Source organism: Taudactylus pleione, unplaced genomic scaffold (genome assembly GCF_031769625.1).
Source record: "Taudactylus pleione unplaced genomic scaffold, aTauple2 ptg000208l, whole genome shotgun sequence".
Taxonomy (NCBI): Eukaryota; Metazoa; Chordata; class Amphibia; order Anura; family Myobatrachidae; genus Taudactylus; species Taudactylus pleione.
The window spans coordinates 477,140-549,228 of NW_028284610.1; the positions used below are offsets into that span (position 1 = coordinate 477,140).

General features: G+C 43.8%; 1 protein-coding gene across 1 annotated transcript; it reads left to right on the plus strand.

Moving 5' to 3' along the window:
• The first annotated feature begins 10,129 nt into the window (after positions 1–10,129).
• Positions 10,130–58,912, plus strand: EPDR1 (ependymin related 1). The gene is made up of 3 exons (XM_088478146.1): positions 10,130–10,466; positions 47,740–47,948; positions 58,374–58,912. Exons 1-3 carry the CDS (start codon positions 10,198–10,200, stop codon positions 58,562–58,564), a joined length of 669 nt encoding a protein of 222 aa, XP_088334272.1. The 5' UTR covers positions 10,130–10,197; the 3' UTR covers positions 58,565–58,912.
• Positions 58,913–72,089: the final 13,177 nt, after the last annotated feature.

Genomic DNA, 72,089 nt, shown 5'->3' on the forward strand with positions numbered 1-72,089 from the left:
CCATGAGAGCGCAGGAAATCCTCTATAGATGGGGCTTTCTGGTAAAGCTTTTTATCCAAAGGAATGGTTAGGTAGTCATTTTACCTGATGATGCAGTCAGCAGGCTAACAGAAGAGTGGCAGACTCCAACTCAATCCACCTCCTCCAAGACAAAACTATGCAGGTCAGATACCACTGACACTGTAGGTGGGTGGACTGATGAAGAAGTGGCAGCAGCCTCCCTTCCCAGCCCAGCACACGCTGCTGAGAGCTCACCTAGGGAGGGTTAGAGGAGGCTGCTGCTGAGCGGCATCGGTCTCTGCTCTCTCCCTGTCTGATGTGCCACTGCGCTGCTATATAGTGGTCAGGAAAGAAGAATTACTGAGGGGAGAGGGGGGAGACCATTGCCCTGATTGCCCCCTTTCCTGGAACCACTACTGCTAAAAAGTGCTAATCCTTGCAGAAACTGGATGAGCTGTTGATTTTTTTCCTGCTTTTTTACAAGGGAGAAAAAGTGTTGGAGAAGATCCTAGACCTAACGCAATGGGCGGGATGTACTAACCTTGTATGTACATCACACCAGTCACTACAAAATGACTAGTCGAATATGTACTAACATATGCGATTAGTATTGCAAAGGACAGCTCTTGCGATAAGTGCTGCCCTTTGCAAAGCAGCTGACGCTGGATGAGGGGGTCTCCGCCCCCCAGAGCTGCTGGTGACCTGTGCAGGAAGTCCTGGGCTCTTCCTCCTCATCCCTGCACCTGGAAGATTAGAAGGAGAAGGAGGCGGAAGATCCAGGAGGAACACGGGTTGGCAACCAGTAGACTGAGGTGAGTGGGGGCCAGTGCTTGGTGACTGCAGGGTGGTGAGGTGGCTGCGAAGCGTCAGGAGCATGATGTGGTAAGAAGCCCATATGGTTATATGGGGTAATGCCAGGGTTTTCTGGCGTTATTCTCGGCACTGAAAATAGGGCGGCAAGTGCTTAGTACATATGAAAATGCGGTAAAAACCTAGAAAATTGGGTTTTTACTGCATTTTTCTTTTAGTACATCCCACCGAATGAGTTTCCAGCTCAATCAATTTATTTCTGACAAGCGTATACTGGGCCTAATTCAGACCCGGTCGTCCTGACAGAGCGATCACTCTGAATTAGGGCCGGGCTTTTTTTTTTTGGAGCGGCCTCTTGGCCGATCGCATAGTTGTGGGTGACCACCCACAGCTATAGCGAGCGGCCATGATGATGGTCGCGATGGTCAAGACCATCGCGATCATCGGGCTTGCGACGAGACCCTTGTGGTAGGGTCCCATTCATCGCAAGCCCCAGAGAGCTTTCAGTTCTAACAGAGTCGGAAGCTCTCCACTGACATCACTCGTGATTTCAGTGGGGCCGCCCCCAAACGGCAAGCGTTCCCTCGGGAACGCCTCCGTTTGGGCAGCCACCCCCCCGGCCTGCCCACCAAAGTGGGCGAGCTGTCACTCAACATCGACAACTCAGCCCCTTTGGTGCGAGACCCGGAGCGACGGATTGCCCATCGCTAGCCGGGTCTCGCGCATGCGCACGACGGAGCCGGCTCCGTCGTGCGTATGCACTGTGGGCCACCATCAACCCGGTTGCGAGCGCTCAGCACTTGAGACCGGGTCTGAATCAGGCCCACTGTCATGAGACAGTGATAAGGTTGGAGTCTAATAGATTTCCCCGGTCTTCACAAGGAATTGCTGTAAGGCTGTATGGCAGGGGTATTCAACAAGTGGCCATCCAGCTGATTTGAAACTACACATGAAAGCATGCACTGCCAGTTTTCCCATTGGGGCATGCTAAAACTGTGGCAGGGCATGCTGCGATGTATAGTTCCACAGCAGCTTAAGAGCCGGATGTTGAATACCCCTACTGCATTGGTTTCCCATCCGGGAGCCCACAGGTTGCCGATGTCTAACTATTACCTACTCCATATGGAGTGATGCAGAATCAGAAACCGTGGAGAATGGTCCGACAAAGAGGAGGGCAGGGTAACAAGATCAAACAGGTTTATTTTATATTGACAGGTGTAAATGCAACTCACAAGGTGTCTGAAAATAAATAAAAAAGCATCAAACAACAGAAGAGGGCTCAGGAATTTTGAAATGTTGCTCAGAATCTTTCACAAACTCAATGATGTGGCACATTTCTACTTGATTGATAATAATAATAATAATAATAATAATAATAAACATAGAGCCACAGCAGCTGAGACCCTGTCCCGGAACAGGTACCGGTGGGAACTTGTTCTCGGCAGGGTCATATTTAGTGGCAAGTGCATCATGACATGATTATTTCAGTATGCTCCTACCACTTATAGGGGAATTCAATATAGAGCGATAAGTCAGTTTTTTGCGTTAATATCGCACCTATGATGTCATTATAGCAGGTTTTAGTTTTACACTGTATTCAATATCAAAGACTTTTCGCAGGTTCGAAAAGTCTTAGAAAAAAAACGGGGATGACTTTTCACCACTGAATAGGTGGCGAAAAAAAGTGCAGAATTGGGGTTTAGGGGAGCAGGCTTAAAAAAAAATAGCCTGCACCCCTGGGAATGACATTTTAAAAAGAACTGTGTCAAAAAAAATAAAAAATAAAAATAGGGACACCCCAAAAAATTAATTTAAAAATTGGGGTGAAAAAAAAAAATGGGAAAAAAGTGTTTAAAAATAGGGAAATACCCCTCTTAGAGGGGTATTCAATATGAAATGTAAACTTCGCTATCGAAGTTTACGTTTCATATCGGAGCTTTTACCTAGGATAAAGTATCGGGCGCATGCCCGCTTATCCCGATATTCAATATGAAACCTACGAAAACGGGAGCCTGCGAAGTGGGATTTGCGCTAAATTACGATATTTTCCTTAAAAAAATTGTAGGACCATCCTAAAGCTGTAAAAACATTGGGGATCACTATGGGTACCCCCATTTTAGCCTGCAAATGAAAGTCGGGGATTTAAATAGCCGCAGCACGTGTTTTTTTCCCGACATTGAAGAAGTGTTGCAGAAGAGCACTTAGGTTATTTTTTTTGTTTTTTAAGTGGTCCCATCAAATTTGGGGTACATGAAAATGGATACTAGCATATTTTTATGTCCCTAAAGTAAGTTTTTAAAAATTCTGCATCTATGCACCTGCCGCTAATAGCCTATTCTAGAATACACCTGCCGCATACTTGCAGAATAGCCCTGAACCTATTTCCCTATTTTTAAACACTTTTTTTTTAAAAAACATTTTCACCCCAATTTTGAAATTAATTTGTTGGGGTGTCCCTATTTTTTTTTTAATTCTTTTTGACACAGTTCTTTTTAAAATGTCATTCCCAGAGGTGCAGGCTATTTTTTTTTAAGCCTGCACCCGTAAACCCCAATTCTGCACTTTTTTTCGCCACCTATTCAGTGGTGAAAAGTTATTCCTGTTTTTTTTCAAAGACTTTTCGAACCTTCGAAAAGTCTTTGAAATTGAATACAGTGAAAAACTAAAACCTGCGATAATGACTTCATAGGTGCGATATTAACACAAAAAACGGACTTATCGCTCCATATTGAATTCCCCTATTAGAGTGTACTGAGGTCGACGGCACTTTACAGTACTAACATAGAGCCAGTTGGCCTATGTTTTGCTACTGCACATGTGTGAAAAGTCCAGCAAGTCCCATGGTGCGCACGCGCAAACCCTAGTGTCTGATGGTGTTTGCAATTACAAATGGCATTGCTAATACTTGAGAAGGGGTTTGCGATCCGTGGGCGTTTCAGGGTGAAGACTGGGAGGTGATCTAAAGTAATCGCAAAAAGGGGCCATTTCATAGGAATGTTATGGGAGTGTCTGGGAATGCTGCTGCAGTCCCAATCACAAATCCAATGCTTCAGAGGCCATGCTTAGTTGGATTCAGGGAGAGTATTTAGCGTGGACTCTGCTACCACAAATGTCGATGTTGCGTTGACGTTGAAGGGTTTATAATCTCCATCGCAAATGCACAGACCACACAGCCTGTAAGTGGGCGTCTTTCTGCTCATACACTCCATCGCACTGTGGAGCACAAAAGAAAGGCTGAGATCAGCAATTACATATTCTTGCAACCGCTATTGCGAGGTCGGCTGCTAGTGCGGCTGTATTAGCAACCAACTCTGAATCAGAACCATACTACAATTTAAAAACCCAGTCGTAGGCAAAAAGGCTACAACCAGTGAACTGTTGCTTGCGGCTGACATTGTTGCCATACAGTAGCATGTCACAGATTATCAGGGTAGAAAGAAAGAAATTCACACATACAGACATACATACATTATGAAACACGCATAAAAACTCAATGCATACAGTATTGTTGATTAATCAATTACAAATATCACCTAATATCAAGTGTTATTATGTAATACCCAAATACTTGCTCTTTATAGTACAATACAATGATAAAAAAACCTATTATGTCAAACGGTGAAAATACTATCTTAAAAGCTTTTCTAGAATTTCAGACAATATATATATATATATTTACATGTTAATAACATGTGAGTGTGCTATTGAAATGTATCACTTGTGTATTACAAGTATCAGTGAGAGACATTTTTTTTTTTTAAATAACATGCTCCCATTTTTTAGATGCATATAACTTTGTTTATAATAAGTGTGCCCTGTTATATTTATTTTTTGTTTTACTGACATGTTCTTAATGACCTGAACATATGGCTTATTTATGTTAGCTCTGGAAAATACTACAGATTACATTACCATGCTAGAAATTACAGTGAAATGGGATATATATATATATATATATATATATATATGTATATATATTATCCGTTTTTAGGTCTACAGTAAAAAGGTCAACAGGGTCTGGAGGTCGACACACTAAAGGTCGATTAGTAAGAAGGTCGACAGGGACAGAAGGTCGATAGGGTCAGTAGGTTGACACAGAAATGGTTGACCTAATGACCTTCTGTCCCTGTCGACCATCTTACTAGTCGACCTTTAGCGTGTCGACCTCCAGACCTGTCAAGCTATGCCTGTCTAAAGCCACGTATCCACTTGCCGATTAAAATGAGTGATTGAACGATAACACTATCGTTCAATCGCTCATTAATCGTGCATGAATAGGCCATGAATATGTCAAAGACGACCAGCGATGCGCACTCCCACTGCTCGTTTTCGACATCAATCATCGCCTGAACATGCTGGTCAATCTGCCTTTAACGACAAGTTCAGGGATGAGGGAGTTGACCATGTTCAGGGATATCGTTCAGTGTAGGCACTACAGGGGAAGAGGAACCACTGTACGATTACAATGTTGTAGTCATACTGTTGTTCCATTATCTGCTAGTGGATACGCACTTTTACTTGTATTGTCTACCTAAACATTGTCTACCTTTTTATTGCAGCCCTAATGATCCATACCTATACATAAATATATATATATATATATATATATATATAATATCCAACGACCGCACTCACATCATCAGCATTAATACTGTCCTTTGGTGTCACCCATGACGTCCATATGAGGAGTCCAAAAATATACAAAAAATAAGGGGCGCTCACCAGATTTTCAGCACATAAGAAATATCAAAATTTTTTATTCTCACATAATCCATGATAATAGATAAAACCAGTCTCGAAGTTTCGGTCCTATAAGGACCATCCTCAGGAGGTACAGCAATACACCATGTGCAACAATAATTAACCAGTCCTTAGGGATCCTATACTGGTTGAACTGGTTGATTATTGTTGCACACGGTGTATTGCTGTACCCCCTGAGGATAGTCCTTATGTGCTGAAAATCGGGTGAGCGCCCCTCATTATATATATATATATATATATATATATATATGGGAATAGTAGTTCTTGGATCGCGCACAGTGTATTAGCCTGATTGTGACATTAAAGTGCAGGTGTCATACATATGAATAGTTAATCGACCACTTGAATCCTTCAAATAAGAGGAGGCAGCAGTCCCTTCCGTAGGTCTGTATGGCAGTCAGACGAAATAGTGATCTGGAAAATGGGGTGGAAAGGACAAGCGCCAAATAGTGTGATAAATTAAAAAATAATTGTGCCCGTGCTCAAATAATAATGTGCATACCAAAAGATAATTCTTTAAGGCTTATCTGTAAATCTTGTCGGTCGATGGAATAAACAAAGCTGGACCCGGGTTACTGGTGCCAAATAGGACCTTGATAAGAAGAGGCTCTTGGCAGAGCCAGGTGAAGAAGAAAAATAATATAGTGTAGTATTTTCAGAATAGTGAGTCTCATAATAAATGGTAATGCGTACTCGATAAATTCTTGTGTAGATGCATATAGTGTTAACCTTGGTAACTTTATCCAGGTTTCTTCCTTATTTTTCAGCCCCAAAAGTACCCACATAAAGTGGTGATGGTCTTCAAATGAGATAAATAACCATCATCAGCACTGGTGTACTTAAACAGGGGGACTTTATTACATAAATAGGGTAATAGACAAAGTATAGGACAAGTTAACACAAAATTGAAAAAGGAAATAGCTTATCTGTGAGGTGGTGTCAAGTCTGTCTGAGAGAGGCTGGCAGTTCCCAACGCGTTTCGTCCTTTGGACTTCCTCAGGGGACTTCCTCATAATTTCCACTCATTTCCAGTCTATTCTGAACACCTCATACCTCACAATATTGTTTTTAGGCCAAAAGGTTGCACCAAGGTAGCTGGATGACTATGCTAAGCTACACAAGTGGGCGACACAAACACGTGGCCCATCTAGGAGTGACACTGCAGTGGCAGACAGGATGGCAGTTTGAAAAACTAGGCTCCAAATAGTACATAATGCAAAGAAAAAAAAGAGGTGCAAGATGGAATTGTCCTTGGGCCCTCCCACCCACCCTTATGTTGTATAAACAGGACATGCACACTTTAATAAACCAATCATTTCAGCACCAGGGTCTGCCATACGACTGTGGCTGAAATGATTGGTTCATTTGGGCCCCCACAAATCAAGCTGGCAATTAATCTGTCCCTGCACAAACTGGCTCTATGGAGACAAGATGTCGTCCTTATCCTCCTCATCCACCGATTCCTCACCCTCTTCAGTGTTGTGTACATCCTCATCCTCACAAAGTATTAATTAGTCCCAGCTGGAATCCACCACCACAGGTCCCTCTGTACTTTCTGGAGGCTGGTCTTCCTGGAAGAATTGATAATTCATTTTGATGAACATCATCTTCTCCACATTTTGTGAAAGCAACCTCCTACGCCTTTCACTGGCAAGGTTCCCGGCTGCACTAAAAACTCTTTCGGAGTACACACTGGAGGGGGGGCAACTTAGATAAAATAGAGCCAGTTTGTACAGGGGCCTCCAAATTTCCTCTTTTTCCTACCAGTACAGGACAGTACAGTCTGACATGCTAACTTGGATGCTGTCACCAATGTAATCCTCCAAAATTCTGTCAATGGTGACAGTATCATATGCAGTGACAGTAGACATGTCAGAAATTGTTGGCAGGTCCTTCAGTCCGGACCAGATGTCCAAACCGGCCCTTGACTTATGACACAGGTGCACGCTTGGTGCTGCTACTTTGTTGATGCACGTGCGGCTGAGGTGTACACAAATAGAAAAATATTTATTTTTTATTTTTTTGTACACTTTGGGGTTTGCACCACCCTTCAACAGACCAGCCGGCCCTTGACTTATGACACAGGTGCACGCTTTGCGCTTCTACTTTGTTGATGCACGTGCTGCTAAGGCGCACACAAGTCACAAAGACAGAAAAATAAATTGTTTTTATTTTTTGTGTACTTTGGTGTTACTCCACCCTTTAACAGACGAGCCAGCGGGCCCTTTACTTATGACACAGGCGCACGATTGGCGCTGCTCCTTTGTTGATGGACGTGCGGCTACAGCAAACACAATTCACAAACATAGAAAAGAAGAATTTTTTTTTTGTTGGAGTGCACTTTGGGGGTTACACCACCCTTTAAGAGATGAGCCAGCAGGCCCTTTATGTATGACACAGGCGCACGCTTGGCGCTGCTCCTTTGTTGATGCACATGCAGCTATCGTGCACACAATACACACAGAAATAAATGTGTTTTTTTTGCACTTGGGGGGAGCACCCCTGATGGACAAATCACCCCCTGGATAACACTACAGCACCCCTTTAGGACTACAGCCTTCATGGGACACTGCACAACACAGCCCAGCCAGCCCCTATAGACATTGGAGTGGACACAACCCCTATGGACAACTGACTGCACAACACAGCCTAGCCGGCCCCTATGGACAACAGCAGGACAACACAGTCCAGACAGCCCCTATGGACAACAGCAGCACAACATAGCCCAGCCAGCCCCTATGGACTTTGGAGGAGTGGACACAGCCCCTATGGACAACAGCAGCACAGACCAGCCCAGCCAGCCCCTATGACAGCAGCACAGGACAGCCCAGCCAGCCCTAGCTCCCACCCTCCCTCTTCACTGTCCACAGCCGGAGTGAGAAATGGCGCCGACGGGGGACCTTTTATAGAATTCAAAACCCGCGAGATCCGGACGGTGGGATGATGACATTTTGCTCGATTTCAGTTCTGAGTCAGGCGGGAGAACCCGAGCCGCAGGGGCGTATCTTCCTATTGGCAAGGATGGCACTTGCCAGGGGCGCAGTCCGGTGGGGGGCGCCGGTGGGGGCCCCCCACCGGCCGATGCCCCTGGCAAATGCCATTCGCAGCTAAAACTTCCCCCTGATGAGTCCAATTCTTTTTTTTTTTAGATGGAGACAGCTGTGTCTCCATCTCAATACAAGCGGCAAACGCTGCCGCAATCACAGCTACGGAGAGCTCAGAATATCAGAGGGAGCTGGGGAGCTGCTGCGCATGCTCAGCCACAGCTGCTCCCTCTCCCTCCTCACAGTATGTAGTGCTGCTGCTGCCGATTTCCTCCTCTCAGCCCAAGGTACGTGATTGTGTGTGTGTGTGTGGTGTGCCATGTACTTTAAGTGTGCTATGTACATGTAGGTGCAGTGCTAGGTATGTGTCTACAATGTGTGTGTGTGTGCTATGTACATGTAGGTGCAGTGCTAGGTATGTGTGTACAATGTGTGTGTGTGTGTGCTATGTATATGTAGGTGCAGTGCTAGGTATGTGTGTACAATGTGTGTGTGTGTGCTATGTATATGTAGGTGCAGTGCTAGGTATGTGTGTACAATGTGTGTGTGTGCTATGTATATGTAGGTGCAGTGCTAGGTATGTGTGTACAATGTGTGTGTGTGTGTGTGTGTGCTATGTATATGTAGGTGCAGTGCTAGGTATGTGTGTACAATGTGTGTGTGCTATGTACATGTAGGTGCAGTGCTAGGTATGTGTGTACAATGTGTGTGTGTGCTATGTATATGTAGGTGCAGTGCTAGGTATGTGTGTACAATGTGTGTGTGTGCTATGTATATGTATGCGCAGTGCTAGGTATGTGTGTACAATGTGTGTGTGTGCTATGTATATGTAAGCGCATTGCTAGGTATGTGTGTACACTATATGTGTGTAGTGTGCCATGTATAGTATGTGTGCTATGTATGTGCAGTGTCAGGTATGTGTGTACAATGTGTGTGTGTGCTATGTATATGTATGTGCAGTGCCAGGTATGTGTGTACACTATATGTGTGTGGTGTGCTATGTACAGTATGTGTGCTATGTATGTGCAGTGCAAGGTACAGTATATCTATATCTGTTTACTAACTGACAAGGGGGGGGACCAGTCCCTTACTTGCCAGGGGCGCTCGGACCCCTAGAGTCACCCCTGCCGAGCCGGACTCGGTTCCCGACTCGGATCGGGGGGCTCGGGGGGGTTCGGATTTCAGAAATCCGAACCCACTCATCCTTAATATATATATATATATATAATTTATATTTCCTGTTCTATGTTTCTAAGATATATGTATATATATAATTTATATTTCCTGTATTTTATAAATGATGATTGAATGCTTTTTATCTAGGCAAAACAATTTGCTTCATAAACTGTGCCCTATAATTTATGTAAATGAAATATTTTTATTTGCTATCACTTGTAGTAATTGTATGCAATTCATGCTCTGAATGTTACAATTCGTGCTCTGTTCTGTTCTCTGCTAAGCTCTAATCAGGGGGTATTACATCACTGCTCTCACTGTGTGCTCCTCCTCCTGCAGATAGCACACTAAGCACAGAGCAGAGAGGAAAAGGGAGGGGGCAGGGTACAGGCTGCTGGGAGAGGTGATGATGATGGAGACAGGACAAGTGCAAGCTTTCTGCAGAGTCATATTCCTGGGTCTTTTTCTGCACATTGTCACAAGTCATGCAAATTCTAGAGGTATTATCACATCAGTCCCCGTGACCCCATGCCATGCACCTCTGCAGTGGGAGGGCAGGACAGTAGTGTACGATCATAACACTGGTAAAAACACCAGGGCCAATGTCACTTATGATGCCAAACTACAGCGAATACGGATTTTGGAGGACAGAAAGAGCCTGGTGCCTTGTAAGAGGTAGGTTGTATCAGACATGCATCATCTCCCAGCAGGGGGAGTCCTACCGTAGTCACTAGTCAGTGTAGCTAATGGTGTGACTGTCTGTTATATCCTCACACGGTCTCTCACATGACATTTATGTTAATTGCACAGCTAGTAATCATGTTTTCCAGGACCGTTATTTAACTATTCTGAATCAGAGTCTGGTATTTACATATGTTACTTATTTCGTATATCATGTGTTGTATGTGTCTCACATTTGGAATCACATAAAAAGTAGCTGATCTATGTGGCTAACATGATAGGCCTCATCTTTTGTAATAATGCTTTAGTGATGGTAGTTTGAAACTAGGAGGAGGGTAAACTAGCATAACAACAGGCTACATATTGCAGCTCTTTAATGTACACTAGTATGTATGTACTTCTGAGGATTGAAGTCTTTATTTTTTGCAATAATAGTCTTATGATGCTGATGGAAGGTAGGAATATTATAATGGACATAATCTTCTGTCATTTGACAAATGCAGTAAAATGGTGATTGGACGTCACTATATCTAAATTCCTATTAAACCATACTAAAGACAGGAAGACTGACTGGCACGTGACTGCGCACAGTTTACTGATGTGCTGCTAATCAGATCACTTTATCTCTGAAGAGATGGATGCTCAGAGCATGAGTTGTAAAACTACAAAAATAAATTGCCCCAATCCATATTAGCAAAAGTTATAATTTGCAACTAAACATATAGTGAAGATATATACACAGTATAAAATAATAATGTAATATAGATGCATAATAAGGTATAAAGAAGTGTTCTTCAGTGGGTATATCAGGATTTTTGCATTTTGATGGGACAGGGCACCTCTACTAAGCGATAAATAAGAACGAAGTGTCTATAGAATTTGAGGACATTATGAGCCGTATTCAATTTGAGCGGACCCGCAATATACTTTTCCACCTCCCTGACTTTTCGCCTACATTGCCTGTTTTGTATGCGGAAAAGTATCGCGCGTGTGCCCGATTTACCACGTATCACGTATTCAATTTGAAAGTACGCGAAAATGGGACCCGGCGAATCTTAAACAAGCGGAAAGTACTGTCAGATTTAGGGAAATCAGCCTGAGACCCCCCAAAAGATGCTCTGACATGGGGGTTAGCTATGGTACCCCCCGATTTGGCTTGCTGAAGGTATTTGGTGTTTTTAAATAGGCTCAATAGCTGCTAAATAGCATTTTTGAATAAGTGGTGCAGAATAGTATTTAGGAGGTTTTTTTGCAGAAAATAACTTATCCCAGCAAATTTGGGGTACATGAAAATGGGGGCCAGCGTATTTAAAAGTTGCTAAAGTAAAGTTGAAAAAAGCGTGAAAAATCCACCTGCCGCAAGTATCTGCAATCAAAAAACACTTGGGGCATACTTGGGGACCCCCCAAGAGTGAAGTTCGCTAGTTTTTAACTTTGTCTCCCACATTTTTTTTTACGCCCCCAAATTCAAAGTAATTTTTTGGGGTGTTCTTAAGTGTTATTTTTATACAGTTTACCTTTGGGGGACTGTCTGAAGGCTGCACGGGGGTTCCCACAATGTTGCACCTCAAAACCCCAATTCTGCACTTTTTTCCGCCTGCTATTCATAGGCGAAACTTTTCCGCCTATTACATTACATTGAGGCGGAAAGCCTTCCAAATTGAATACGGAGGAAAGTCAAAACAGGCGAAAATGACGTCATCGGCGAAAAAGTTTCGCGGATACGGTCTTTTCGCCTCAAATTGAATACGGGCCTATGTATGAAATGCTTCTTAAACCTCTACTTATTTATCCCAATAGGCTGTGTTATATGGTTTTCCAGGTTATTTCAACTGATTTGACTTTTATCATTGCACATATTGTCATCCAGGCAAATGCTTAAAATAAGAGACAACTGTGATGTGTGTATTTAATAACGATAGATTGTCCGAATTGTCATTAACACGTTTAAAGGGGTGCATTTTTTTCTAACCTTCATTTTTCAAAAGTGTGACAAACAAAATGTCTGATTCATTGAGCCATACGCCTTAATGATGGATACTGTGAAAAAAAAAAAATTGTCTCAGGGCCTGATTCAGCTTGGACCGCAGTTGCTAATATGCACGCAATCGGCCGATTGTTGCGTACTGCACATGTGTATGCATCGCAGTGCACGTGCGCAAACCAGCCACTGCGATTGGGACTGCGCAGACCCATCGCAGAGTGATTGACAGGAAGCGCCTTTTGTGGGTGATGATGGGGGGTGGTCTGCGAAACCCAGGCGTACAAGTGCGTTTCAACGCCGTTGCAGGGACATGCATAAATTATCCACTGCGATGCCTTATGCAGCCTGAGGCCTCATAGTATGCAAGTGTGCGTGAGGCTGCAATGGTACTCCATTGTACCGATGGTTTCACAGTCTTGCTAATGTATGTGTGTAAAGTAAAGTGGGCGACTTATGTAGTGGTGCGACGGCATAGCAATCGCAATGGATTAGCATACTATCGCAGTTTAACTGCGTGCGTAATAGCAGCTATGATCGCAATAGCGATCCATAGTGAATCAGGCCCTCAATTTCTTGCCTGTACATGTTTAGTTCTGCACTTTTTTCAATCAGTTGTGCACTGATAAGGGTTGTACAGATGTGTCCACATACATCTAGCCTACTTGCACGTTAAACAGCCCTTCTAGTCGTGCCATGCTGTGGTGTGACTCTGTAGCGCCAAACATCTTTTGGTGCAACTTTTTCGCTTCAAATGCATCTTATTAGCGATGATAATAGGATGCACAGGCCACTACCACTTAACGTAGTCTTTTGCATGCAGATACACCTGCAGATGTACACAGAATATAGGTATGCCACATATAATTTTAATCAGCAGAAGCTACTTGTGCATCCTGTTCCCATTGCTGTGTGAAAAAGACGCATTTGAAGGTAAAAGTCACACGAAAAGACGCTCTGCGCTACAGAGTCGCACTTCGCTCACTCATGATTAACGCTACTTGGAATGCACGGAGGTAAGATGTATGTGGGCACATTTGTATTTGTAAATCACTATATTGCGAAATATGAATATATTTTTTTTCACCAAACAGTGACGCATTTTGTTTCCAGCAGTGGTAGTGCTACAGTTGTTCCAGGAAAGGGAAAATACTCCTTTACATTTTCAACAAGCAATTTTTGGTGTAACATTTTTGAAAATTCCACTTAATGGTTACATTCTCATATAGGGGTCTATTTACTAAGCAGTGTTATGAGACAGAGTGAAAAGTGATAAGTCTGTGATAAGGTGCCAGCCAATCAGCTCCCAACTGGTATTTTTCAAACACAGCCTGTGAGATGGCTTACCATTTATGTAGGGCAGTGGTTCTCAATTTTGGTCCTCATGGAACCCTAACAGTGCATATTTTTAAGGTATTCACAATAATTAATACCACCTGCAGATTTATTGTGTGAAAGCTCCTATAAATCTGCCAGCCGTTTCCCTGATTCCCTGATCGGACCGGAACGGCCGTACTGACCGGCAACCATCGATGAATGCTGATCCGTTGGGGAAACGGTGCCATTTTTCCTGATAAAAAGCTCTGATTTGCTGATCTTGATCACATTTTGTTCGGGATTGGCAAATAAGGGAAATCCAAAATGTTGCAGATGTATGGGGGCCTCTGCTCAATTAACACACCTGTGCTCCAGCTAGATGATGAGGAAAACTTGCACAGTTAGTGAAGGACCAGGTTTGAGAAAATCTGATGTAGAGGACCATATTTCTAACTTATTACAATGCTCCTCTGCTTAAATAATGAGTTGTGAATATCATACAGCATAGCTCCCAACAGGACCAGAATGGCCTTCTGGCATTTCTGGCAACCTGCTGTAATTCCTATCTCCATCTCTGGATGACCCCATTGGGGGAGAGCAAAGCGGCAAAGTGTAGCATCTTCCTGCTTCCTCCACATCGCTAAAACTATGAAACTTTGGGCGGGATGTACTAACCGTGCAGTGTACATCCCACCAGACACCGCACCGACACTAATCGCATATGTACTAACATATGCGATTAGTATCACAGAGGACAGCTCTTGTGATAAGAACTGCCCTTTGTGAAGCTGCTGCCGCTGGGTGAGGGGTTCTCCGCGGGTCTCCTCCCCCTCCTAGCCACGGGAGCTTCCTGCTGGTGACCTTTGCAGGAAGTCCCGGGTTCCTCCTCCCTCTCCCTGCACCCAGAAGAAGCAGAAGAGAAGGAGGCGGGGGACCCATGAGCAGCACAAAGGAGACTGAGGTGAGGGGGGCTGGCAGTGAGAGGTGGTGGGCGACGGCGGAGGGGGCGGGGACCGGGATGCAGTAAGAAGCCCATAGGCTCCTATTCGGTAACTCCAGAAAAACCTGGTATTATCCTCCGCATGAAAAATCGGGCGGCCGGGGCTTAGTACATATGAAAATGCGGTAAAAACCCAGAAAACAGGGTTTTTACCGCATTTTTCCTTTAGTACGTCACGGCTATTCTCATATACACTGAGTGATGCCCTATACCTGCTGGGCTGCCTCCAGCTTCCTTCATGGTTCAGACAGTGTAGGTAGGGGATGGGTCTTTGCTCTGATTGGCTGAGTGACCATTGGTTGAGTTATTCAGCCAATCAGAGCACAGCAGAAGCTGCTGGAGTAGTCCGCTTCTGTTCAGGTAACTTCACAGTATTACAGACGGTAGGGATGGCCAATTGGTAGTCCTGTATCAATATTCTGGATCTATACAGATTCGCAATATTTGAAGTGATACATAATAATATCCCCAAAACACTCGGTAAGTCTAAATATCAATATTAGATTCTGTGCATACGCAACTGCTGTCTACAGCATGTCAGCGGCACAGGGCTGCTTCTTATCAATTGCGGAGATCACCAATATTAAGTGTCCCCAAATGTATCTATGGGAGACTGCCTGCAAAATCCCCCATTTTCGAACACAAAATTATTCCTCATAAAAACCTATGGGGGCTGGTTTCTTGTAGAATTTACCGGTAGCTAACACCATCTGAAGTTGGCATTAGCCAATGTAGTCTATTGGCTACACTTCTCAAAAAGTATCTCACCACTTCCACATGCGTGGTCAGCAGACTGCTCATGTGCACTAGCACCAATGTGATCACTTTACTTCTACACATCGCAAGGACAGACCCCTATCTTAGCCCCTGTCCCTGGGTGTTGTTAATCATATATCCGGGCCGTATCTCATTTCTTTTTGCCGCGAATATCGGCAATAAGAAATTATAATTATCGAGTCATAAACTCAATAATTAATAAATGGGCTCTTAATAAAAATTCTTAGTGTCGTCTACTCTCTCAGATAATCACAAGACAGCCTAAAACAAATGCAGGAGACATTTGGGATGGGAAAGATATATCATAGCATGGGCTGGAATACTGATAATTTTGACATATAACGGATTTTGAGGCCCATCCCTAACAGGCCACTCCTGCTCTAAGATATGTCTGACACAGTGTAGGAAGGGAATCGGTATGATTTACCGCCGGATGCAAGTCCGGCGGTTGGAATCCCGACAGCGGCTGCCCGACATGGGTGAAAATCCCGATCGTCCCTAAGGTAAGTATTGACTAACCTAATTCCCTCCCCTAACCCTAACACTCCCTTAGGGGTGCCTAACCCTAACCTTCCCCCCAGTGCCTAACCCTAATCCCCCCCTCTAAGTGCTTAAACCTAACCCCCCTTCCCCTAGCCTAAACCTAACCTCCCGGGGGGGTGCCTAACACTAAGTCCCACCGGGAACTCTAAAGCTAACCCTCCCCCCCCACGGCTATCCACGCTCGGCGCCCGGCATCCCTTCAATCGGGATGCCAGGCGCCGGTCTCCCGGCTTCGGTAAAATGACAGGCGTCAAGATTTTAGATGCCTGTCATTTAACCCTCGCCGGGATTAAGCAGTCGGGAAGCCGGCTGTTGGGATTAGGTCCGCCGGCTTCCCGACTACATACCGTAGGGAGAGCAGTGGCATGGGGTGCTTCTGTGGTGCCTCTCAAATCCCACCAAAACACTAGGCAGCTGGCTAATGGCTGTTTATATCTAATTGCCCCTTATGTTCTTCAAATAGTAATGGGACTGACTAATAAGATTTTTGCACCAACATGAACAGTGACCCTATCATCTTATTGTGTGAGGACAAACACAAGGGATGACTCTCGGTGCCTTACTACTAAATTTTAATCACAGTTTTACATTTACACTTGTCACCTATAGTATCCCTCAGTATGTTTAAACTTCTATGTTGGTAGTTTTTATAAATATAAGTCAATAAAGACTTTTTTTTTATGAGGCTATGTGAAGTCTTTTCATACTTACATATTTATCCAGGGCATGCAATATTGAGCACATTAGATCCATGTAGGGCAAATGAAGCTGAGAAATAAGCTCATTCTGATTAACTACATTGGAAAAGAGGTCTGCACATAATGATCTAGGACAGAGGGCCTGATTCAGACCCGCTCATGAGCGCATAGCGCTCGCAAGTGGGTCGATGGTCGGGTACTGCGCACGCACACGCATGTGCAAGCCCCAGAGCGAGAGAGAAATTCTCTCGCTCCGGGACTCACTACAAAAGTGGCGGCTGTTAATGTTCATCGACAGCTCTCCCCGTTTTGTAGGCGGGAAGGGGGGGTGGCTACACAAACGGAGGCGTTCCCGAAGGAATGTCTGCCGTTTGTGGGAGGCATCACTGACATCACCATCTCTGGGGCTTGCGACGGACGAGACCCTACCACAAGTGTCTCGTCGCAAGCCACGATGGTCGCGACCATCGCGATCATCACCTGGCCGCTCGCAAAAGCTGTGGGTGATCACCCACAGCTTAGCGAGCGGCCAGGAGGCCGCAACAAAAAAAAAAAAACCGCCATGATTCAGAGTGAGCGCTCTTAAAGAGCGTCCGGCTCTGAATCAGGCCCAGAGTTCAGTGTAACAGGCTCTTGAGTCAGTTCTCACTCCATAAAATCTATACAGCCCAGTAACACAAATGTGAGAAACAGTATTTGAGACTAGTATGAGAAATAAATTATTAGCACAAATAAAATTATCTAACCTTCTGCTGGGCCAACTCTACCAACTCCAAAAGATGACGCACTGCTCATTGGCAAATACTGCTTGTAGTTTATGTTAAAGGCTTACCACAAAATCAGCAATAACTTCAACAAACTTTAATGTAAACTCAGTATTCACTAAAAGGGATATTAAATAACATTAGTCAGTTGAAGGCAAGACACAATTGTGTTGAAATCTGCTCATTTGATCAGCTGCCTAAATGTTTAGGATGTGTAAAACCAACAATATATCTCTGGAGCTGATTGATGTACAGTTTACATTTATTACACAGTATAGAAAAGTTATTTCATACTTGTAAAGCAAAATTCTATCTGATGCTTTTACCATAGAAATCTGGCAGAATGGTTGGGTAATAAGGAAAATATTAGATCTGTTCCTAGGAACTTCATATGAACACTGCTTTTAAAAGATGTTTCAGTCACGCGTCCTAGATGTTTAGGCCAAAACAAATATTTGTATTTCCTTTTGGAGTGTCTTTTCCACTTTATTCTCTGATCACAGAATGACAAGCTTAATCTCATATTCTCATGTTTAATGTTTTTATAGAATCATCCAAGAAAAAAAATCTTTGGTGAAATAGCTGCACCCGCGCACGCAGGGGGGGTTTCTGAGTACCTAGAAACCCCCCCTGCCAGCTGCTCCATCGCCGCGCAGCTGAACTATTTTTTATTTTTTTTGTAAAGAGAGGCTCAGGCTCCTGCTGAAGCTTAGGCAACTGTGCCTGCTGTTATGCTGTGCTGGCTGTATGGGGAGCTGCAGAGGAGGCGCACAGCCCTTCCTAGGCATTTCACATGGCAGCATCAGCATTGTAAGAGGCTGAGAGCTGCTGCCGGGTGGCAGAGATCGTATTGCCGTGCCTGCAGTCTCTCCTGGAGCCGCACCGCAGGTCTGTTTTTCACATGTGGGGTGCGGTATGCTGGAGAGGTGGACTGGGAAGGGGGTGCCGACGAGGCGAGTGGGCGGGGGTGCTGGCAGGGTGGGGGTTGATCCTTAATAAATTATTCTAGAGCTGTATTTATTTGTTGTTTCTAGTGAGAGGTGTGTGTCAGTGTCAGTGTGTGTCTTTGTAGTCTTTGTCAGTGTGTGTCTGTCAGTGTGTGTGTAGTCTTTGTCAGGGTGTGTGTCTGTGCCAGTGTGTGTGTCTGTCAGTGTGTGTGTCTGTGTAGTCTCTGTCAGTGTGTGTGTCTGTGCCAGTGTGTGTGTCTGTCACTGTGTGTGTGTGTCTGTGTAGTCTTTGTCAGTGTGTGTGTCTGTCAGTGTGTATGTGTCTGTGTAGTCTTTGTCACTGTGTGTCTGTGTAGTCTTTGTCAGTGTGTGTGTGTGTCTGTGTAGTCTGTGCCAGTGTGTGTGTCTGTCAGTGTGTGTGTGTCTGTGTAGTCTTTGTCAGTGTGTGTCTGTGTGTGTGTGTCTGTGTAGTCTTTGTCAGTGGGTGTCTGTCAATGTGTGTGTGTGTCTGTGTAGTCTTTGTCTGTGTGTGTGTGTGTCTGTGTAGTCTTTGTCTGTGTGTGTGTGTATGTGTGTGCGTGTGTGTCTGTGCCAGTGTTAGTGTCTGTTTCCAATGGAGGACTCAATGCGGCCTTTTTTTTTCTTGGAGGGGCTGAAAAGCACATGGTATTTTCGCTATCATTGAATAACGAGAGGGCACCCCCGAAATGTATTCAATTCATCCATTTCTTTTGATAAGGCATTGATGAAAGATGTAATAAATGTATTAGCAATCTTGGATTATTGAGTACCCGAGGAGTGCTGCCTGTATGTGTTTAGGTTTTTTTGTCATTGGTTGTGTAACCTAGTATTTGGAAACCCCCCTTTGAAAATCCTGCATTTGCCACTGCGCTGATTGTAGTTAGTGAGAGGGATTGGTGCTATTGTTAGGGGTATATTTACTAAAGGGCATGTTTTTAGAAGTGGAGATGTTGCCCATAGCATCCAATCAGATTCTAGGTATTATCTTTCTACAAGGTGCTAAATAAATGTTAAGGAAAATTCACTTCTAAAAACCTGCACTTTAGCAAATATACCCCTTAGTGTTTCAGTTGGTCAGTGGCGGACCTTGCGAGTGGTCTGCTCAGGTACAATGCACTGGCTGCACTACCACTAGTTCTACCCCTGCAGTTGGTACATTTTCATTTTATTAGGAGGTTGTGTCTCGGCGAATCTATTTGGCACATTTGTGCTTTGACGCCTTGCACATGGGAATATAGAACACATAAACTACTGGTCAAAAGTTTTAGAACAACCCCTTTTTTATAATTTTTTTGAAATGTAAGCAGTTTAATGTCTCAATGTACTTTGATATTAAAGTATAGAACAAATAAACAATTGTAGATAAAACAATCATAGGGCACGATTCTATTCTATGCGATGTGAATAGCGCCGGGAGTGAGCTCCCGGAGCTATTCAATACACCGCACTGCCAAGTCCGACTATGATTTCTTCTCGCACCCCCCGGGGATGAGAGCAGAAATCCGACAAAAGTCCCGGCGCGAGGCTGTTTTCTGCCCTTAGCGCCGGGAAAACAGCATCGCGCTGGGAAGTTAGGTTGGGGGAATGCCCGTTATCGCGCCTTAAACAGGGTGTTTAGTCGCGAAAATGGGCATTCTCCGACTAAACACCGCGCATAATTGAATAGCTTAGGGAGCTATCTCCCGGCGCTATTCACATCGCATAGAATAGAATAGAATCGTGCCCATAGTGTCACTTTGATTCACATAATTTAATGTAAATAATTCACTCATCATAGTAGCCACCTTTTGCAGATTTATCCACAAACACTTCTTTCTACAATGGAAATCAAAATCAAATATTGGTGTTCTTCCCAAGACTGTTGCAGAAGTTCCCACAAATGTGTTGCACTTCTTGGTTGCTTTGCTTTCATCCTTGGAGTTAATTCCAAACCAGATTGATGATGACTGTGCTGATTTGAAGTGGTATACAATCGGAAACCGGCTGCCTTAATACCGACATCTATATCTAGACGCCTGTCATTTCCCCGACGCCAGGAGACAGGCGCCCGGCATCCCGATCGAAGGGATGCCGGGCGCCGTGAGCGGACAGCTGCAGGGGGGAGGGTTAGGTTTAGGGCACCCGGGGGGGACTTAGGGTTAGGCACCCCCCGGGAGGGTTAGGGTTAGGCTAGGGGGAGGGAGGGATAGGGTTAGGCACCCCTGGGGGGACTTAGGGTTAGGCACCCCCCCAGGGGACAGGTTTAGGCAGCGGGGAAGGGGGGGGTTAGGGTTAGGCACTTAGAGGGGGGATTAGGGTTAGGCACTTGGGGGGGAGGTTAGGGTTTGGCACCCCTAAGGAGGGTTAGGGGGTTAGGTTAGGTTAGTTTATACTCACCTTAGCGATGATCGGGATTTCCAGCGCTGTCGGGCTTCCGCTGCCGGGAACTCTGCTTTTGTCGGCCAGTCGGTATTTCATACCGATTCCTTTGAAGTCTACCGTCTTGTTTTCCTCTAAGGTAGTTCTGACATCCAGTAGCCTGGAGGTATGTTTGGTTCATTACCTTGGTGTAAGCTGAACCCTAGGTGTAGACCAGGGGGTTTTAAATGGTACTTTAAAATGCTGTTGCAGCCTTTTGGTACAGGGCGCAAGTCTCTTTATGCAATTCGCATTGTCCTTTTACATTTTGGGCTTAAAAAAAAACAGAAAGCGGCGGCTTCAACAAGCCAGTCAGTGCTTAGTAAATAAACCCCACACACTAAGGAACCATCCTTTTGCCTACTCAGCGTAAATAACCTCTGTGTGATTAACCAAAAATTGTAATTTTGATTCATTGGTCTACAAGACATTCTTCAAGTCTTCAATAGTCCAGTGGCAGTGCTTCATGGCTCAGACAAGCCTCATTTTCATTGCTACAGAACATATGTCACACATTACTAGTTCCCTGAAAATAATTTTTTTTATAACTCTGAAATCTATTATTATTATTTACATTTACTTATATTGCACCAGTATATTCCTTTGTGCTTTACAATTGGCAACAAAACAGTAATAAAACAAGACTGGGTCATAGCAGACAGACAAAGAGCTAAGAGGGTTGTGCTCACAAGCTTACAATCTATGTTAATATTATTTGTCAGTTTTTACGAACCTAAACATTTTTAATCCTAGTAGTTTATTGTTTTAATTTTGTAGGCTATTCAATGGACTTGAATTGCTCATATTTGAATCAAACTGAAAAAATGCTGGTGTCCTAAAACTTTTGGCCAGTAGTGGACAGCAAGGAACTGTAACATCTTACATATAGACAAATACAAAATGTAGGTTGGCTTTTACCATTGCACCTCTCTAAAGGTTGAAGAGGAGCAATAACTACTGAAACCAGACCGTGGAGTAAATTTACTAAAGGTCATTTTCGGATCTAAACAAAAACCAACCGATGACAGTTATCACCATTGTATTTGTGTCTAAAAAAATCTACAGTCAGCTCCATAAATATTGGGACATTGACAGAATTTTCAGATTTTCGCCTCTATTCACCACCACAATGGCTTTGAAATGAAACAAACAAGATGTGATTTAACTGCAGACTTTCAGAATTAATTTGAGGGTAATTACATCCAAATCAGGTGAACGCTGTAGTAATTACAACGGTTTCTATATGTGCCTCCCACTTTTTAAGGGGCCAAAAGTAATGGGACAAACTAAACAATCCTAAATCTAACTTTCACTTTTTAATACTTTGTTGCAAATCCTTTGCAGGCAATTACAGCCTGAAGTCTGGAACGCATAGACATCACCAGACGCTGGGTTTCTTCCCTGGTGATGCTCTGCCAGGCTTCTACTGCAAATGTCTTCAGTTCCTGCTTGTTCTTGGGGCATTTTCCCTTCAGTTTTGTCTTCATCAAGTGAAATGCATGCTCAATCGGATTCAGGTCAGGGGATTGACTTGGCCATTGCATAACATTCCACTTTTTAGCCTTAAAAAAACTCTTTGGTTGCTTTTGCAGTATGCTTCGGGTCATTGTCCATCTGCACTGTGAAGCGCTGTCCAATGAGTTCTGAAGCATTTGACTGAATATGAGCATATAATATTGCCCGAAACACTTCAGAATTAATTTTGCTGCTTTTGTCAGCAGTCACATCATCAATAAATACAAGGGAACCAGTTCCATTGGCAGCCATACATGCCCACGCCATGACACTACCACCACCATGCTTCACTGATGAGGTGGTATGTTTTGGATCATGAGCAGTTCCTTTCCTTCTCCATACTCTGCTCTTCCCATCACTCTGGTACAAGTTGATCTTTGTCTCATCTGTCCGTAGGATGTTGTTCCAGAACTGTAATGGCTTTTTTAGATGTTGTTTGGCAAACTCTAATCTGGTCTTCCTGTTTTTGTGGCTCACCAATGGTTTGCATCTTGTGGTGAACCCTCTATATTCACTCTTGTGAAGTCTTCTCTTGATTGTTGACTTTGACACATATACATCTACCTCCTGGAGAGTGTTATTGATTTGGCCAACTGTTGTGAAGGGGTTTTTCTTTTGTCATCCACCACAGTTGTTTTCCGTGGTCTTCCGGGTCTTCCGTGTTGCTGAGCTCTCCGATGCGTTCTTTCTTTTTAAGAATGTTCCAAACCGTTGATTTGGCCACACCTAATGTTTTTGCTATCTCTCTGATAGGTTTGTTTTGATTTTTCAGCCTAATGATGGCTTGCTTCACTGATAGTGACAGCTCTTTGGATCTCATATTGAGAGTTGACAGCAACTGATGCCAAATGCAAATGTCACACCTAAAATCAACTCCAGACCTTTTACCTGCTTAAATGATAATGAAATAACGAGGGAATAGCCCACACCTGTCCATGAAATAGCTTTTGAGTTGATAGTCCCATTACTTTTGGCCCCTTAAAAAGTGGGAGGCACATATTGAAACTGTTGCAATTACTACACCGTTCACCCGAGTTGGATGTTATTACCCTCAAATTAAATCTGAAAGTCTGCAGTTAAAGCACATATTGTTTGTTTCATTTCAAAGCCATTGTGGTTGTGAATAGAGGCCAAAATCTGAAAATTCTGTCAATGTCCCAATATTTATGGACCTGACTGTATACTCACTAATTGTCGGTTTTCAGTTCCAATTGAAAAACATGGTGATGCCATCGGTTTTGATCTTCCGTTCAAACTTGGCAGCAATTAGAAGTACAACATGACGGCAAACTCGTTCAATATTATCTTCGTAAGGTTAAAAAGCTTAGAAACAGGTAAAATTAAGAAAAAAATTGCATGGCCTCCCCCCACCCTAAATCACCAGCCTGGGCTGGTACTGGAAAATAAGGGTTAAAAATAGTTTTGAGTGCCCCCTATTTTCCAAAAACCAGCACCAGAACCAGCCAGGGGGACAATGCTGTAGCAGGGAGACATACAGTATAGGGGCCCCCTGCCTTCACATTAACCAGCCCCAAACTGCTCAGCCCAGGGCTGTAAATCCTTGGGAAAGTCAGCTTTCTTGGAGATCAAAATTGTTTCTTATATAACATTATGTAATACATATTTGTGGTTTCATTGGTTGTCCGGAACCTCAACTATGCTTCTTAGATATTACTTTTCTTTCCCAAGGCAATTCATAGGTCCTCTGTGTACGTGGAGCTCTGTTATTTGTATAAATTAGTCTATTATGACATTTTGAATGAAAAGTAACCCATGTGTTTTTCTCTGCTAAACAGCAGCTTCTTCAGTGGGTGAAGTGGTTTGGGATAGGGTAAGGCCTTCTTTTTTTCTCCCTGGTTTCTCTGCTTGGTGTTCACAATTTTTACCACTGAAAGTAACATGATTTATTGTCATTATGTATGTATGTATTTAATTATGCACTTAAAGCCCTTTGCCTGAAAGTTGGCTTTAGAATCCATGATATCTTCATTTTATAAATAGTATCAATTGCACTACTGTAAATTAAGAGCTAAATATTTTTTTGTTAAAATAATACAGATATATTATTTGCTAGGACAAATTAATGGGGCCCATACATCTGAGATGTATTGCCCCAATTCCCTGTTCTGCTGGGGTCCAGGAATTGGGGAAATCCAACATGTTGGAAATCCCAGATTCGCCGATCCCAACCAAAACTGAATGGGTTCACCGATTCGGGGATATTTAAAATGCTGTTTTGCACAGATTACCCGAACGGATCACCAATCATTGATGGACGCCGATCAGCGAATTGCTAATCGGATCAGATTGGCAGAACCGCAGACGTATGGCCCGCATAACACTAAAATCTAATTAATAATTTATTTAAAGCTTTAATGTCGGCCTATACATGTGGAACTACTAATAACAGCACTGAGTATAGGTCCAAAGATAAAAGACAACTGTTAGGGATGAAGTCTATGCACTCATCTCACATTCTCTCCATACAACCAGCCCCTTTGAACCTCTTACCTCTCATGTTCTGTGCTACCTCTTGCCACTGCATGCCCATGTCTATAGTATCTCATCTCTTCAACCTGCTTCTCTTCACTGTGACCAACTGTCTTTGTGGTCACCATATGGGTGACCCAGGTTGGGTATGAATAGCCGACGGCTGAATTGGCGCCGGTTCAAATCCCGATGCCGGAAGCCCGAAGGTGCAGAATCCCGACAGGGGCGGGCACACTAGTCGCGTCATCCATGTCGTGATGCACTCGCATCGTGGGATAGATAAGCGCGGCTATATCTGTATCCATACTTTTTTTTTATCTCCCACCTAAACTAATGGAAACTCCTCCTATCTGGCATTCCCTCAGCCATCTATCCTTACTTCAATTCAACTTGATAGCCACAATTAAACTGATCTCTATCTCCTCTCTATGTCACATCTGTCTCTCCACTCTTTTCGCTGTCTCCCTTTCTCCTCCAGAATCCAATTCAAACTGCTTACCCTCAGTTACGAAGTATTCAAAAAGACCAACTCTTCATATGTGTAAAAAAAAAAGGTCTTATTTACCCCCTTAGACAATGTGAAAGCCGTGACCCCAGATAACAAAATATACTTTGGTTCCCCACCCCCTATACACACACTTTTCAGAGAGTTGTTGGCTATTTCCTGTAATGGCTTTACTGCCAGATTCTGAATTGAAAGAATTCTTGGCCATTACATACAATCCCTCATCCCCCATGTATCATTCCATCCTGATCCCCCTGTCACTCTATAGCTTCACCTCCCCCCCCCCCTTTGCCTCTTCCGTGCCTCTCCAGCCTCCTCCTCCCCTTATATCTTTCTCCAGCGTCATATGCCTGGTTTTTGTCGGCCCTATATATTTTAGTGAGCATACCGCCGGATGATTCATTAAAAGAGTTACCACTTCATGCCTGGTAAATAATATAGTAACACAGGCAGCGGTCAGAACCGGCCTGGCACAGAGGGCAGTTGGACTGAATCAGTAGGTCACTGAGTGGCCAAGGGTGCCTCGTTTTGCTATTTCTATATCCCACCTAAAAGAATTCTCCCATGCCACTACCCACTTATGAAATTCACTACCATGACCTTCCAACCATTAAACATTTTCTGAAAAACCATTTCCTTTTTTGAGTTTACCCTACTCCCACATATATTATCCAAACTGGTGCACTTCCCAACAGTCCTCTGAGCCTCTCTTGCTAAAATTACATTGTTCATGACCTTCTGTTGTCATGTATGCATTTCATTTGGTCTACCTGTATATCCACCCAGTCCGGCAATGGTGAGCAATCATGCACCTAATAAATGGAGGATAATAATAGACTGTAACCATTATGTTGATACTGAGCGGAAAATACCCAGTTTAGGTCTGCACATGCCCAGAAAACCAGTCTCACGCATATGTGCGTATTTAGATATGCATTCATCTGGCACAATCACTTGTAACATTAGAGGCAGAACAGGGGAGAGAAGAGGCATTCTAATGTAGGCTAAGGACAAAGGCCCTCATTCAGAAGCGGTCGGAGGATGCAAGCGGTCGCTCAGACCACAGCTCAGACCACAGCTCTAACGACCGCTAGGGTGATGGTCGCAATGGTCATTGACCATCGCGAACATCGGGGCTTACGACGAGACCCTAGGGTATGGTCTCACTTGTCGTAAGCCCCGGAGAGCTTCTGGCTCTGTCAGAGTCAGAAGTTCTCCACTGACATCACTAGTGATGTCAGCGGGGCCTCCCCCAAACGGCAGGCGTTCCCATGGGAACGCCTCCGTTTGGGCTGCCACCCCCCCGGTCCGCCTTCCAAACGGGGCGAGCTGACAATCAACATCGACAGCTCGCCCCCTTTGGAAAGAGACCCGCTATGACCGGCGCCGTCGGTCGTAGCGGGTCTCACGCATGCGCACGAAGGACCCGGCTCCCTCGTGCGCATGCGCACTAGACAAACATCGAGGCGGCCGTGCGGTCGCAGACCGTACGGCCGCCTCTGAATAAAGCCCAATAAGTGGTGATCACGTATTTGCAGACAAATGCAACAAAAGCTGATAGGGGCTCTCTTCATTGGCTGAGCATATAATGTTGTTTCTATGTGTGCATGAGATAGAACGTTCTAACTGCAATATTAGAGAGTTTTTTTAAGTTCTGTTGAAATCTAATAGTGAATGCGTATTTCACAAGAAAAACAAATTGTTAAAAATGTGTGTAAGTGTATATGACTTATTCCTGACACAGACTTGCTGACAGTCTGTCTGACTCCTCCAGGAGGAGGCAGCTAGGTCGGCACAGCTAGGGGGCGTGATGCAATTTATGGGGCGGGGCGTGACTGCGCAATCTCGTCATCGTGGCACACAATGCCCAACAAAAAATGCTCAGTCACCTGTATTATACAGAGTGTAATTCTGTGTAGTTCTACAGCCGTGTCCGAGTCCAGCAAAAAGTATTTTGCTGAAGTCAGACACGGCTGTAGGAGTAAACAGAATTATACCATGTAGAATACAGGTGACCGACCATTTTCTATATTGCTTTTATCTTGGAACACATGCAGCCAGAACTGATTTTGCAGTTTAATACTACTTTTGCTTTGGGAAAAAAGCCTTAACATTGTTGATATATGTAAGAGGATTCATTGTAATACAAACTTTCAGTTGATGCATTGATCCCTGGACTGCTGTGTATTATGTTTATATTAACATAATGTTACTGTGCTTTACTGTTTTAACCAATTCTCATGTTTCATGCATATGTTTTATTATTGCTTTTTTAAAAATATTTATTTACAGTAATAAATGTCCTGATTTTTTATATATACCTATCAGAGTAATTGTAATTTTCAATTAGTTCCATATACTATCATAAACTATTTTGGTATTTGACGTAGGGTGTTTGTACCACAGCGCTGTTTCCCCTCTTTTTTCCAGTTGTGTTACGTTTTGGCTAGCAACCATTTTAACAGCAGCGTGTTACACATTTATAGGTTTTTATTATTGTTAGGCTATATCCTTTCTTTAGCGCCTTTGGATAATTTTTTTGTCTTTGTTGTTGTTTAGCACGAATTATATCCAATATGAATCCAAATCAGCATCATGCCCTCTCTATGCTGTATGTTTTATTCTCATAATTATATTTTATACATGCAATGCAAATATAAACTGTAAACTCATGAGCATTTGGCCCTTATGTGCACAACTAAAAGTAGTCTGTGTGAGGCCTCACAGAAGGGTATCCTGGATTCTGTATACCTCCACTAATCCTCAGCTCAAATTGATACACAGGGCCATATGGTCAGACATTAATAGAAGCTTTGACTGCCCATCACTGGAAAGATAAATATAGCTATGTTCAAAATCTATTATATAATATGTCTTAGAAAATAATTAAATATATACATCAGTAAACCTGTAAATCTAATGTGTATTTTTGTTAGCTGTATTTAGCCTTAAATGAAACTAATATATCTTCAGAAAATGAATTTATGGCTTAGTGATGAGTTTTTCACATTTGGTCGACGGGACCTCTAGAGGGACACAATTTCCAAGTTTCACATAATTCCAAGTAAATTCTTGGCACAGCAGTGGGGCATGGCGCGGCATAAGGGGGGCATGGCAGGAACTTAACGCTGCATTGGGGCCCTGCCCCCACTACACAATGCAGAGATTACCGGTACTGTGAAGCAGGGGATGGGACCACGATGATTCATTATGGTGAGAATCGCGTCATCGACCCCCTGCTGTGTGGAGGTGCAGGGGGGAGAGGATACAGGGGTAGGCGTCTATTCGGGAGATTAAACCTCGGGAGCACCAGACGATTTTTGTGAGCCTCCCAGTCGTTCTGGGAGAGTAGGTAAGTATGCCTGAGGTGGATCATATAAATGTTTCTATAAATGTGTCAGTCAGTACTATACACTTACACCCCATCTAGGGCACATGGAGATATGTGCTGGTGGGGGTTCCCAAGGACCAGATCTGGCTATGGGGAATCATTTCTGAGAAGAAAAAATGTCAGTCGTTGATCAGGTAAATTCCTAAATTCATTATGATGAGAAGTCTAGGTCACAGCAAGACCAGCCAAGCACATGGTGAGAATATGCCCTTTCTCATTTTGTTAACATCTTGGTCCATGTGATGCTTAAAGAAGTACTCTGCACAAAACTGAACCTGTCTACGCAAATCTGTAAAATTCTGTTTGCTCAGGGTATGCTCACACATACTAATTAGTCACTCTGGAAAAGTGCAAACACAGAGCACAGGCTCTTTCACTAACTCCTTCACGGAGCTATTCAATTCCGTAACTCCTTCAGGGAGCTATTGAATTGAATCACCTTCATAGTGAGGATTGAAAAACAATTAAATATTGCCACTGGGCCTTATTCAGAGATGGACAGAATTGCAAATGCAGCAGGAGGTGTCTGTAGAAAAAGACAGAGGTCACATTCTGAGATCACCGCCCTTTGGCCAGGCTGTGGTAGCTGAAGCTTACTACAGCCTGACCGTGTCCTGGCAGCTTACGAGGAAAATGGTGGCAACACACCCCCATTTCTTGGAACTCTGCCCAGGAACATCCTCACCCTGCCTGGCTGGAAGGCACTGTGAGCATACTAACTGGTGGGGGGCTACACATGCACAGTATCAGTCATCTAACAATCTGAGACGTACGCTAACCATTGGGTTAGCATACTGTACATCTCTGAATCAGGCCAACTGTCTGTAGTGGTTAGTGTTAGGTAATGTATCACGATGTAGTCAGGAAATGATGACCGCCGAATTCCTGACAGTGAAATTCCGGCATGGGACTAATGATAGGTGTGTAATTACCGACGCCTATCATTAGCCCCACGCCGAAATCCTGACGCCCGGCATACCGAACATAGGTAAACCGGGCGTTGGGAGGTGATGGCTGCTAGGGGAAGGGTTAGGTTTAGGGACTCCCAGGGGGTTTTAGGGTTAGGCATCCCCTGGGAGGATTAGGGTCAGGCTAGGGGAAGGGGGGGTTAGCGTCAGGCACCTTCCGGGGGGAGGTTAGGTTTAGGCACCTCACCGGGAGGGTTAGGTTTAGGGTGCGGGAGGAGGGGTCAGGTTTCGTCACCCTGGGGGGGATACGGTTAGGCACTAGGGGGGGAGATTAGGGTTAGGCACCCCTAAGGGAGGGTTAGGGTTAGGCTGGAGAGAAGGGAGGGTTAGGGGTCTTACTTACCTCTGTCGGGATCTTCATGTGCCAGCGTTACAGCGTTGGTATTTTATCTGCCGGGCTTAGGTCTGGCGGCAATTCATACCAATTCAAATGTATCATGTATAAGGGTTGCTGTCAAAATGCCGACCGCCGGCTTCCCAACTGTCTTATCCCAGCAGAGGTCTAATGACAGGCGTCGAAATCCCGACATTTTACTTACGCCGGGAGCCCGACGCTCGGCATACCGATCGAAGGTAAGCCAGGCGCCAGGCGCGGACAGCCATGTGGGGGGGGGTTAGGTTAGGGGATCCCGGGGGGGGGAATTAGGGTTAGGCACCCCACCGGGAGTGTTAGGGTTAGGCTAGGGGAAGGGGGGGTTAGGGTTAGTCACCCGCAGGGGGAGGTTAGGATTAGGCACCCCCCCCGGGAGACTTAGGTTTAGGCTGCAGGGAAGGGGAGGTTAAGTTTAGGCACTTAGCGGGGGGTTAGGGTTAGGCACTTGGGGGGGGAGGTTAGGGTTAGGTACCCCTAAGGGAGGGTTAGGGTTAGGAGGAGTTTAGGTTAGTAAATAGTTAATACTTACCTGTCGGGATCTTCACTGCCGGTCTGGTGGTATTTCATAACGATCCCATGTATAGGGAGCTGTCCTGTGATATACCTTAACAATAGATCAAACAATGTCAGTGGGACAGAAAATGATCTTTACAAATAGAAAGTATCCAAAGTGCTTATTTAACAAATGAGCAAAATAACTGAAAAATTATGACAATCTTATATGTATAATGTAGTCACAAAATAGACGATCTAAGTTAAGTGTAAATAGGTCTCCTGGTAAAGAGTATATAATATCTATATTGAATGTACAATTATAAGCGATACAGATACAAATGTACTATCATTGGCATGATTGTTTTTTGTATCTGATATAGGCTGTGTAACAACAAATATGCAACAATAACAATTCAAAATAAAGTGCATGGGAGTCCTTAGAGCACTTTTTCTCAAAATCAACATTTTATTGATGCACTAATATTCGTATTGACAAAGATATATATATATAACTAATGCTGGGCATACACTATAGATATCAGTGGATCGCCCCGATAATTGTACTGTGTGTGCGGGAAACCGATGCTAAATTATCGATCGTACAGCATGCCCATCTGATGCAACATTTTGTAAGTTAAAAGTCGGCCACATCAGGCAGTGTATGCCCAGCCGCGGCTGACCAACAGACATTTCCCCTGTTCCTTCACAGGAAATGTCTCCTCCCCAAGGGAGGAGTGCAGATATCAGGGCCAGTACACTGTGAGATATCTGCAGGGTGTCAGGCTGCCAGATAATATTGTTTGTCGGTCTGACAGGTATTTTATTCGGCAGTGTATGCCCATCTTAAGTCTTAAGGTGCCTACACACTTGGCGATGTGGTCACGATGCAATATCATGTCCGATATCCCCTAGAACTCTCCCCAGCAGTCATGGGCACAATTTGGTGATAAAACTTTCCAATGTGACAAACGATCTATCGTGCCTCCTAACGCGCATCGTGATCGTGAGTGGACACTCACGATTTGGGCATATTTTTCACGATTTGTCATCACGATGCGTCGGAATCGGGCAAATTGTGTAAAATATCGCTAAGTGTGTAGGCACATTTAGCAAGGATGGTGTGATATCATCAAATCACTCTCCTCAGCATATCTTCAATATTTAAGAGCGTTAATGCTTAACATAGTATAATAAGGTCACTGCACAAATATATCAAGTGTTAAACAGGTTTATGTTAGCATAATAAAGTGAGGTTAGATGTTAATTATATAATGTTTAATGAGTAATCTCTTTGACAATTAGGAGACTGAAAGAAATGATAGGATCTAGGCTAATGTGGCAATCCTTCTGCTTCTACTTCTTCCCTGTGTACTGTGAAAGTAGTGAACAGGTCAGTGAGAGCACAGGGGGTGTATCTCAGATATACCCCATTTACACCACAGCTTAAACCCGGGTTATTGCAGGGTTGCTCCTAAGTGTGAAAGGGGCAAGGGTTGGATTCACGGATCAAGTGACCTTGCAATCTAACCCGGGTAGCTTGTAGGGTTTAAGACGTGAGCGACTCGTGTAACCCTGCAGTGTAAACTGGTAACCCGAGTCGTCCGCTCCTGGTCCCATTTACAGCATGGGGACTTCCGGGTTTCTCGGCGCTTGGAGATTATGTAATCTCCAAGTGCCAGAAGAACAGTTCCACTGCACCCATGTACAGTGTGAATGGCTCTGACCTGGGAATAGCCTGGGTCAGCACCGCAATGGGAACGGGGTCTGTGCATGGTCTGACCCGGATTGCATCCATGTTCCAAATACCGGATCAGAACCCGAGACTTTAGTGTAAAAGTGGTAATAGAAGAAAGTAAGATTGGATCTGCTATTGCAGTAATTCCAGCTCCTGTGGTATTAACCAGTGCAGGGAAGACATAAAGTTAGTACCACAATGAGAGTCCACTGAATATGCAGGTATAGACAGAGGAACAGCAATCTATTAATGCAAATGGATATCAGCACATTATTTTAGATGTGTGTTTATCTCTTAGACACACATAGCATATTGCTGAATCGGAAAAATAAACTGCAAAATACACTGCACCTTGTATCAGAAATGATATGAAAGACACAGCAGTCTAGGACTAAGTAAAAATAATGATATAAATACAAATTACAGGAGTGGTGGTCTGGTCCGTACACAGCCTGGGATCACACTGTTGAACACGTGTTTCGCCCGGTAGTGGTTTGCTCACCTTGCCCAAGGATGCAGCCATTGGCTTCAGCATGCCCAGAAAACAGGGCCGTCATGACCCTGTTTTCTGGGATGCTGCCTGATGTGGCCCCAAACTCCAGCAGCTTGTCAATCACCACACTCCCAGATTTGCAAATGCGCAGATCTTAAAGCATCGGAGATGTTCGTTATCCATTGGGTTTGCATACTTCTCTGAATTAGGCCCACTGGCACTTAAACCACACAACAATCTATGTTTAAGCCTGTATCATACTTACCAACTCTCCCTAATTGTCAGGGAGACTACCTGAAATAGTAGCAATCTCCCTGACTACCTGAAGAGCCTAATAATCTCCCTGATTGCACCTTAGCCCCATTATGTAGCTGTTATATAAAAAGAAAAAACAGAGATATGTACATTCAAATGGGATCATTAGTATAATTTCCCTGCATGGGTATAAGGCACAATTGATCCCTATGACTACATGCATTTTCTGAAAAGTATCAGTGTGTTTTCATCAACAAGAAGATCTTACTAATGGCTTTGGAGCTCAAAATGTCAGTCCTATGACACGCCTCTCAGATGTAGCAGTACACGCCCACTTTACCGCCGCGCTCATAGGTGTCGCTTTCACAATCTCCCTGAAATGCTTTTTCAAAAGTAGGCAAATATGGCCTGTACAGTATGTGCTTGAGCACAGGTACCTCAATCATCAAAACATGGTCTTTTACATATGCATCTGGTGCGCTTTGTAATTGAGATCCATTGATTTAATTTGAACAATGTCAGAGTGTGTATATATCTTGAAAATAGGATAGTGCTTAATTTGTAGCTTGTAAATTATTTACAATATTTAGTAAAATTTGCAGATTCTTTGATTTGTATTTGTTTTAAAGAAAATTTGAAGGTAGCTGAAGGCAGCATATGCCTGATGCTACATGAGACACTGCTTATGGGGGTTAGTGAATTTCAGTGGGTGTTTTAGTCACCCTGCCCCCTTTTGATTGACAGGCTATGGCTGGTTTTCATTAGCTTATCGCAGAGCTAGTCAGGGGAGGGTTTTGGATCTCATACTTAAAGGGAGGAAACAGTGTTCACTTACTGTTTTGTCATTGAGAAATTCCCACCCGTCCCTACCAGATTGTTTACTATATTGTTTATGGTGTAATAACTATTGTTTGTCAGTGTTTATTGTGAGGCGGAAAAGCATTGCTTCTCAGCGTCCCAACAGGGCGCAAGTGGTAGTTGCGGGGGGCCTTTCCTTTCCCAGGGCAAGTTGTCTCTGTCAGTAAGGAGGGACCTGGGCTTCTTCCTAGAGGTTGGGCTCAGTAGTACTAAGCCAAATAAAAGGGGGTGTAGCCTATCGTAACTCAGGTTGCGTCAGAGGCCTCCAGGTAGCCTCATTTACTATTTTATCGTGGGCTAGAGCTTGGGAAGCAATGCTTTTTCTACTTCAGGGTCCATAGGGTATCCACAGGATACCTTGGGGTATAGGTGATGACGTCAGGCATCGGGCACCATAGAGTTAAGTTTTCAGCCTCCCAGGATGCACTAGGGTCCCCCTCATATACCCCGCCCCCGAGCCAAGGCATCTCAGTTTAGTTTGGTGCCCGGCCGGAGTTGGATGCACCTGTTAGAGGGGGGCCAAGAAGAGCCCCTGAAGTTTTCTTCTATGCAGCTGTGGCTGCACATCTGGAAGTACAGCATGGACAGTCAGTCCTGACGTCCATGCTGTCTTCCCTACACCCCCGCCGGTACCAGAACGCCGGTACCGATCCGGGGATGCTGGTAGGCATCTGGGGTCATAGCTAGCGGTGACCCCAGATGTTCAGGACCATGGCCGGATCTAAGGGGGACAGCAGGTAAGCAGCGGGGTCCCGCGTTGGGTCCCCGCTGAAACATGGTCCAGAGTTCCCAGGCAGGGGGCTCCCTGGGGACTGGCTGCAGCATGGAGACAGGTACTAACCTGCGCTTCCACTAACCCCCCGGGACAGCGGACCGCGGCACAGCGGTAGCGCTGCGGCGTCCCAGGGGTTAAATGCATGCCAGGGGAGCGCTCCTTCCCTGTCTCACAGCCGGCGCCTCCCCCGCTGACTGGCCTTGTGGCAGCGCTCCTCCCCCAGGCCGGCCTCCTCTATGCTCCTCCGTGGCCATCTTTACATAGCGCATGGTGAACGCTGCTGGAAGCTTGGAAGCGGTGGCATCGCGGTCTGGGTCCCCCAGCATACCTCTCCTCCGTCTGGTTCAGGTCTGTGTATGCAGTGCTGTGTCCTACCAGGCTCTGTGTCTGTGTAGTTGATTATCAGCGCTGGTAGTGCAGGAATTGAATTTCTTTGCATTGTATGTGACTTCTGCTAGCGCTGCTGCCTGTACTTTCATTTATACTGTCAGCTTTTTCACTGTCCCTGATCCTTTTCTACTAAAGCCCTTGCGGTGCGGTGATTGCAGGGTGGTCTCACACTATACTACGAGTATCAGTGAGAGGGGTCACATACTTACCACACATTTACCATCATGTCTGAAAGTGACTTTCCCCTCCAGCTTTTATGTACTACATGCAAGGTACCTATAGCGGAGGGGGACGGTAGCACGGAGGGGCTATGTCGGCAGTGTTATTTATTGATGCGGCTGATTACTGTCACAGCTCCGGTTCAGGAACCGCCCTGGGCCTGTTTCGCCAAAGCGCTTACAACCCTCGTGGGCCAGTTAGCTCCGCAGCCTGCCTTCCCTCAGATGGGATTGTCCCAGCAGTCAGTGGTGTCGTCATTCATGCAGGGTTTCCCGAGACAATTGATGGTACCCCACAGTCTCCCTATTTCCCCTCTGCAGGTCGCTCATGAGCCTGCGTGGGTTAATTCGTTAACAAGCTCTGTACAGCATTTGTCAGATGTGTTGCAAGGGGAGTCTGTGTTGCGGCCTCACAAGCGGCCGGTGGCGTCTCTGTCTGCTCCTTATGAGGATGACGACGGGACGTCAGATGATGGGGAGATTCTGGATCTTTCTTACCAGGAACCTCCGCGTACTAAAGAGTCGGACGCTAAGTCTAAGGTTTATATACCTTGCCTCATTTGTGCAGTCCGTACTGCTTTAGTTATTGAGGATGAGGAGCCTCCGGTTTCAAAATCCAAATACGCTTTTTTCAAGGATGTTAAGGGTGATGCCACAGTGTTTCCTCTTTCGGGGCAATTAGTGGACCACCTAGAGGAAGCGTGGAAACATCCAGGCAAACGGTATCAGCCTCAAAGGCCTTTAGCAGTGGCGTATCCGTTTGCGGACAATTATTTTGCCAAGTGGGAATCTCCGCCACAGGTGGATTCCCATGTAACACGCCTGGTCCGAAGTGCCACGTTGCCCATGCCCTCTATGTCCTCCTTAAAGGATGCCACGGACCGTAAGGTGGAAATCTGCCTTAAGTCCGTTTATTCCCTGGCGGGTGGGGGCAGCTAGGCCGGCTATGGCCATTTGTTGGATAGCCAGAGCTATGGAGCGCTGGGCTGACACTTTGGAGGCGTCCTTCGATTCCGACTGTTCGGCTGAACAGACGGAGTTGATCAGCAATCTCCGGGATTCGGCCACTTATATCAACGAAGCGGCCTTGGATATCAGTACCCTGGTGTCTCGCATTTCTTCGGCAGCTGTTGCTGCTCGTCGCACCTTATGTTTGCGATCTTGGAAGGCGGACGCTGATTCCAAAAAGGGCTTGGAAGCGTTGCCTTTTAACGGAGAAGTTCTATTTGGTCCAGACCTGGACAAAATTGTAGCCACACTGGCGGCAGCCAAATCGGCATGTCTCCCGTCTGCTGCAGTTCCTTCCGGTTCAGGTACGTCGTCCTTTTGGCCTTATAGGGCCCAGGGTAGGCCTAAAGCACAATCCTTTCCCCGACAGGCTGGCCCCAAAAAATTGGCCAAGCCCCGGAAGCAGGCCTGGAGTACCAGGCGTCCGGCCCCTAAGCCAGATGACAAGCCTGCGGCCTGACGGTCCGGGCCTCCCTTTGGGGGATTCCAAAGTGGGAGGCCGCCTGCTGCAGTTCGCCCGGTGTTGGTCGGTCACCACGACAGACACTTGGGTTCTCGAGGCGGTCTCCCACGGGTAAGCCCTCTCCTTCCGGCACAGACCCCCGTCTCGATTCTTCTCCACGGGTCTGCCATAAGACCGGAACAAAGCCACGGAACTGTGGAAGGTCTTGCACACTATGCTCCAGGCTGGAGTTATAGTGCCTGTTCCATTCTCCCAGAAGGGCCAGGGTTTCTATTCCAATCTCTTTTTGGTGCAGAAACCCAATGCGTCGTTTCGTCCGATACTCAACCTCAAGGCTTTCAACAAGTCTTTGCGGGTACCGAAGTTTCGGATGGAGACCCTACGGTCCATCATTCTGGCGCTGGAACCTGGGGACTACATGGTGTCATTAGACATACAGGACGATTACCTGCATGTCCCTATTCTTTTACGCCATCCGCAGTTCCTCAGGTTTGCAATCCGCAGTGAACACTTTCAGTTCCGGGCGTTACCTTTTGGCCTGGCGACAGCACCACGTGTTTTCACCAAGGTGATGGCGGTCATGGCGGCTTCCCTGCGGCTGCAGGGAGTCCGCATGTTGCCGTACTTGGACGACCTTCTCTTAGTGGCAGGATCTCTGGAGCTCCTTCTACGCCACTTGGACCTTTCCATTGCAGTACTGCAACGGCATGGCTGGTTAATAAACTGGCAGAAGTCCACCCTGATCCCGTCTCAGCGGATTCTGCACCTCGGAGCCTTATTGGACTCCAGACAGCAAAGGATCTTTGTGACGGGGGGAAGAGATCTCTGCCTTGCAGTTGAGGGTGTGCAGTTGTCTACAGAGCCGCCGGATGTCTCTGCACTCGACGATGAGGTTACTGGGCTCCATGGTGTCGGTATTCGACATGGTGGAATATGCCCAGTTTCACTCCAGACCTCTGCAGCACCTGATCCTGTCCAAATGGAATGGACTGCCTCAGAGTCTAAAGTCCCAGACGATGGTGCTCACTCCAGAGGTTCGCCTGTCCCTAGCCTGGTGGTTGCAGACGACCCATCTCAACAAGGGTCGTCCGTTCTGGGTGGCGAATTGGGTCCTGTTAACAACGGATGCCAGTCTTGGGGGCTGGGGAGCAGTCTCGGGTCCACACTTGTTCCAGGGCAGGTGGACTCAGCAGAAACAGAGCTTCCGATAAACATTCTGGAGCTCCGCGCGGTGTTCAATGCCCTCCGGAAGGCACATCGGGTTCTCCAAGGTCACCCAGTGCAGGTCCAGTCGGACAACGCTACCATCGTGGCCTACATAAATCGGCAAGGAGGAACCCGAAGTCGGGCGGCTCTCGTAGAGGTGTCCCGAATCCTGGTATGGCCGGAGCGCAATCTCCCGGCCATATCAGCAGTCTTCATCCCGGGAGTGCTAAACTGGGAGGCGGACTTTCTCAGTCGCCAGGATGTTCATCCGGGGGAATGGTCCCTGCACCCGGACGTTTTTCAACTGCTGGTGGACAGGTGGGGTCTTCCAGAGATCGACCTTATGGCGTCCCGGCACAACAACAAGTTGCCGGTGTACGGGTCTCGCACAAGAGACGAAGAGGCATCTCTGGTGGATGCTCTGTCCGTCCGGTGGACGTTCCGGTTCGCTTATCTGTTCCCTCCGTTTTCCCTTCTTCCACGGGTAATCCGGAAATTCAAACAGGAGGGAGGGACGCTCCTGTTGATAGCTCCCGCATGGCCCAGACGGCACTGGTCCTCAGACCTTCCGGGTCTGTCCGTGGACAGTCCTCTGCAGTTGCCGCTACGACCGGACCTTCTGTCACAGGGTCCTTGTCTTCACCCGGACCTGACTCGGCTGTCTTTGACGGCGTGGCTTTTGAGACGGCCATGTTAAGGTCCAGGCGGTTTTCTAACTCTAGTGCGAACCATGCTAAGAGCTCGGAAATCGTCTTCCGCGAGAATATACCATCGCGTGTGGCATACGTTCTTCCAGTGGTGTCGACCGAGAGGTTATGCACCGCGGGAGTTTCGTCTGTCTAGAGTGCTAGTCTTTCTACAAGCGGGACTAGACCATGGGCTTCACCTTGCTTCTTTGAAGGTGCAGGTTTATGCCCTGTCTGTCTGGTTTCATCGTAGGATTGCTACAATCCCTGATGTGCGCACCATTATGCAAGGTGTTGTGCGAATTCAGCCGCCATTTGTCCCACCTGTGGCGCCTTAGGACTTGGCTGTGGTCCTCAGGGCTCTCCAGGGACCGCCGTTTGAACCACTGGGCTCAGTGGATCTTAAATGGCTATCAGCTAAGACTGTTTTCCTTCTGGCCTTAGCTTCGGACAGACGTGTTTCTGATTTAGGGGCTCTCTCTTGTAGACCCCCTTTCTTGATTTTTCATGGGAACAGGGCAGTGCTGCGCACTCGTCCTGAATTTCTTCCCAAAGTTGTTTCCCAGTTTCATGTTAACGAGGAAATAGTTGTACCGACTTTTAACTCACCTGGCCTTTCAGTGGGTGAGGCCACTTTGGATGTTGTGCGGGCCTTAAGGACTTATGTTGACCGCACTTCTTCGTTTAGGAAGTCGGACGCCTTGTTTGTCCTCTATGGCTTCCGTAAAAAGGGTTGGCCTGCTTCAAAGCAAACTTTGGCAGCCTGGATCCGTATGGCGATTTCAGAAGCTTATCTTCATGAAGGCCTGCCGGTTCCTCCTTCTGTGAAGGCTTATTCCACTAGGTCTGTGGGTCCTTCGTGGGCAGCTGGACGTGGTGCCTCTGCAGTCCAGATCTGCAAGGCGGCCACGTGGTCCTCTGTCCATACTTTTGTGAGGTATTACGCGTTTGACACCTTTGCCTCTCAGGATGCTTCCTTCGGGCGGCAGATTCTCCTTTCAGCACAGGAGCGTCCCCACCCTTAAAGGATACTGCTTTGGGACATCCCCAAGGTATCCTGTGGATACCCTATGGACCCTGAAGTAGAAAATATGAGATATGGTAAGAACTTACCTTTGTTATCTCTATTTCTACGAAGTCCATAGAGTTCCACAGGACTCCCGCCCTGTCGCACCTGTGCTGCAGATGTGATTTACTCTGGTCACCGGTTTTTCCGTCTCCCTCTGGTGAGAATGTGATTCTTGTGTGTGTCCAGATCTTTTTTCTCTCTCTTCCTTCTCCTCCTCCGGCCTATGGCTTGGTACGTAACTGAGATGCCTTGGCTCGGGGGTGGGGTATAGGAGGGGGACCTAGTGCATCCTGGGAGGCTGAAAACTTAACTCTATGGTGCCCGATGCCTGACGTCATCACCTATACCCCATGGAAACCTGTGGAACCCTATGGACTTCGTAGAAATAGAGATAACAAAGGTAAGTTCTTACCATATCTCATATTTTTCTTCGCCACCAAAATATGTTTTTCCTTGTAATAAAAACTTTGTTAAATTTTTGACTCCACTTCAGTTGTTGGTGTCTTCATTAAAGTTAATTAGGTTAATAAACATCTTGGTGAGGATCTAACTCCTCAGGGATTTTTTTTTTTTTTTAAATACATGATATGACTGGCATCTCTTAACTAATAAGTTAATTAGTAATTATGTAAGAATCTCTCCAGCAGTAGGATGTATAGATATATTTTATCTATATGGACAGATAAAGGATGTCAGACAGAAGAGAGGGAGAGACCAGACTGTCTGAATTCCAAAACTAATTTCTTAAAAGTTTTGGAGGATGAAAAGTGGTTGTAAAAATATAATAAATAACGCATATCCCACTGAACTGATATGTTTTTGAGAGAATAAGACAATTTTAGCTCAATCAGCGGTAAATTAGCACTAAGCAGAGCTGCTATTATATGCATAAAACCACAGACAAATGCAATGTGTGGCCGTGTCTTGTCAATACAGAATATGGACATCTTCCATTTGGAGAATGCAGCGTAAGCATTATTAGCTAGGGTTGAATGTCTGATACTTGATACTGATGGATGACACTAAATAGCCATTATTATAATTGAAAGTGCATGTTCAATTGCACAACAGTGGTGCTTTTTATAATGCCAATAGAAAGAAGAGATATTTAAAACTGTTTCCTTAGTTATAATTTCCCAATGGCACAATGTTTTTCATTGTTCATTGCAGTAGGGATAATAATTTTTTACATGATTATCCCCGCTATGTACTAAATGTAACTTGCAGGTACAGAAGTAGCACTAACCGCTGTCCCTGCGAGTTACCTCCCTGGGATATTGGAGTAGTCTTTCACATTTGTGAGAGACTCCTCCTGCAAATCTAACACTGCGCTTGCGCACACTGTCAGATTCAGGAGCCGGATGGAGGCTGCGGGAGTTAATGTCTCCATAAGCTAAAAGCAGTTTCCGCCATCTGAGAATAGCATAAACTGGGGCGTATTAAGAGAGGAAGGGGCTCGTGTGCAGTCTCCATCCAGGGCCCCCTCCTCTCTACCTGGTGGCTGGAAGCGCACTGAGCATAGCAGTAGACTCTGGGCACTAGTCTGTGCGCAGGTCACTGGGGAAATGGCGCGGCAGCCATTTTAGTGGCTATTTCCCTACTGCGCAAGCGCAAAATGGCAATTTTCCAGGCGATTTGTACAGCGCTGCTACCGCTGACACAGGACTCCGTGGAGGTAAGTACTGAATAAATGGGTGAAGGGTATGCAGTGTGTGCACTACGAAATATGCAGCTGGTATTTAGATTTGTTGTTAAATGGGGCCCTAAGTTTGTTTCCAAGCATGCCCTTTATCATCGTACGGAACAAAACAGATTTGTCATGGCCCTTCCCCATGAGGCTAAGCCCCTTTAACGGATCCACGTCTTATGTCCCTATTTGTAGACTAGGGAGGGGGCGCCAATGCTCTTTCTGGCCCAGGGCACCAAGATGTCTAAATATGGCTCTGTCAAGTGCTACGATGCTGCAGCTTTTTTACACAGCAAGTTCCGTACAGATTAAGATTCAGTTGCACACAGATATACCAGTGTCGCATATCAAATTAATCAGTGCAATCTCGTGAAGCGGTTTTGTCACTTCGCTGTGACTAAGACACACATTTCAGCGAAAAAGACGTTACATTGCTCAGTGCAACTCACTCGCTCCTCATGGTATATTGAGGCTAGGTGTATGAGGACACATCTGCAGGTAAAACATTGCTTATGTTAAGGTGCAAGAAAAAATAAACACATTTTTTGGCATATGAATTTGACCGCCCAGCTGAGATATCAATCACTGGCGGGCCCTGCAGCATTTGTACGGCCCGTACACACAGCTAGATGCGCCTATATATCTGCAGATATACTGTGCTGCAGAGCAGATGCTACAGTATATGTCTGTTAGGGCCAGTTCTAGGCCTTGTGGAGCTCAGGGCAAAAATTTCCTTTGGTGTCTCCATATCTGGAAGAGGGACAGTGCGCACCTGAAGGCGTGCATCAAAAATTTAGGGCCGTGGCTTAATGTGAAAGGGGCGTGGCCACAGAATAGTACCAATTCACAGTACACCACACAGTAGTGTCCGTTATTCAGATTACACCAAACAGTAGTGTCTGTAATTCACATTATACCACACAGTAGTACTCCTTATATACATTATACCACACAGTAATACTCCTTATACACATTACTCCACACAGTAGTACTCCTTATACACATTACACAACACAGTAATACTCCTTATACACATTACTCCACACAGTAGTACTCCTTATACACATTAAACCACACAGTAGTACTCCTTATACACATTACATACCTCCCAACTGTCCCGCTTCCAGCGGGATAGTCCCTTTTTTCTGCCCGTGGGCCGCAGTGTCCCGCGGTGGGGGGGAAGTTGAGGAGAGAACACCCGCTGCTCTGCCTAGCAGAGCAGCGGGTGTGCAGAAGGTGAACAGATGCCATGCGCATCGCACGCCATCTGGTCACTAGCGTAGGGAGAGTCTGGGGGGGGGCTGTCCAGCATCTCTGAGAGTGCTGGGCACGCCCCCTATAGTGACGAAAACGGGGGGAAGCCGCGAGGCTCCGCCCCATTTTCGGTTGGCTCCGCCCCTTTCTTTGAAGCCACACACCTTTATCGCGCCCTGTCCCTCCTTCCCATTATGAAAAGTTGGGAGGTATGACATTATACCACACAGTAATACTCCTTATACACATTACTCCACACAGTAGTACTCCTTATACACATTATACCACACAGTAGTACTCCTTATACACATTACACCACACAGTAATACTCCTTATACACATTACTCCATACAATAGTACTTCTTATACACATTACAGCACACAGTAGCACTCCTTATACACATTATGCCACACGGCAGTGCTTCTTATACATATTATACCACACAGTAGTACTCCTTATACACATTATACCACACAGTAGTACTCCTTAAACACATTATACCACACAGTAGTACTCCTTATACGGAATCTGTATGACGCCGGAAGCCTGACAGGAGGACATCCCAACAGAGGAACGTAAGTACCCTATCTCTGCCCCCTAACCCTAACCTTTCTGGGGGTGCCTAACTCTCCCCCCCAGTAGAGCCTACCTCTAACCCCACCTTGCTGCACCCTAAACCTAACCCTACCCTCCTCCCTGGGGTGCCTAACTCCCCCTTTCCCTAACCCTAACCATCTCCGGGGGGTGCCTAACCCTAAGTCCTCCAGGGGGTGGCTAAACCTAACCGTCCCCCCTCCCCCGCGGCTACAACCTAACAGTCCTCGACTTATATCGTTCAGAATGAATGCTGGTCGGCGTGATTTCGGCAAGGGGCTAAAGATAGGTGTCAAAATGCTGGGCATCTAAATTTTGACGCTTATTTTTTTTTAGTCCAGGGTCGGCCTTATGCCGTCGGGATTCCGACAGCCGGTATTATGGGTGGCAGTAAAGTAACCACATCCCCCTTATACGCATTATACCACACAGTAGTACTCCTTATACCACACAGTAGTACTCCTTATACACATTATACCACACAGTAGTACTCCTTATACATATTACACCACAAAGTAATACTCTTTATACACATTACACCACACAATAGTACTCCTTATACACTTTATACCACACAGTAGTACTCCTTATACACATTACACCACACAGTAGTACTTCTAATTCATATTATACCACACAGTAGTACTCTTTATATATGTTACACCACAGTAGAACCACTTAAACATGATACGTCACAGTAGAGCCCCTTGTACAAATTATGCTATGGCAGAGACAATGCAGAAGACAGGGACGGGGCAGAGCGCACAGGGCAGGAAGCTGCAGTGCTGCCCGCTCGAATGTATATTAGCAGCAGTGTGTCCGGCAGAGAAGGGAGCCGGATGCACCGCTACTATTATACATTGCAGCGGCCAGTGGCCGGTAGACGGTCAGTGGCCGTGGTGCATACACATGTGGATTGCCGCTTCCCCAGAATTCTGTATATACTAGGAAATGTTGAAGTGCCACACTGCACTCCTCTTCCCCATCCACATTCCACACTGCACTCCCCTTCCCCATCCATATCCCACACATGGCTCCCCTTCCCCTATCCATATCCACACATGGCTCCCTTTCCTCCTTGTGTTCACATTTCGGTCCTCCTAATACCACAGCATAATGACCTAATCCCACCTCCTCCGGCAGCCATGGCTCCCCTCACTGCACTCAACTTCCATGCTTTTCATCCCCTCACAGCTACAGTTGGGCAGGACCTAGAGAGGCTGAGCACTAGAGTGGGGGCGGGGCTGCTTTATGATGACTCCTCGGACCACTGGCTGAGAGATCCGAGGAGTCATCAGGCAGCCCTGCCCCCACCCTAATTGCAGGGGTCGCCCAGAGTTGGTCCTGTATGTATAGGCAGTGTGCAGCCTCCGGCAAATGGCGGCCCCTAGGTCTTAAATCGTAATGGCTGCGGTGGTTGGGCAGTCAATGTGGAACAAGGACATTATCGGTGATGGTTCTACGGGCACTGGCATTGTGACTGTGGTCGCGCCCTCTGGCCACAGCGCCCTGGGCAATAGCCCTGCTTGCCCACCCCACGAACCGCCACTGATGTCTGTGAACAACGTCGTTCACAGACATGTATATCTGGGGTACACACCCGCCAAATCTGCTCTCGATATATATCGATCGTTTAAATGAATGGCCATTATATTGCCCAGTGTGTACCCTGCCACTACTACCCTAACCTCGCAGCATTGGCCACCAAATGTTTGTTCTAATAGACTGATCAGTTGGAGGATTGTGCTGAATTGTCTTATCAATTATTGGTGTGTTGGTAATCATGGATGCAGTCAGGAAGCCGACAGTCGGCTTCCCGACTGTCAAATCCTGACTAGGTACTAATGACAGGCATCAAAATCCCGATGCAGTGTGCATCCCTATGCTTGGCTGTGTTTTGGAAGGCATTAGCATATTTTAGCAATACTGCGATACGTGAGAGAATGCAGTGGCGATTGCATTAACTTAAATCTCTGAATCAGGCCCACTGTCCCAAACTGATGTTGGTATTATTTGACATAACATAGCAGTTCAGTAAGCTTTAGCACTAGTTTAATAATTGTCAAGAAAGACTATATTTAGGTTTAATTTCAGTAAAGTTGTTATGCTAATTACAAATTAACCCATAAATCAGTGTATGTCCATTTTAACATGACATTTTATTATTTGAATTGTTGTATATTCATTTGTATTTTAAACAAACATGTTTTTGTTGGATGCCTTTACAATGATCTATTTTTCTGTAAATATTTTTGGTTCTGTAAACCTTTGCCCAGATTGTTTAATGTAAAGTAATTTTTCCAAACCATGGGTTGGGTCTGTTACATCTGATAGTAGGTTAATATGTGACATATGTAGGGAATATGGACATCTATTTGGATAAGAACCTCAGTGAATCCAATTAGGTGCCACATACACTACATACCATAATACTAATTGACTGAAATCAATTTTTTTTCACAGTCAATCAACCCCTGTAAATTGGTACAGCATACTTGCAGACTCTCCCTGAATGTCAGGGAGACTCGCTGAATGTCAGGGAGACTCCCTGAAATAGTGTTGATCTCCCTGAGGTTGGTCTGGGTGTGTGCAAAGTGATGATGTCATCATTCTCTGCCTATCATGGAGGAAAAACTGGGGAGAAGCTTAAGGAGAATGTGTGCAACAATGGCTGTGTACCCAGGGATGTGTGGTGATGAATTACATGAACTTGATGGAAGTGAAGAGAGTAAGAGGGGATCATTTAGGATGCTAGAAAATAGTAGAGTGCATCATATTGTTAATGCCTATCGTAAAATATCTTGCATTATTATATAGTTTATTTGTGCAGAACTTTGTTACTGCTTTGGGGCTCATCTACAATGGATGTAAATCAATTTTATGAACTGCCTCTCGAACAGATCAGTGGTATGATGTGGTACAGATATATTTATTATTGCTCATAGATATCAGTATACTTGTAAATCCTGTAAAGCTGGGTACACACTGTGCGATCTCTTGCACAATATATCTGCACATGAGCAGATCATTAAACATCAGAGATTTACGTAAATATCAGATTTACATAAATCTTTGAATCAGGCCCAGTGTTCCCAGCGCTTATGGCCTGGGCTAGAAGTAGGGATGGACATCGATGTTGGATGGTTTAATACCATCTATGTTTTTTTTGTGGTGTTAGTGTTTTCAGCATTCAATGATGACTTTCTGATGACAGCCACCATCGAATGGTGTAGAAACGATCGCCATCCGATGTTAAAATACAGCTGAATTTAGCTGTTTAACATAGAGAACGGTCGTGGGTCGTTATTGCGCACATCCAAACATTTTTTTTAACGCATGCAGAAATCATTGTAATGTTTTTTTAATTAAATTCTTTTGAAAGTTTTGATAGGGTCTTCCGATGTCTATCCGTTGCTTGAAACAGCAAGTTTGGGTGGACAAACAGCATTAGGTTTCCCAAAAACAAACTGGTAGGTTGATCATATTACAGGGAAATAACCACTGTGGGGTTGGTTCCTCCTGACATAACGTCATTCGGCCCTAGCAGTAGCGCACACAGAGGGGGTTTCTGAGTACCCAGAAACCCCCCCCAACAAGCTCGAGAGCAGGCACCATGTTTGTAAGACCCGTCCACCTCGCGGCAAAATGCAGCGATTCGCGGGTTAATCGAGCGGAGGCGGAGCCAATATGACTTGATTCCATTAAAATTTAGTCATTTGGGCCCGCCCACCTGATTGACCTGCGAATCGCTGCATTTTGCCGCTAGGGGAGGAGCCTAATGACATGGTGCAAGGTAAATGTGTGTGTAATGTATGTGTGACATGTGTGTGTATATATGTGTGTGTGTAAAGTATGTGTGACTTATGTATGTGTGTGTGTATATATATATATATGTTGTGGAAATCCCCAAGTAAAAATCCTGCGTTTGCCCCAGGGCTTTATTTATGAAGTAGCGGCTTTTGTAAGTTGCTGCTTCTCGGCGGATCACAGGTAAAAAACAGCACACGCAGTTAGAATAAAGCACGCCGGGCTTTACATTGACTGCGGGTGCTGTTTTATATTTTCACCTGCAACCCGCCGGGACTTCTCCCAGCTATTTTTTCACTGTACTATGCACCAGGATCTACACAGTGCGTTACACACATTATTTTTCCTGGTTTGTCACTGGGCATTATGCACTGTATTCATTTTAAATCTTTTTATATTTATATTAAACTAATAAAAATGCTGACTATACTGTGCACTCCATGGTTTGTACGTATTTAAAAGAGTATGTGGCTAAAATGGTTTTGTGTCCCGAAATTTATTTTTCAGCATCTGGATATTTTAATTTACTGTACAAAACATAAAGTAAAATATTAATGTCCTTTTATATTTTCCCTTTGTTTCCCAGGTTTTTTGAATATATCTTTCTTTATAAAGAGTCTGTGATGTTTCAGATTGAGCAGGTTACTAAAATCTGTGTTAAGAATACTTTGACTGAACCTTGGGACCCATATGACATACCTGAAAATTCAACTTATGAAGATCAATATTACATTGGAGGACCTGGGGACCAAATCATTGTTCAAGAATGGTCTGACAGAAAGCCAGCCAGAAAATGTGAGTTTGTGTAGGGACAATTATTATCCTAGTTGTGGAATACAGTGTAAGGATACAGCATTTATACTAGCTAGGGACATTAAAGGCTAATTCCATCAAAAACTCATTTTTAGTTTTGGGTAGAACGTCATAACTTGGGGTCGGTTGTTCATTAACATCTGATTGGTTCTAAACTTCATTAATCTCCTTGATTAATTTTGTAGCAAGTAGTAAGCTTTTATAAAAAACAAGGAGTCTGTAAGAGGGTGCATTATTATATTCAATTAGAGTCATAACACCCTTGTGTTTAGTATATACAAAACCAACAGGTACTTCTTGACTTTGAAGTATAAAGTTTTAATAATGAGGACAATTACATCATAATTATTAAATATTATATAGTGCAAACATTTTTAATACTAAACACACTACACATATAATATACAATTCAGAAATATTTTAGAGATGTTTTCATAGAAGCAGAATTGTACTGTTAGATGTGTTCCTAAACTATAGGAACAAACGTTGCTTGTGGATACTGAGAAAGATATTAATTTTAAAGAGAGGATGGCTGAAAGTTTAGATGGAATGGCTTTGACCTTGGGAAATGAAGCTTCCTTAGTTACCTGGAGTGATTTTCCCGTTGCTAGGATCAACACTGCCTGTTCCTTTACTTCCAGGGCCTGCTATCCCAAGGGCATACCTAAGCACTAGTGGTGAATGCAGTGGAAACTTGTACAGTATATTGAAGGGTAGACAGTATGGTTCCCTTAGGCAGTGTTCAAGCCTTACATTGCTATGAATAGATTCTCTGAGATGGTAATCCAATTCATATTGCGCAAAGCCTTCTTTTATTCTGTAGGATTTTTTTTTAGTTTGTCTGCAGAGAGAGCCTGTCCCCTCTGGTTGATGTGCACTGAGGAAAACAGCTGCGAAATGTCTGATGTATTGACCAGTGCTAAATGTGTGGGAATATGTCATGAGTTATAGAAATAATAAATAGCATTGTGGACAGGTACCTGTTGTAGCTTTCCATTACTCTTTTGTTCCCTATACATAAAAGATGCATCTGTAAATATTATTTTAATTATCTGTATTAGTAATTTTAACTGTATACATAGGTGAACATAGACACATAATAAATTTATTTTATTCTAAATAATATTTTTATTTATAGAAACAAAAATCACTGCAAACAGATCTGCAATACATGGACAAATAAATCCAGCATAATACCAAATATTTTGCACGATAATAAACAATACACGATAAATATGTCTCAGCACATTAACGTGGACATCCTTTGCAAAGTATAGGCATGCATATAGCCCAAGTCTTGTATAAAATACAGACACATATATAATGTTTGGATATGAATATAAGTGGGAGATACAGTAAAAAACAAAAGTCCAAAATTCAAATAGGGGAGCCACACCAACTGCCAGTGAGTCCCAGCCATCTATGTTTGGCAGCGTTTGAAATGGCAGCTGGTGTGGATCCCCTATTTGAATTTTGGACTGCTCTGCATTCCCACCCCTGGAGCCGCCACTGACAAGGACCCAAGGCATATATGGGAAAACTGACGTGTGCGGCAGTATAATATACCCTCTATGGATCCACGTGAAGTACATCCTGCCCATGGAGGATGCACTCCAGTAGAGGTATAGCAAACTGGCATAGCATACTGTGGGGCAGAATTACATCGTAGAAAACAGGAAATAGCAAATACAGCAAACACTGATGCAGATCGGGCATGACATATATGGGTGACTGAAATGTATGTAATATGAATTGCACTGAATAAATAGATCCACGTGTTTGTTCATCCTGCCCAAGAAAAAAAACATCCGAGGCAGCCTTCTGGGACGCACTGCGTAAGTTACATCTGGCAGGGTGTGCAAGTAACGGAAGTATAATGTCTAAGCAGAGAGAAGAAAAAAAAATATGAATGAGAGGCTGAATACAAAAGGTATAAAAGGGCATATTAAAAGAATGGTGACAGCATTAAAAGTTAAAAACCTTGTTAAAATTAATCAGAAATAATGGAGTAAACTGCAACAAGCCACATGACTCAGTCTGCGCCTATAGTTTCCCTCGCTCGAGTGTGTGGTCTTGTCGCATCCAGCAATTTGTTGATTGCAATTGGGCTGCATGAGACTGCCCCAGAACCAAGTCTCAGGGGAGTTGGATGGAAGATGGTGTAGTAGCATTCCTGAGCTGCAGTGTTTGAGAAATTGTTTAGTTTGGGGTTAGTAAGCGGTCTAAAGTCCAAATTCAGTTTAAACTCTGGTTCTAACTCCATGCTTCAGATATACTTCTCTACTTTTGAAAAAGGATTTCAGGGAGATTGTGAAAGCAACACCTACAAACGCACGTTAAAGTGGGCATGTACTGCTACATCTGAGAGGCGTGCCATAAAATTGACTTATATCCAAATATAAATGAGTCCCACAACTAAGTAAGATCTAATTATTGATGAACATACACTACTTTTCAGAAAATGCATGTAGCCATAAGGATCATTGTGCCTTATAACCAATGCAGAGACTCTTCAGGGAGTCAGGGAGATTGCTATTTCAGGGAGTCTTGAATTGGGGAGAGTTGGCAAGTATGGCTTCAGATGACATGCTTAAGATGCAGGCTAAGATGGCAGGCAGAGCCTGTGTGTGCAGGCTTTCAAAAAATTCCCTTTTGTAGGACAGGGATGCAGTCCGGATGCCGGACGTCAATATACCGATGCCGGAATCCTGACGCCCGTCAGAATGCTGACGCCGCCATCCCAAAGAGATCAAGATTCCGACTTCAGCATCTCGACCGCCGGCATCCTGATGGTAAGTGTGAGGGGGAGGTTAGGGTTAGGCACCACCCGGGGAGGGTTAGTGGGGGAGCGGGGGAGGGTTAGGCTGCTTACCGGCCCCTGTCGGGATCCTGAACATCGGGATTGTGCTGTCAGTCTTCTGACTGCCGGCATCCTGACTGCCAGTCAATCATATGTATTTCGTAGGACATGCTGGGTCAAATTGTACAGGAGGACGGATTGTTTGAGCAATTTTTTCAACAAGCTAATTAAATAGTCGAGGAAGTGGCGTCCTCACAATTGCAAAACAAACTTTCAATACAGACTATTTGTTAGAGTCTGTGTTTGTTGTGGACCCTGGGTGGTAACAGGAGTAGACACCGGAACACCCTTAAGTACCCAGTAACAGGATGTGATAGGCCAGAGAGAGCAGGTGACCCACAGACGATTGCCTGCTATGTCACATGACCAAAGACAACATGGTGGCACCCAGACAACCGTGATGCGGAGATGCCGCTAGACTTACCCTTGTCAGGATGGCCCAACGCTGGCAGACCTCTGCGCGCACACAATGCAAGTCTCAATACGCCAGCTCCCCTGCCAGGAGGACCACGCCACAGTGCCCTCACCAGTAAGGACCGCAAACCTCCACGCCGCTAAACCCAAGTTATGACATTACCCCCTCCTTACTGGTGGCCTCAGGACACCTTCTAGGCTTTTCAGGATGAGCCAAATGGAATTTGCTGATGAGTTTTGGGAGCGTGGACGTCCTCACCTCTGGTCCAACAACGCTCTTCCGGACCATAGCCTCTCCAATCAAGAAGGTATTGCAAATGACCATGACGAATACGAGAATCCAGAATCTGAGACACCTTAACTTCCAGCCACTTTTCAGTTTGGATCCTGGGGGGGACAGGGAGAACACTGAGGAATTTATTGAGAACTAATGACTTGAGCAGAGATGTATGAAATTAATTAGGAATTTTTTATTAAGACGGGAGTTAAAGACGATAGGAGACTGGATTGATTATCTCTGTAATGCAGTCTGGTCTAATAAACCGGTGAGCGAACCCCATAGACGGTACTCTGATGCAAAGATTGCGGGTAGAAAGCCAAAGCTATACTTGATCCCCGACCCGCATCTGAGGAACTTTTCTTTGCTTCCTATCAGCCTGATCCTTGTACCGTAGGGAGGTTTTAACAAGAGCAGCCCGCAGTTGAGCCAAAATGAAGCAAAATTCCGTACAGTGGTATCCACAGCTGGTACATCAAAGGCGGGTAAACTTCAGAACTCAGGGACCCTAGGATGAAGACCATACATGATGTAGAAAGGAGATTGGTTAGTAGAAGAGTGATATGATGCGTTGTGCGCAAATTCAGCCCAGGGAAGTGACTCAGACCAGTTGTCCTGGGATGAGGACATAAAGATTCTCATGAAGGTCCTGGTTCACCCTCTCGGTGGACCCATTACTTTGAGGGTGATAGGCTGTGGAAAAGTTAAGTTTCACTTGCAGAATAGAGCAGAGGGCTCTCCAGAATTTTGCCATGAATTGAACACCCCGGTCTGAGACGATTTCTGAAGGAAGTCCATGAAGGCGAAATATATGGTGAACAAATAGGTGAGCCAAATCAGGTGCTGAGGGTAACTTCTCTAGTGGAATGTAATGGACCATCTTTGAGAAACGATCCACTACAACCCAGATGGTGGTATATCCATTAGAATTTGGCAGGTCTGTCACAAAATCCATGGACAGATGTGTCCACGGACAAGATGGTACAGGAAGACAGTAATATGAAAAAATCCAAGGTGCTAATACCTATAGGAATAACAGGGGCTAGCTGAAATACACACTACACCTATTTGACAGCCAGCCCTACATAAATGGGAAAAACTGGATAATCCCCAAATAAGATAAGTAACAAGAAGAGAAGAGCGTATGGGCGCTAATGAAATGATGTAGTATGTTTAATAACACATATTCATGACACATGTAATAAACAGATCATAGCTAAAATCAGGAGACATAAACATGATGAAAAATAAAAAATACGAGAATGATAAATAATAATGTGAAAAATAAAAAACTAATAAATAGACAATTAAAACAATATGCACCACACAAAGTAAAAATATGACATAGCCAAAATCGCTAACTCCTATCGAGCACTAATGGATGCTGCTTAGCAACATGGAAACAAAAAAGATAAAAAAAAATTATATGTTGTACTCTTAAAATGTGACAGTTGTAGCTTCATTATGGAGAAAAAAAACTGTATCCTTTTGAAACAACCCAATGTTTGTAGAAAGTTCCCAGGAGACTAATCAATATGTATATAGGGCCTAATTCAGACCCGGTCGCAAGCACTGAGCGCTCGCAACCGGGTCGATGGTGGCCCACAGCGCATGCGCACGACGGAGCCGGCTCCGTCATGCGCATGCGTGAGACCCGGCTAGCAACGGGCACTCCGTCGCTCCGGGTCTCGCACCAAAGGGGGCGAGCTGTCGATGTTGAGTGACAGTTCGCCTACTTTGGTGGGCGGGCTGGAGCAGTGGCTGCCCAACCGGAGGCATTCCCATGAGAATGCCTGCCATTTGGGGGCGGCCCCACTGACATCACAAGTGATGTCAGTGGAGAGCTTCCGGCTCTGTTAGAGCCGAGAACTCTCTGGGGCTTGCGATGGGCGAGACCCTACCACAAGGGTCTCGTCGCAAGCTCGATGGTTGCGATGGTCTTGACCATCCCGACCATCATCATGGCCGTTCGCTATAGCTGTGGGTGGTCACCCACAGCTATGCGAGCAGCCTGGAGGCCGTTCCCAAAAAAAAAGCCTGGCCCTGATTCAGAGCGAGCGCTTTGTCAGAGCGAGCGGCTTTGAATCAGGCCTATAGTCTCCTGTTCTGCTAATATATAGCAATTCCACTTAGGGACAGAAAAAAAGATAAAGAAAACTGTAGATGAATCCAATTGAATCACTGGTAATAATGAATGTGTGGAGTTTCAGCGTGGGTGTCCGGGGCAATATTAGACAACATGCATGTGTGGTGAGTGCTTTGTCTCCATCAGATTTCAACCCCAATGGTATCCCTTATGTCAATCACGGTGCTGCATGGCAGGTGCAAAAGCCAGCAGTGTTATTACCGGCAGCCGTGTATCTTCAGCAGGGAACCACAGTCGTGGGAAGCAGCAGCCCAGAGACCCGTAGCCTGTTCCACAAGTGGGCACTTGTAGAACTTGTTGTACAGGAAGAGGCACCAATTCTCCGGCTGGAGACTGTCGAGGAGATTTATGCTGGGCACACTGGGTACAAGACGAGATAAACTCGGTTACCTCGGTTTTCATCGATGGCCAGTAGGATCTCTTCAGGAACTCCAAGGTCTTATGAATGCCTGAATGACCGGCAAAACGAGAAGAGTGGGCCCATGTCAGCAACTGTTTCCTCAACTCTGGGGCCACAAAGTTCTTTCCAACAGGTGGTTGCAGTTGTATATTGGCGAAAACCTTATGCTCCAGCACAGGAGTATTCCGCAGTGTTTCTGCGGAATACGATCAGTGGACAGTGACCGTGACAAGGCATCGGCCTTCAGATTGAGAGCCCCAGAGCAATATGGCAGGGTAAAACAAAAACAGGCAAAAAATATTGCCCATCGGGCCAGACAAGGACTTCCACATTGAATATTTTTTAGGAAAAGAAGATTCCTGTGGTCTGTAAAAATGGTGAAAGGGAACTTAGCACCATCTAGGAGGTACCGCCATTCGTCTAAGGCCAGTTTCACAGCTAATAACTCCTGTTCGCCTATGGCATAATTTCTTTTGGCAGGGGAGAATTTCTTTGAGAAGACACCACATGGGTGAATCCAGTTATCCACGAAGCACTGGGACAAGACAGCTCCCACTGCCTCAGACGATGCATCCACTTCCAGTAAAAAAGGCCTGTTGATATCCGGTTGTCTCAAAACTGGAGCTGTTATAAAGGCCTGCTTGAGAGTTGAAAGGCTGTCTCCGCCTCAGGATGTCATAGAGCAGGGTTGGCACCTTTACGAGTTAGGCCTGTGATGGGAGCCATCAAGGAGGAGAATCCCTAAATAAAACGCTGATAATAATTGGAGAAACCAAGAAGTCTCTGGATGGCTTTCAAAGACGTGGGACGGGACCAATCCAATATTGCTTGGACATTCTTGGGGTCCATTTCTAAACTTGATCCTGAAATGATATATTTAAAGAAATGGGATACTTGGTACACCGAACACACATTTCTCCAATTTACAATTCAGTTGGTTCTTTCTCAGATGAGACAAGACTTCTTTGACATGATTATGGTGTTCCTCAGGAGAGGAGGAAAAAAACAAATACACATGACATCTGTTCACCAGTGTAGGGAGAGCCTGGGGGCTGCCCAGCATCTCGGAGAGTGCTGGGAATGCCCCCTATAGTGCCATAAACGGGGGTTTCCGTGAGGCTCCGCCCTATTTTCAAGAGGCCCCGCACCCTTTTTGACCGTGTGCGCCTTCGGTGTGCGAAGTGTCCCTCTTCATTGACCATAAAAGTTGGGAGGTATAGATTTGGATTTGGCTCTGATTCGTTGTCCGGATTTGGATTTTCTAAAACTGCCGTGACTGGTCTTGGATTTGGATTTTTTTTAAAAATTGCCAAAAAAAGCTAAAATCACATAATTTGGGCTTTTTTTGTTCCTAGAGCAGTGGTTCCCAAACTGGGTGCCGTTGCACCCTGGGGTGCCTCAGGGCACTTTCAGGGGTGCCTTGGGTTGGTGGTCCAGTACAAATAAAATTATTTTTAGTCAGTGTGATAGGCAAAACCAGTGCTGGCTGCTGCCAATCAAAAAATATGTGGACAAAAAAAAGTGGAGCCCTGCCAACCAAAACGTGACTGAACCTAAGGGTGATCTACTGTATAAGCACAATTTACTTAATTTAAGTTTTGCTGAATTTCTCAGTAAGAAACTTTTGCCCCAGGGGTGCCGTGGAAAAAATGCTGATACTCTAGGGGGCCGTGATTCTAAAAAGTTTTGGAACCACTGTCCTAGAGTATTATTAACCTCAATAACATAAATTTCCAGTCATTTACAGTCAATTTAAACTACCTCACAGCTCACAATATTGTTTTCACCATTATTGGCCAAAGGCTGCAGTGAGCTGGCTGGTTACTAAGCAACAGAGCAGTGGCACAGACACCGCAGTTTAAAGCACATCTATGAAACATTGCCACTCACTGCGGAGACACAGTACTTGTGTGTTATGAACACACAGAGGGCTAAGGCCCAAGGAGTCACGGTGCTTTTATACACAGAGGGCTACTGCCCAAGGAATCATGGTGCTTGTATACACAGAGGGCTACTGCCCAAGGAGTCACAGTGCTTTTATACACAGAGGGCTACTGCCAAAGGAGTCACAGTGCTTTTAATTTATACACAAAGAGCTACTGCCCAAGGAGTCATGGTGCTTGTATACATAGAGGGCTAAGGGCCTGATTCAGAGCCGCTCGCTGTATGCGATCGCTCACACGATGTGTATGCAAATTGCGTAGGCAGTGCTGCCGTACTGCAATACATTTAGCATGCCCAGTATTTCTTAGAGAGTGATCATATAGTGTATGCAGACACCCACCAGCCTGTTTTAAGATGCCCACTTGTGCAGGTCATGTCTAGGAAGTGTATGCAACCATCGGTACATTGGATGCTATCGCAGCGCTTGAGGTTGACCATACCCTGCCGCAAGCACTGCGAGCACTTCAGTGTAAAAACAAGCCAGGTGACGTGTACTATGATGCTGTCTTATAATTATGCACACCTCTAAAACGACGTTGAAATGCTCAGGCACGCCTGCGTTTGCACCTCCACTCCCCCATTTTTAATGGCCAGCCCCTGTTACCACCTACAAACGGCCTCCCCTGTCACTCACTCTGCTGGGCTGTCTATGTGCAGCGAGCGAATGCATTGCAAACCTTCGTACACTGCGATGCATACACACTGCATACCATCGATAGCAGCGAGAGTATGCATCTTAGCGAGCAGGTCTGAATCAGGCCCTAAGGCCCAAGGAGTCACGGTGTTTGTATACACAGAGGGCTAAGGCCCAAGGAGTCACGGTGTTTGTATACACAGAGGGCTAAGGCCCAAGGAGTCACAGTGTTTGTATACACAGAGGGCTAAGGCCCAAGGAGTCACGGTGTTTGTATACACAGAGGGCTACTGCCCAAGGAGTCACAGTGTTTGTATACACAGAGGGCTAAGGGCCAAGGAATCACGGTGCTTGTATACACACAGGGCTAAGGCCCATGGAGTAATGGTGCTTGTATACACAAAAGGCTAAGGCCCAAGGAGTCACAGTGCTTGTATATACAGTGGGCTACTGCCCAAGGAGTCACGGTGCCTGTATACACAGAGGGGTACTGCACAGAAAATAAAACTTTTTTTTTTTTTTTTACTTTTTAAACTTTTAACTTTCTTGAAAGTTTTTTTTACTTTTTTAAACTTTTTTTCTTGTACACAAAGCCACTTCTGAGTCTCGACACTTTAATCAGCAGAGTATAGCGCAGCATACATCAGCGTGCAGTGTGCCCCCTATACACAGTCACTTTACCAGCACAGCCACTTGTAAGTCTGGACACAGCCACTTAATCAACAGAGTACAGCGCAGCATACATCAGCGTCCAGTGTTCCCCCTTACACAGTCATTTTGCCAGCACAGCCACTTGTGAATCTCTGGACACAGCCACTTAATCAGCAGAGTATAGCGCAGCATACATCAGTCACTTTGCCAGCACAGCCACTTGTGAGTCTCTGTACACAGCCACTTCAGCAGAGCAGTGCGCAGAGCAGTGAAATGGCGCCGAGTCCCGGTCTCACCTTATGTAGATGCGAACTCTCACAAGAATCCGACATCAGGAGGATTATGTTCGGCCTCGCAGTGGGATCCGAGTCAGGTGGGAACACCCGAGCCGCGGGTGGACTCGAATTCCCGCTGTTCGGAGCAGTTAGGATTCCACAGAATCTGAACCGCTCACCCCTAGTTTTAGTATGGATAGGACACTGTATTGAATGTCCAAATACTGCGTACTAGAGACTGTACACAGAGGTGAGACGATAGCAGGTACATTGCTTGATTAAGCTGGCAGCAGACAAACAGAAATTGTAGGGCTTGTTGGGCCAGGGCTGTCTGCAGAAAAGCTGATATTATTAAACAGGCTGGGTCAGGGCTGGTGGAAGTAGGCTCAGACGATTAGACAGGCTGGGTCAGGGCTAGCAGCAGACAAACAGACGCAATTAGACAGGCAAGGTTAGGGACATGGGATGTCAGCATAATGCAGGAAACAAACCAAGTCAGCATTTAATAAGCCAAAAAACAGATATTGCAGGTTCATCCGACTGCAAGACAGTAGCTATGAATTAACTATATACACAGTATGTATGTTTTGTCAGTTAGCTTTATACCATACCAGTGTTTTAACTAACTTTTTAAAGTTATTTTAAGCTATCCTAGATTTTTCCTATCTTTATACACATTTAAATATACCTTGTACAAAAATTTGGAACTAGAACTTTGACCATTTGATGATATACCTTGTACAAAAATTTGGAACTAGAACTTTGACCATTTGATGACTATCATATTTTATCCTGATTTCCTACAGATGAAACTTGGGTTGGAGCTTACACAGACAAGGATTGCTACCCAGTGCAAGAAACCTACATAAAGAATGACAGCATGACTACCTCCACACGCTTCTTTGACCTACAGCTAGGTATAAGGGATCCATCTGTATTCAACCCTCCAAGCAGCTGCCAATCTGCACTCCCTGTGTTAATGAAGAATGGCTGCTAAAGTTGGCAAACACAGACAAGTGGCTTAAGTTACTACATATACAATGTGCATTAGAAATCAGTGCTAATATTTAGGAAGCGAAACAATAAAACAAATATTTTTTTCCATGCTAAATTGAAAATTTATTTGCAACATTTGTTTTAATACATACTATGTTTGGAGTTCTCTGATTTCTTGTAACCTGGATGATTTATGAAGCAATGCACAGTGTTGTTGCATATTTACAACAGTTAAAAGTCATTGAATTACTTTTGTTTTATTAAAGAATAATTGCACTAATGTTTAACACTTTAAATCAGGGCATGGTGTGACCTAGGGATATATTTACTAAAGTGCAATTTTTTAGAAGTGGAGATGTTACCCATAGTAACCAATCAGATTATACTTATCACTTATCTAGCACCTTCTAGATAATAGCTATAATCTGATTGGTTGCTATGGGCAACATCTCCAATTCTAAAAACCTGCAGTTCAGTAAATATATCCCCTAGAGTGTGTAGCAGCAGTGGTAACAATGTCTAGAGTCAGCAGCATGTATACAAGAAGTAGATATATAACAAGTGTACATAGTAGATATAAATATTAAATGAGGAGATACATTGAAGAAATAATATTTTATGAATGCACTGGCCTTTAGCAACTGTTAGTCTAGTAAATTTACTTCATTTTTATTTAATTTTACACTTTAATTCCCAGATCAGCTGTAAATACAGTACTTGCTACTACATATAAAATACATATAGACAATAAGCCAAAAATTAGACACAAATGTACACTTAAACACTTGCTGGTCTTCATCCAGTCTCTTCTGCTTTATAGCATATAGTAACGACAGTCAATGTAATCTGGATCAAATATGTGTTGGCATGAAATTGCACAAGGCATATGTTGCATTTTGGTTTCTTCTTACACTAATATAACCACTAACCTTCACACTTCTCCCTCTAGGATTAGCGATATGAATATTACTGAGTACTGACCCTTCTATATGTCTGTTCACATATGAAATACAAAAGCTACGTCATAGTATTGCAGTTATGTATACTGAACACCTGCATATATTTAAACTAAAGCAAAACCGCATATGCAGTACACAGTATATACTAGCTTCAAATCAATGTATATTTTCGTCCTTCATCCAGATTTATTTGGCTAATCTGTTAAACCCATTTACATTGGTGCTATACATTTATTTGTATAGTTCTTATTTACAGATATATTTCCATTTGTGGTCCTGTCTTATTAGATGCATGTATACATGCATATATTAACTTAAAACAATGCAGTTTAAAGTAATTATATGCATCCTTGTAAATTATCACAGATGTAGATTTATTCTATATTTACAAATTATTTAATCTTTGTCTCAAAAAATTTTACTTTTAGAGCTCTTAATATTTTTAACCCCCAGAAAATGAAATAATGATATCACAAAAGCAACACTACAGCCACAAGTCTGCCAGTCTGGTCCATTTGTCCCAGGATGCATTTATCTGATAGAGAACTCAGGACTGACTTTTTTGTCTGTAACATAGACAAAGTCACAAGCAATTAATGCATTTACATTCTGAAATTAATGCCGCGTATCCACTACGCGATATTACTGAGCGATTGCACGATTACGACATCGTAATCGTGCAATCGCTCAGTAATGGGACACAAATCGCGCACATTAATGTCGGAAACGACCAGCGATGCGTGCTCCCGCTGGTCATTTCCTACATCAATCATCGCCTGAAAGCGCTGGTCAACCTGACGATAACGTCAGGTTGAGCATGTTCGGGGATGATTGATGTGCCTACAATGAACGACTGAACGTTCAGTGTAGGAACAGCACAGACTGAGAAATTGTTTCTATGTCTGCAAGTGGATACGCACCTTAAGATAAACAAAAACAGGTGTGTAACAATCTGACCCATCCATGTTATTGCTACTCTACAAATATAATTGGCAGAATAACCACACCAATTTGTATTAGTGTTTATAATATATTCGTACTTCTGGATACATTGGTATAATAAAAAAACTCAGTAAAAAAATGTTTACCAAACACATGCATATAATGGAGAGGTCATGGGCATAGCTATGAGTGCAGGGGGTCCAGTTGTTATGGGGCCCAGAGGCTTTGGGGACTTGTCTCCCGTCCACCCAGGTCATACAGTTGTCTACCAAGTTTCTGAACTTGCCCAATATTGGATCCAGGCTAATGGGACTCGTCAGCACTCACATACTGTAGGCTGCGGTCTCTGTCTTTTTTTCACAGTAATTCTCTACACTTACAGTATATGATCCATCTCCCCTGTTTTACCCTCACAGGTACAGCTGAGCTACAATGTGGCACATTGTGGCCTGGAGCACTACAATGTGGCTCAATATGACTTTGTGGACATTGTGTGGCATGATATGATCTAGGACACAACTATGTGGTATAAAATGAACTAGGGCACTACTATAGTGCATAACATTAACTAAGGCACTACTATGGTTCATAAAATGAACTAGGGTACTACTGTAGGGCATAAAATGAACAACCACTGTGGGGAGAGGTATCTCCTTAGAATCATTCGGGCATGGGTACTTTCAAAATGTTGCTATGGGGCCCACAAAGTTCTAGCTATGCCCTGGGAGAAGCTAATGACTTGGGCATCCTAATGCTCTATTATACTCACATCTGAACATTAACATACCCATTTACATTGTATAATGATGAGATTAATAAATATGTACTGTATCCGTATACTGTACAACTTGATAGTACACCCAAAATTCTGTGGGTAGATGAGTGCAGGCCAACAAAACAAATAATGCACTAATTCCAAGTATCTTACAAAAACAGGAAAACAAGCAAAAACACTAAGTGGTAAATTTACTAAAGTGAGAGTTTTTAGAAGAGAGTTTTAAAAGTGATGTTGCCCATAGCAACCAATCAGATTCTACGTAACATTTAACTAGCACCTTCTAGAAGATAATAGCTAGAATCTGATTGGTTGCTATGGGCAACAACACTTTTAAAGCTCTCTTCTAAAAACTCTCACTTTACTAAATTTACTCCTAATTGTTGGAAAAATGTAAAAAAGCTGTTTATTTACCTATAACACAAATGTGTGCTATTTACCTGCTATGTACTAAATTACTATTTAACCAACACCTCTTTTTTCTGAGTTCCTTTCTTTTAAAGTACTTTGTTATAATCTTACAAGGACTAGATGCATGAATAGATATATCAGAACCTGCCCACTCACAAACTCAAATGCACCCTTAACAACACTGTAACAACCGTATATAGGGCCTGATTCAGATATGGACGCAGTGCCAAAATTTACGCAGTCGAGTGTTTATCAGAAAACTGTGCATGTGTCACAATGTATCTTAGCGATAGCGCTAACAGTGAGGATTTCTTTGCAAAGTGATTGACATTCATGGACCGTTTGATGGCTGTTACTAGGAGTGGCGGCAAAAGTGAAGGCATGTTGAAACCATTTTCATGGCGCGTCTCGGCCTACAACTGTGAACTTGTATGAAGATAAAGTGGTTCTGATGTCGATTATCGAATGATCTGCGACTGTGTATGTGTACGCAGTTGCTTGGATTTGCGATGGCCCCAATGGGCATTTCAATACATTTACAACTGTGACCTTGAATGCAGATACAGTGGTTACAATGTCTCAGTTTAGATGCCCAGTCTGCGCTACCATAGAGCTACTCAAATAGCCGATTATCGAATGATCTGCGACTGCATTGCTTGGACTTGCAATGGCCCCAATGGGCTTCTCAATACATTTACTGTGATCTTGTACGGAGATAAAGTGGTTCCGACATCTCAGTTCAGATGCCCACTCTGCCGAACAATAGGACTATTCAAGTGGCCGATTATCAAATGATCTGAGACTGCGTATGTGTAAGCAGTTGCTTGAACTTGCGATGGCCCCATTGGGCATCTCAATACATTTACTGTTGGCTACGATATACAGCAGAAGTGTGCAAGATTGTATCTGCGATTGTATTAGTGTACATCTCTGAATCAGGCACATAGATACAAATAGCAGCATAAGATGAATAGAACATATTTAAAAATATTCATATATAAAACATGGCTGTCAAAAAAATCAATAAAAATCTTTAACCAACAGTATTTTGTAGTCCTGATTTTGAGATGGAACTATTTGCTGTTGTCCACAACTGTCAGCAAATGTCAATATATAATTGTTGGCGATATAAACAGATTAACAATTTCCTTCCCTCACTTATACCATCATCACCTCCCCACTGCTGATGCCGCAATGTTTATAGCATGCGGGGAGCTTAATCGAGTCATCGTGGCCCTGCTGTACACAGCCGATATTACAGGCACTGTAAACCAGGGGGGCAACGATGATGCGACTCTGAGTGAATCACATCATCGCCACCCCCCACCTCCCGGACTGCCCACTTTTGCTCAGTAAGTGCGTTCAGCAACGGGGGTGCGGGAGACTTGCCTAGTCTTCTGGGTGGCCGAGAGCTCTCTAGGACATTTCTGGAGATTAGGATATGGTTTAGAAACCTTGTACATGCCCTGTAATTTTTTTTACAACAGTTTTCATTAAGGAATATTATGAGATTTGAATTTAAAGATAAGAAAAAAAGGAGGGTCAAGAAAAGGAGCATATGGAGGATCAACTGTCACACTGCACCTGCACTGATAGTTTGTGTATGGGATCATTTCCATGTCCAATGCACATTGGCAGCTTGTTTTAAGGGGGTCCAAACAAACCAATAATTTCAGCCACAATTGGCAGTCCTTGTCACTGAAATTATTGATTTGTTAAACTGTGAATGTCCTGTTTCGTATACAATATAAGGGTGGGTGGGAGGGCCCAAGGACTATTCCATCTTGCACCTTTTTCCTTTCCATTATTAATGTTATGGTTGGTATAGCTACCAATTATTAGTTTTTAAATTAATTTATTATCAATTTTACAGCCAGAGTCTGCACCAATTAATTTCTTTTTATTAATTATTCAGCCAGGGGCTGCACCCAATGAATTGTTTTTTAATTAATTTATTATCAATTTTACAGCCAGGGGCGCACCAATGAATTTCTTTTATTAATATTCAGCCTGGGGCTGCACCATTGAATTGTTTTTAATTAATTTATTATATATTTTACAGCCAGGGGCTGCACCAATGAATTTCTTTTTATTGATTATTCAGCCAGAGGCTACACCAATGAATTGTTTTTTAATTAATTTATTATCAACTTTACACCCAGGGGCTGCACCAACTATCAATTCTTCAATCCTCAAAGGTATCCCAACCATCATCTTTGCATAGTCCTCAACTCTATTAATAATTATAGCACTCAGTTTTGAGCCAACAAGCTGCATGCAACCTTTTGGGCCTTTAAATAGATGAAAAAATCAATATTGTGAGCTGTGAGGTGGTCAAAATTGACTGGAAATAAGTGGAAATAAATGTTATTGAGGTTATTAATACCGTAGGAACAAAAAAAGGCCCATTTTATGTGATTTTAGCTGTCTTTTTATTTTTTAAGAAAAAATCAAGATCCAAAACCAAAACACGAAAACAAAACACGGAGGTGAGGTTTTGGCAAAACCAATCCAGATACAAAACCAGGGGAGATCCAGATCCGAAACCAAAACACAGGGGTCGGCGCACATCTCTAATTTTAACTGTGTTTATATTTTGACTGCTGAAATTTTGATTCTTTTAACACTTTATATATCGACATTTGCTAACATTTATTCTTTCATTGTCAACATTTTGACTGTCTACATTTTGCGCCTGATACACTACGGATCGGTGTTGCGATCGTAGCTGCGATTATGCAAGCAGACCTACTGCGGAAACATGCTAATGAATGCAATCTCAAAGCGGTCGCACAGACAGGATAGAGACGCCCACTACCGCTATCTCCATAATACCTTGCAGTCATGTGTATACATAGGTAACATCGACCCCTCATGCACATTTACAGCCGGCCTGACCTTCCTCAGAAATTGCTAACCTCGTCGCAAGCAATGAGTACACAAGCTGCCTATTCCATTGCAGTGGCAAATTTATGCATACCATTCAAATATACTGACATGCCTGCATTTCTCTGACCACCCCATATCACCACCCCCGAACACTAACCTCCCATTAATCACTCTGCAATGGCTTTTTTTCTGCGTGAGCGATCTCAGAGTGATTACAATGCTAACTCACACACGCGATGCATATGCATGCGAAGTATGCACGATCAACCGATGTGCATACGCTTTTGCAATTGTGATCCAAGATGAATCAGACCTTTTGACTGTCAACCTTATGGCCATGTCGACATTTTTACAGTTGACATTTTGGTGTCGACCTTTTAATTGTCAAAGTTTTGACTGGTCTAAATTTTTACTGCATCCCCACATGTCATATTCATAAGCACTACATAAATTATCAGGCTACTTAGATTGATTGAAAATAAAGTATATTTATTTAGGTCATGAGATACTAGAATACATGTAAACTATGACAGCAGGATGGGGTAATTACTGTATATAGCAGTATAAAAAGTGATGGCAGCATGGGGTAATTATAGTGGCATTTATCTATCTATCTATATACTGTATATATAAAATCAAATGTCTGACTGACTTATCAACGATCAGCCCAAACCCCTGGACCTAGAAACATGAAAATTGGGGAGATTATTCCTTCCATGACGTAGACACCCACTAAAGGAGAGATGTTTCTAAATTTGACCCTTTAAGGTGCTGAAAAGTGGTAAAATGTTTCCTCTCAACCAAGGTGATTGGTTGACAAAGCAACATTTCCCAAGTGCTGCGGGCACTTGTAAGCTCATTGTGTGGGTCGAGTGGTGACTCCAGAGGTGGGGCTGCAGGGCAGACCAAAATTCAATAAGGGGATCCACACCAACTGCCAGTGATGTTTGGTAGCAGTTGGGGTGACAGTTGGTGTGGCTCCCCTTATTGAATATTGGACTTTGCTGCAGCCCCACCTCTGGAGTCACCACTGCTAAGGATTAAACACTAGGGGCCTCATTTATTAACGAGTTTCACCACCAAAATGAGTGATAAATTTCACTGTGTTTGATAATGATGCTCCATCAATCAGCTCCCAACTGTCAACTGTTAGAAAAATGACAGTTGGGAGCTGATTGGCTGGAGCACTTTATCATACACAGTGACATTTATCACTCATTTTGGTGATAAAACTTGTTAATAAATGGGGGCCTAGGTTTTTTTTCCATTTGGATACTTCACTTGCTTTGCATTTAGATTTTAAATTTTCTCTAACATGGAAGTTAAGTTTTCGAATATTAAAGGGGAGATGGTGCCTCACACCGCTGTCCCCATCACGGGAGAAGGAGCCTGCCTGTTCCAGTCCCTCTCCTATCTCATGTTTGACACTCAGTTAATGGCTAGGGAGGTGTGTGTAATAATTGTGAGGAATGTGGTGGACAACTGGGAGGAGTTCTCCAGCATGTCCCACAACAGCAAGGGGGACAGCAACACCAGCTCCATTGAGTACATGTCCCAACCAACACACCTTTGTACAAATGTGTTTTTGTTTTTTTTGCTCCTAATGCCAATAAAAATTGTTTGCAAAAAAACAAAACTTAATTTACTTAGGGGCCTATTCATCATTGGAGGCTGTATGTCCTCAGATGATGAAGTGTTGAACTCGATACGTAAGAATCCAACTCGCAGCGGGGGGAAGGTAACACTGGAGCAATTCATCATTGCTCCAGTGCACGGACAGCTGCTCCGAAAAGCAGCTGTCCCCTCGATTAGTATCGCAACTACTTCTGTAGCTGCGTTACTTACCTCCCCATCGTCCTGGCTACGCATGCGTGACCCAAGGTCACGCATGCTCACAGCCACTGGGGAGGAACTCCTACCCATAGAAAGGAGCGGATATCCGAGAGCAAACACTGTGTGAAGATGGAGCTTGTTCTCTGCAGCAAACTCTGAAAACATTCAGTTGTCGGAGCTTGCTGAATATCAGGGGGCCCATTGGGGACCCCTGATGATGAATAGCCTGGTAATCTAAATATGTGAAAACTAGCGTTTCCGCATGGCTACAGGGCCATTTATCGGCTAATGATTACTTGATACTAGAACGTTCCTTTACACCAGAGGCATAAAATATACTAAGCATTTAAGTTAAGTTATTCACCAAAATGCAGATAGTTACACGCTGTGATCTAAATACAATTAGCGCAAACAAATTATTCAATCACAAGGTACAGTCGAATACATACACATGCACTCTGAATCCGGATTCATGGCATCAACTATGAAACCTCCGTCAACAGCAAAGAAAGATGACTAACTAACAGATCCAGGGTGCTTGCATATAAACCCTTGCAGAGATAGGCAATACAATAGAACAAGTTGGCATAATCCCATTGGTTATTCTTCCTGGTTCTTCTGTTACGATACAGTTCATAGGTCAGTTTGTATTGTTATAGTTCAGCCTCCAACAGTTCTTTGTGTCCATTTTCCCGCCAAAGAACAAGTCTAAACTGGCTACATTACAGAGTACATTTCAATGCCTAACTCTCTATGATCCATAATTTGCAGATGCATGTTGCGATTTCCTGCCGATGGAACCGGTAATCTGCAAATAAACAGTAGTTCAGAATGGCACCAAACACAGCCTGCTTATCATGTACTAATCCTGAGATCTTAAATACAGTCGCTTTATTACATAATTAATAATGAATAAAACCTTGGATATTAACGTTAATGATAGGGAACTTTCCTATGTACTGTAAGTGTGCAATATGACAGTGCGGGGATATTAAGAAAAGACGCTAGTTACCATTGTGCGTCTACGTGTTTGGAGTACACCGTGGTACATGTTTTGCAGGGTTGTTCATATTATATGTTTTAGTAAATGTATGTATTTATATAATGAGGACTTTTAATAGTGATCTATTGCGTGGGAATCGCACGACGCTAAATAATAACATTGCCATATATACTGATATTGTGTGAGATTCGCTAAAATGGCATTGGGCGGCCATTCGCAAAATGGCGTCTTGTTGCCATTCGCAAAATGGCATCGTGCAGATTTTCATTTTAACAGATTCTGTCTCAGCCAATTATCCGGCTTCGACAATATATACGTAGTTTTGCTATACTAATAGTCTTTAAAACATTAATGCAGAGTAATGAATTCTGCTAAAAAGTAATTGATTACTTATTAGTTACTAGAGAACATGACATATATTGTGTTTAAATAAACACAATACATGATTCAATTATCATATATTTTCACCGTAACTAATGCACAATGCTAATCCTTTAATGCACAATGCTAATGCACTGCTGTACCAACATTATTACAGTGCTCCTCATGTACATTATTAGTATTATAATCATATTGGGCCTGATTCAGAGGTGGACATTAATCCTGTGGAGCTGAGTCATTGTAAACAGTGGTACTGAGAAGTTATGCTAGTGCCGCAGCCGCTGTAATTTCTACAGAGACGCTCACTGGCTAGATCTCTAATCCGCCGCTTGTGTACAGTAAGTTGCACCATCAGTTGGACATCAAACTTCTGATTCTGAGCAACCCTATGGCTGCTCGGAAGTAAGTCGCTGGGGCAAGTGAAGCTGCATACCAAGATGCACTCGCTGGCTGCAACACCTCACAAACTGATCACGACACGCCCGCATTTGACTAGCCACCCTCCATTGCCTTCATTAGCAGCACACTGACTGTCAATCACTCTGTGTGCAAATACTACAATCGCCATCAGTAAACCATAGCGACACATGCGCAGTGCGACTCAGACACATGCACAGTACAAAAAACATTGGCCAACTGAGCAAACATTGGCATGGCCTCCACCTCTGAATCATGCCCATTATGTGTTACTTATACTTAAAGTGATCACTCCCTGGAAAATGAGACAACTTTACTACACTAAGCAGTTTTTTCTTCTTGTTTTCAACAGAACAACCACTGCTGTGCTGTTTTTTCTTTCTTGGTTTGGCCTTATGTACAGTTTCATCAACACTTTATTGACTTTCTCCTCCTGCTGTTTACAGTGTGGGGAAGGGATACACATCATTATTTCCCATCCCCAGCTATTCAAAATATATAAATATCACGCTAAGCACTACACAACATGCTCACTGGGCTCATAAAAAAACATCCTGTGACAGTGGATAATTTCCAGTTTTCAGTGCATTGGATCTGTATCATCACAGGCATTGGGTATGGCATCCCAGCGGTCGGGATGCCGGTGGTCAGAAGGCCGACAGCAGCATCCCGACAGTCAGAATCCCAACCCAATTAGGTAATTATCCTAACCCCTAACCCTAACCCTAATCAACCATTCCCGCAGCCTAACCCTTCCATCACCCCCTGCAGCCTAACCTTAACGATCCCCTAGTGTCTAACCCTAAACCTAACCCTCCCTTTAAACCTAATATTACTGTCGGGATTCTGGCACCAGGATTCAGAGTGCTGTCGGGATTCTGGCACAGATATTCTGAGCGCTGGCATCCCGACCGCCAGGGTGGTAATGATCATCATCATTATATTTGCCCAAATGAACAAATATAAGTAACAGGTAGGGCAGATTATTAGAATGTAATAGAAAGCGGCATTTTTTTTAGCTTATGTACATACATGTACATTGCACTGTCTTTTACTCACCCTGTATTATTGTTAGCTTTTTTTTTTTAATATGAAATGGCAGGTTCAATAAACCTTTTCTTTTGATATGTTTGGCTGAGCAGCAGCACTGCATTTGTTGAGTTAGCATGATGATTAAAGACTTACCATTTTTTCTCTATTCTTTTATTTCTATAAGCCCTTATTCTGTAGAATGACTGAGCCCTTATACCTAATTTTTTTGTTTCCTCTGAGCACCATGGATGAATTTTTGTATGTACTGTAGCTGTTTGTTACATCAAAACAAATAATTTAGCAAGTACAGTTAAGGTGTCCATACATGGTGCGATAAAGCAGCCAATTTGATGGAATGGCTGCTCTATCGTACCATGTATGGGCATGATATCGGACAGAGCGTGCACCCGTGGGGTCGTACATAGCACCCCCAGATCTTGCAGTTGGGAGATGGGGGAGCCGGCATATCGGGCGGTCGGCCACCCGATTGCACAATGTGTGGGGAACACGCCGATATGTCGGATCTCCTGTCGCGTTGCATGGTGCATATCGCACCGTGTATGGCCAGCTTTAGTTTGATGGGTATCTAAACAATACAGGTTATTTGAATTGAATGCTAACAATTAGTTCACATTCCTAAATTATCAAAATCCTTTTGTTTCTGCTGCTCTAAAATTTACTAAAGTGGAAGACTATCTTCACAGAATTTTTTTTCCAACGACATACGCTTATCATCGTTCTTAGATATGACAATAGATCTGCTATGTAAATATAATTGTATAAAAAGCAGAGAGCTGAGCTTATCTATCATCCTATTCAAAGCTAACAAAATAAACAACTTAGTACAAATTCATCCAATCATAAAATACCATCATTTCATCTAAGCAACATAATAATAAAATATGATTGAACACTTTGGCAATTAATACTGAGTCTTTATATCTTTCTGTGGTTGCAAAGACCCATAACATTATGAACTGTAATGTCCACAATTTCACTACGTTGCACTTAAAATGTTATTATTTTTGCTTTTCTTGGATGCAGTTTAACCTGATAGAGAGGATCTACTGTATATTTACAATTCCAAACCAGCAACTCACTGCAGCAAGAGAAAATCATTCAGTGTTCTACAAATATTCTTTTGTGGCTTTGTCCAGAAAATGTTCAGGTTTTATTCCCATAAACAAGAACTATGATTTCTTGATTTTTATGTTTGTTATCACGAATAAACACCCACATTAAAAAAAATAAAAATATTCATGATATAAAATATTATTTTACTTCTAGGATATAAAAAAACATTGTTGCAGTTAGTATAATTATTAAATGGTTGTACATAATATTTTTTCAATAAGTTATAGTGACTCGGTCTTGCTGATACATGGACTTTTTGTGTTAAATTAATTATTTCAGACATTCATTTAATGACCAATTGTATGTTGATGTAACAATGATTTAATAAAAAAGGACTTTATAAATCATTGTGGCTGTCACTTTTTGATTAAAAAGAAACTTTTACTGTGAGAGAAGGCTGTTATTCCAAGGAGAACAAACAGACATAATATACAAAGCCATACATATTGGAACAGCTATATATTTTTCTGATCTCAAGATTACACTGGGGAACAGTCAATCTATTGCCAGGGATTTAAGAGCTGACTTAGATTAATGTTGTGCCCCTGATCATGAATATGCCATGCTTATTTTTCAATTGGCTCTAGTATTTGAGATATGCATACAGTATATATTTAATATTTATGAAAAATTAAATTAAACAATGTTAAAAATAGTTAAAAAGATATTTTTTTTATTCTGATTAAATTTGATTTGTAAAATGTTATAAAAAGACACAGGATAATTACATACATAAGTGTTAGGAAGCTATGAGAACCATTTTTTGTAGGATTTTCTTTTGTATTCTTGTTGCGGACAGTCCATCTGCAGACTCCAACAGTAATCACCCATCATGTGACGATCCCACCTTCCTTGATATCTTTTTTCCATTACCTAAATATCCTGGTGGAATCGTTCACCCTGTTCTTCACTTAAATCTCCTAGATTGGAAGGGAAGTGATCTAAATGGCTGTACAAAAAATGTACTTTAACACTCATGTTGGCACCTACTTTCTAAAAACATTTTATCATGTTGTGGACTAATTCATGATTGCCTAAAAAATTTTGAATGACAGACACATAATATATGTGAAACAATCGTCTGACTTGTCCAATGCTTTTACAAATTGTTTAATTAAACCCAGTTTGATATGGAGAGGCGGCAGTATGATTTTTTTCCTGTCAATTAAGGGCTCATGAATGATGTTGGCTTCTCCGACACAAACAGACCACTGATGCTGAGAATAAGCAATGTTTTCTAAGACTAACTTGATATTTTCATACTGTACTTTAAGTTTTGTTGAATGACCGATAGGAATCAACGCAAATTTATTCCCATTGTGCAGTAATACGCATTTTAAGCTCCATTTAGAACTATCCAAAAAGAGCCACCAGTCTTCTTCTCGATATATTCTGGTAAGCCCATCATCTGAAGAAGTTCTGGAACACTGTTGTAATACACAAGATTGTTATCTTGGCTAAAGAACGGCAGTATGGTTTGCTCTCTATTTCGATACAATTTTATAGTAACAGCCGGCTCAAGACAGTGCTTTTCTTGAAGTCTGGATGCTAAAAGCTCAGCTTCTTTTTTCTATAAATTCAAGTCACCAATTAAATTGTTTAGTTCCTTTTGAGAAAATTTGTTTGGAGTAGAGGAACTTTCTTCAAACTCACTTTCATCTGTGTTGTCACTTGCACTGGATGAAATTAACATTTCCATATCATCACATTCAACTTTGCATAAAGAACTTAATGATGGTAAAGGTAAATC

What these genes read in the sequence shown, in the direction of transcription:
- EPDR1 (XM_088478146.1), top strand. Translation starts at nt 10,198, where the DNA reads ATGATGATGGAGACAGGACAAGTGCAAGCTTTCTGCAGAGTCATATTC. An exon ending in AGCCTGGTGCCTTGTAAGAG is followed by an intron (nt 10,467 to 47,739) that starts GTAGGTTGTATC and finishes TTTGTTTCCCAG; the next exon opens with GTTTTTTGAATATATCTTTC. An exon ending in CAGAAAGCCAGCCAGAAAAT is followed by an intron (nt 47,949 to 58,373) that starts GTGAGTTTGTGT and finishes GATTTCCTACAG; the next exon opens with ATGAAACTTGGGTTGGAGCT.